The sequence below is a fragment of the Rhipicephalus sanguineus genome, chromosome 8, assembly GCF_013339695.2.
Source record: "Rhipicephalus sanguineus isolate Rsan-2018 chromosome 8, BIME_Rsan_1.4, whole genome shotgun sequence".
NCBI lineage: Eukaryota > Metazoa > Arthropoda > Arachnida > Ixodida > Ixodidae > Rhipicephalus > Rhipicephalus sanguineus.
The window spans coordinates 148,614,230-148,686,318 of record NC_051183.1 but is presented as its reverse complement, the minus strand read 5'-3'; the positions used below and the strand labels follow the sequence as shown (position 1 = coordinate 148,686,318).

The 72,089-nt window shown below is 48.1% G+C and overlaps 1 pseudogene; it reads right to left on the bottom strand.

Annotated features, from left to right (window-relative positions):
- Positions 1–20,635: 20,635 nt before the first annotated feature.
- Positions 20,636–68,106, bottom strand: LOC119403000 (uncharacterized; annotated as a pseudogene).
- Positions 68,107–72,089: the final 3,983 nt, after the last annotated feature.

Genomic DNA, 72,089 nt, shown 5'->3' with positions numbered 1-72,089 from the left:
TGTTAGCTGGTGATTTTAATTTACCCCATCTTAACTGGAAAGATGATTCATGCGAGGTGTTGCATGCCAGCCGTAGTAATCTTGAAATGAAAAACATTATTGATACTTTCGGGTTGAAACAGTACGTCTTGGAACCCACGAGAGTTAATCATACCCTCGATCTTATCTTTTGTAACTCGCCTAATATAGTAAGTAATGTTGATTTAATTCCAGGTATTAGCGACCATCAGGTTGTTGTAGCAGAAATTAAAACAAAAACTCCACGAGTGAAAAAGTTTACTAGTAGAAAAGTGTTCTTTTTTGATAAAGGCGACTATACGTCAATTTCCGCACGACTTCTCGATTATTTGCCTGTTTTTGAGTGCTTGGCGGAGGAGCACGATGTAGATTACTTGTGGAACGTATTTAAAAATAAGGTACTTGAATTTTCAGAGCAGTTCATACCAAGTATTGACTCGGCTAGGCTTAAGAAGCGTAAAAAACCATGGGTGACTAACAGTATTCTGAAAATAATTAATAAACGAAGGCGGGCATTTAAAAGGTACAAAAAGACAAAACGAGAAGTTCATTACGAAAAGCTACAGGAACTGACGCGCGAGTACAAAGAGGTATCAGAAGATGCAAAGAAGCAATTCTTGAAACGACTAAATGAAAATATGAGAACAAATCCTAAACCTTTTTGGCAATATTTAAAGGGATGTGGTTCCCAGGGGCGTAGCCAGGGGGGGGGGGTTGGGGGGTTCAACCCCCCCCCCCCGAAATTTTTCAGTTTTGCTTGCTTATATATACCCGCGCACATACAAGCGCACTCACGAACATACATAAAGTATGGTTGAACCCCCCCCCCCCCGAAAAAAATTTCTGGCTACGCCCCTGGTGGGTCCGATCCTGTTGGAATAAATGAACTTATTTTCAATGGACACACTCTTTCTGAGGATGTAGAAAAAGCCACGTGCATAAATAATTACTTCCAATCAGTCTTTCTTCCTAAGTCTACATTAGGCTCACTTTTGCCAAGTAGTAGCGTTCCTTTTATGCAACCACTCGAAATTAGTGTTAGTGGCATTAAGGCCTTGCTCGAGAACCTCGATGAAAGTAAAGCTACGGGTCCTGATGGCGTTTCTCCAAGAGTTCTAAAACAGTGTGCTCATCCAATTTCACTTTACCTTTATTTAATCTTTGAAAAATCGTTAGCTACTGGTCGGTTGCCACAAGATTGGAAAGTAGCAAATGTAGTCCCAATTCACAAAGGAGGTTCTAAGAAAGACGTCGCGAATTATAGACCTATTTCGCTTACATCGATATCCTGCAAGACTATTGAACATATAATATACAAGGCTATAATGAAGCATTTATTAGATCACAATTTATTAACAAAGAAACAACACGGTTTTCGTAAAGGTTTTTCATGTACAACGCAGCTTCTTGAGTTTTTTAACGACCTAGCATCAGAAATAGACTTGGGTGGGCAAACAGACTGCATTTTTCTCGAATACAGCAGGGCCTTTGACACTGTTTCCCATCCTCTGCTTCTTGGAAAAGTACGAGCGCTAAATATAGACAAAAACATTCTTAATTGGATTGAAAATTACTTGTTTCAACGCCGCCAATGTGTTGTTTTAAATGGCATTAAATCGGGTTTTCTTGAAGTCACATCCGGCGTCCCCCAGGGGTCTGTGCTGGGGCCTCTATTATTTATAATTTTTATTAATGACATTAATGTGGGCATAGGCTCCAATATTCGGCTATTTGCAGATGATTGCGTTATTTACAGAAAAATTCGAAATGAACATGTCAGTGAATTACAGGCTGACCTTGAACGTATTTATCAATGGTGTCTTAAGTGGCAAATGAATTTAAACACTAACAAGTGCGTCCATATGTGTTTTTCAAAGAAGAAAGAAATAATTAATGCTAACTACTATTTAAGGGGAAACATTTTAGATAGAAAATGTAGGTACAAATATTTGGGTGTATTATTGTCGCACGATTGTTCCAGGAATGCACATGTGGGTTATGTGGTTGCTAAGGCTGCGGTGGCTTTGAACTATATCCAAAGGAACTTGAGATGTGCAGATTATCAGCTTAGGAACACGGCTTACCTCACCTGTATTCGATCAATTTTAGAATATGCTTGTACTCTTTGGGACCCGTCACAAGTAGGCTTGATTAATAAATAAGAAAAAATTCAAAACAGAGCAGTCAGGTTTGTCCTGAGTCGGTATGGAAGAAATCACAGTTGCACCGAAATGAAAAAAGAATTAAACTGAGAGTCACTTTCATCACGACGTAAAAAACTACATTTGAAGTTGTTATATCAGATATTTCATAATAAAACAGGAATTGAGAGAGACACTTACCTAAAACAGCCAGAGTACATATTGAACGTATGGATCATATACACAAAATAAGGCCATACCGGGCCAGAACGAACCTGTACGCGAATTCATTTTTTGCGAAAACCATTAACGAGTGGAATGGTTTGATGTCTGAGCAAGTGTGCAGTAAAAATGAAGACGTGTTTTTTTTCATGTTTGTAACCCCCCTGCTGTAACGCCTCTGGGCAAAGCGGGGTTATGTATGAATAAAGAATAAAGAGGGATCAGCCATGTTTTTTTTTCTTTTCCATCTGATAATATTGATGGTTGTGGTTTAACGTCCCGAAACCACGATTTTTTTATGAGAAACGCCGTAGTGGAGGGCTCCGAAAAGTTTGACCATCTGGTCTTCTTTTACGTGCACCTAAGAAGTACACGGGCATCAAGCATTTTCGCCTTCATCGAAAATGCGGCCACCGGGTCCAGGCGGATCTCTTTGCCATCTGATCGTGCGCATTTTTAGATGCGAAGCATCTTATAGCGGAGGTCAAATCGGTGGTGGTGGTGGTGGGGTGCAGCGTGACCACCCTTACTGCGCATGCGCATACCCTCTCCACAACCTCCTCTCCACTCCCCCTCACCACTCCTCCTCTCCCCTTCCCCTCTCGCCTTTCTTCTCTCCAATTTCCCCTCCCCTATCCCTCTCCACGCTCTCTCTCCCTTCAGCCTCTCCACTTCCCCTCTCCACTCTCTTCCTCTGAAACGCGGGTTAGACTTGCCGAAATTCTCTCCTGCGCAACGCCGCGAGTAGCGCCAGCGCGTGCGCGTCACTTCCCCCTCTCTCTCCACTCCTATGCTGACCCCCTCTCGCGCGCCTGTCGACCGCGTTCCCCGCTCGCCCTGTGAGAATTAACGGCTAGGCTAGAGGGAAGACAAGACGCGCGTAGCGTTCCTCTCCGCGTTCCACGACGCGAGGTTGGTAGAATCCCAACGAACGCCAACGGAACGCGATCGTGCAAATGCTCCGGCTTCGCATCGCTTCATGGTCCCCTTCAACGGGAAATGGCGTAATTTTTTCTACGTCATTTCCGGGACGGAAATACGTCACTGAAGTTTGCGTGGACACCAGCATGAAACACTTTCGTGTTAAAAGCTCTGCGACGCTCGCCTCGCTATTCCCGCTCGAAGCGCAAGGAAACGCGGACAGTCTAGAGGGGAGACACTACGCGCGACGTGTTTTCCATCGCAATTCTAGCCCCGCCGTTGTGCGATCTTCCTGTTAACTCTAACATTCCGAGGGATGGCACAGCCTTAGCCCAAACTCAGCGTCCAATAACTGGCGCTCTTTTTGCTGTCACACCGCTTTCTTTAATTGCGCTCTCCCCGTACGAATGGAACGGCCTGAGCAAGACTAGCAACGGCGCGTTGCCGGAGCCATTCACGGAGGCCACGACTAATGCATGATGATACTAACGAGCGCCGATTGCAAGCGTTTCGACTGCGAGCATTGCGGAAGCTTTCGCTGCAATATTGTAGATAACTCTATGATCGTTAAAACACACGTCCACAGTGATCGGAATCGGTGACGACGAAGTTTCTCGATTCGCCTTTCGCGTCAGCGTGTGATGCCTCCTCGCCAGCGTACGGCCCCTTGCAAATGGACTAACGGTGTTTCTCCGCCGACTACTGCGTCGATAGCACTGGCACCGACCGCTACGCTAGGGAGCGCACACCCTGGCGCTTTTCTCCTCAATTGACGACAGTTTGAAAACTGCGAATAGAACACAAGTGTTTATTATTGCGATAGTAATTATATGGACACCGTGGGCGGATTTTTGCCGTCCCCGCCGTCGTCATGTCCCGGATATGTATATGTATGTATATATAAATAAAAGCCATATATAAACATAATTCAGAAGAACAAAATTTCGAAGCAATCGAGGTTCTAAACCTCCGACCCCTCGCTCCGTGGCTCGCTGCCTTAGACAATTATGGCAAGCCCCATTTTTTTTTCTTTCGTGGTATTTATTACGCTGAGTATTAGAATGCACAATAAAGAGCACAAACAAAGCAAACAAAAGTACAATCACATAGTGACAATAAGCGCTCAAGCGTTACTAAGAGCACACTCGATGGCTAACACAAAGTGCAGTTGAACAGTGAGAGTTCTTCACATCGTGGTAAACAGGAAAGGTGGTGAGGCCGAGCACCTCACGAAGAGGGGTACCAGACCGGTCTAAAGTCCAGCTCATCATAAATGTCCTATATGTAAATAGCCATTCGAATGAAATGTATGCTTGAAGAAGTGGTGGTTTCTGCGTTACGGTCTTGCATACGTGTGTTCCATAAACTGTGCATACCGATGAGGAAAAAGATATCATATGGCACTTCATCAAGCGATGTTGGTATATGATAACGTATGGTGTGAGCATTAATGACAAACCTTTTCTTCTGTGCTCGCTGAAGGACATCCCAGAACAGAATAGCGTCTTTGCAGCTAACAAAGCAATGCTCTATTGTTTCCGGCACATCACATAAACGGCAGTTAACAGAAGAAACAAAAATACCCATTCTTTTTAACCTTGTCTTTACTGGCAGTGTTTCAGAGTGGAGTATATAGAAGAATGTTTTTGAATTAGGAGGGATATACATTTTGCGCACACGTTTCAACACGTCGTGGCCTGAAACATCGGAGTACAATGAACGGTACAACGGAGGCGGGAAGAGCATAGTTACTAAATCCTTATACAGTACCTTGCGCGAGACTGTGTACAGGCATTCCATAGAAAAGCGAGTTTTAAGGAACCGAACTGCGAGGTAAACTTCCTGCATAAATCCCCACAAATACGGGCGTTCGGAAAAGTTTCATGAAACAACTAAGTCTGGCAAGCAATCAACAAGTGTAACTTGTAAGAGTGAACGGATTACGGGATCGGAATTGTCTCGAAAAAAAGAAGGACTGTGACACTGGTTGCCATAGATAAAGATGTACTAATCCCAACCCACCCTCACTAACTGGCCTGAAAATGTTGTCACGACGCATGGGCTCAAAGTCGATGACCATATGAAAGTAGCAAAAATTCGGTGAAAGCGTTGTACATAAAATCTTGTGCAATGGATAACTTGCAATACGTAGTAAAGCTTCCTTGCTAGAAAAGTATTGCAAGCTTCAGCTCGCCCAAATATTGAAATTCGATGGGGAACAAATGTCAGAGCCTGTCAGTCAAGCTGAAGAACGCGCTCCTTCGGCTAATGCGCACTGAATCTATACGTGTCTAGTGGTACAACGAGGTACTTTGGCGGGATTCGTGTCCAATTAATCCGTGCGAACTGATTCGGCTTGGTACCCCACGAGCCAAACCATAGTCCTAAACCCTTAGAGGTATGTAAACGAGCTCCTGGTACAACGCCAAACTTTTCAATTGTAGATACCGCATTTTCTACATTTGGCATATCTGTACAAAAGAAAGCGACATCATCTGCGTTAGCTAATCCTTTAACTTCACGGCCTATTCTACTGAAGCCACGAATACAACTGGACTGTATTATGTTCAAGCACAGCGACTCTAGATAATGTGCAAACAGAAGTGGTGACATCGGGCATCCCTGTTTCGCCGAAGAGCAAATAGAAACAGGTTTCGAGAGCTGGCCATTAATAATGAGACGAGTTGAACATTCATTATAACAAAGCTTAACGCCTTTAAGCACAACTGTGCCAACATTGGCATGCTCAAGAAGAGCAAAAAAGAACGAATGACTAACACGATCAAAGGCTTTTGCAAGGTCTACCTGTAGCATTGCAAGCTGTTTTTGATAACCATAGCAGAACTGAAGAACTGTACGCGCAACGTGTATATTGTATCCTTAAAATTTTGCAACCTTTATGAGATGGAATGCGAAATGCCGGGAACGTTAATTAATGAAATTGAAAATATTAAATGTCAGCTTCAAAGATATGATGCAGCACGCTACAAAGGGGCGCGTATTCATTATCGAAACCGGCGCACCTTGAATTCTGAGCAACCGATGCGTCAAGCTTTACTGGATGAACAACGCCATGCAATTTCTAAATTAATGCCAGGCTTATACTCCTAACAGTACACTTATAACAGATACAAGAGACATTACTTTGAAGTTAGAAAAGTACTATGAAAGTATATTTAGTTCTCTCTCTGATAATCCTGACGTTCACCTGAAGGCTAGTTTTGTTTCCCTCTTGAGCCCCTTGAAGGACGATGATTTTGCAGCCATTAATGGACCCATTTGGATACAGGAAATTGAGCAGGCAATTGACAATTTACCTTTATCGAAAACACCTGGCCCTGATGGGCCATCTCAGCTGAATTTAACAAAGCTTTGAAAACAAAATTACACCATCTCCCGCTAAAGGGGACCATGAGGCGATGCGAAGCTAGACCACTTGCACGATCGCGTTCCGTTGGAGTTTGTAGGGCATGCTACCGACCTCGGGCATGCTACCGACCTCGCGTCGTAGAACGCAAAGTGGGACACTACGCGCGTCGTGTCTTCCCTCTAGCCTGGCCGGTAATTCTCACAGGGCGAGCGGGGAACGCTGTCTACAGGCGCGCGAGAGAGGAGCAGCGTAGGAGAGGAAACAGAGGGGACGCGCATGCGCTGGACTGAACGCGCGCAGCGCTCTACCACTTGAAGGAGAGGAGGCTAGAGGAGGAGGGTAGCGCATGCGCCGCGAGAGCAGAAGTGAGAACGCAGGAGAAGCGCAAGCAGGTGCTGGCAGAGAAGTGGAGAGAGTAACGCGCAGCTGTTGGAGAGAGGGAAGGAGGAGAGTTGCGCATGCGTAGTGTGAGTGTGGACTTGCATGCCGCGGGACATACCCCGAGCAAGAGATGCCTTCGCATCTAAAAACGCTTTCTCCCTCCCATATTGCTGGATAATGTTTTATGCCTAATAACACCATCTCCGCTAAAGGGGAGGACCATGAGGCGACGCAAAACAGCGTTTCGGCATGTCGACCCCGGATTTCAGAGGTGAAGTGGAGGGGGGAAGAAGTTGAGAGGGAGAAAGTGGGAGAGGGGATGGTAGAGGGGACATTGAGAGAGGGGAAGGGGAAGTGGGAGAGATGGGGAAGTGGTAGAGAGGGAAAGTGGAAGAGAAGGTGTGAGGAGAGGGTTCGCGCATACTCCGTAAGGGTGGTCACGCCGCACACCATCCCCACGACCACCACCACCACCGGTTTGAACTCCGCCATAAGATGCTTCGCATCTAAAATAGTACCGTGAAACATTATGCATCCCCGTTCGTTCTCCACGGTACTAACGGCAGAATACAAACGCACGCGGCGTTGCTTGAAACCTGGTTGGTTGAAACCTGGCGTTGGTTGAAACCTGTCCTTTCCTGCGCTCCAAAGTGAAACATGAAGTACTAACATGCCCAAGTACACGCTCTTTCTGGTTGAAATGCACGGGACGCCACACGTGGCGCAATGAAAATTGAGACGCGGGCCATGCGGCATCGTTGCCCGCGCTGCGTTTTCGTCGTATTGCCATAGAGAAAGAATTTCTCTATGGTATTGCTGGCTACACGCGGTAGTTTTCCATTTCGGGGTTGTAGCACCACGCCACTTGTGGCCAGTTGGCCAGGGAAAAAGAAGAGCGTCCCGTGGGTCGTGGTGGCGCGAGCTAGTGGGAACGCTTTGGCTCTTGTAGACTTATGCCACAGGAGGGAAGAAGTCAGACGGCTGCACCAGAAACGCAGCACCGCGACCAGAATCGTGAGGCTGAAATTACAGCGCAAACGCACAGCCAGTGCTGGGCAGTATCGAAGATACATGTATCTTAGATACTATCTTAGATACTCTTTGGGTATCTTGTATCTGTATCGCGATACGTCTCCAAAGACGAGTATCTGTATCTGTATTTTCGATACATTCGAAAATGTATCGTGTATCTTAAGATACAAGATACTTCTATCGCAACACAACCGCGCGACACAATAATCACTGGCCAAGCTCCGCTTCTCAAGCTGGTACTGGTACCACTAAGCCATCTGAATAAGTCTAAGGGCAGTGATGTTATTTTATTTTTGCGCTAGAGTCATCCAGTGAGGGTAGATCAGAAGACAAGCGCGCGGACGTCTACGCCCAGCCTACCTACCTTTTGTTTTCTCGATTTCTTTTCTGTTTAGTTGCGCCAATGCCGCGACACTTGCTCTTAGCCACTGTCCTGCGCCACGTACTCCACTGCGTGCGGCGTCTATCGCGCAAATTCTGATGTTGTTACAGTGTCGTTATTGAAGATTCTCTGAGTCTTGCTCCGTAATAAAATGTGATGCGTGCAAGAATGGGGTTGCTTTGCGTCGCATGAATTTTACATATCAGCGATTAGAAGGATCTCGTGCATGTAAGTTTGACTTGTATGCAATGAATTAACATATATGCGAATAAGATTCCAACAACTTTAGCACCACTGCTACTGATGCTAGATCTAATATAGAAAGCGTTTACCTAACAGAAAATAACTTGGCGTACCATATTTTTCACTTCCATCTACATTTATTCAAAAAGTTATGACATCATAATTTGATTATTAGCACAAGTGCTTCCTTAGCTGTCATTTTGCATGACGTACATTACCGAGGTCTTTGCACTGTTTTTCCGGTCTGGTCACGGCAGTATATGCCTTTTGTAACGCGCTCCCAAAATAAGATTTCTGGTTTGTTTTTCTGTCTGCCTTATTTCTACTACTCATTAGACATTTACACGTTGCCAAGGCGATCTTGAAAGCAATTATATAATTATGTAGGCGTGCCTTGAGTTTAGAGTACAAAATATTCTTTTTACCGCTTACGAAAATAGCGATATTGAGTTTGCATTATAATAATGGAAATCATTAGGAGCCATCTTAAAGATGCCAGGGGATTCGAGAAACGTTGTTTTACTGAATGCTCCGTTTTACTCATGAACGTCCCAACGAGCCGTTTCAGGCAATTTTCCATAGGCGCGGAATTTCCTATTGTCTCAACAGGTAAGACTTCATGCTCATATCTATTAAGGGCGCCGTGTGTATTGTGTTTCTGTACTCATTCAATGTGAATGTTTGATACACAACCACCTCTATATTTTACTTATATTTATTTTCCTGTTTTAGGCCTTAAATATTTTTATTATTACTAATCGCCACGTAATGGGAGCTAAAAGCGGCAATAGCGCGAATAGCGGCGATGTCCTGCGACGCTTTGTGCAACTATACAATACGTCTGAGACATTTCTGTATTGCACATGTTCTCTCGTTGAAGAAAAATTGCTAAAAGATTCCACGTTAGTGAGTGTATAAACAAAGAATCCCTTACGCTAGCAGCTAAGTAGAACATCTACGTATACACCAGGGGTCTCAGACTCAGCTCATAGCCCGTGGGCCGCAGTCACGAAATTTAGCTCCAAGGGCTGGGACAGTGAAGATGGTGGGGTCGGAGATAGTTTGAACAAAATTACCTTGCCATTTGAAAGGAAGCCTCTTCCATATCTCATAGATAGGTCATTTCTGAAGGGAATTTGGAGTCAGGATTCGAGAAACATCGATACCGATGTATACAACGAGTGAAATCTGGACGCGAATTGAAATATAGAGTTTTTGCTTCATCGTTATATTTCAGCACAGGGTGAAGACATGTTCCTCACGAAAGAAATGCTTGAGACCAGTCATGTCTGTGTAGCTCACGAACATACTTATTTAGAAAATAAAAAAAAATGGGACGGAGACGGTCATGCGTGCCGGCAGGGCCCCTAGCGAATGGTCTCAAACCCCGTATGCGCCATGCGCCCACCCCCACCAAAAAAAAAAAAAAGTCTACCAGCGTTGTTGCCACTGTACACCTGTCCGAATATACGGTATTGTGCAAACAAGGTAAAAGTCCACACCGGTATTTGCGCCGTCGTGCGAAGGCTTCTTATTGACGTTATTGTGATCATATGGCAACCCGCTTGCTGGTCGGCAAGTTGAGCAGCGACTCCCATCAATTGCAAAAATGACAAGCAAGAACCGCTAACAGCGAAGTGTATAAAAGAGTTGTCCAGAGAAGAAGCTAAAACAAGCCTCAATAATTTGTTTTAGAAGGCAACTAATGTACTTCGAGCAAGAGGGGCAAAAATTTTGAGATACTAACAGACATTTCATTCATGTGAAACGAAATAGGTCACAGTCAAGAAATTTTGAACAAGACAGTTTCGTGTATAGGCGTTTGCTGATATATTATATTGATCTCTAATAACAAATTTGAGAATGTATCGAAGTATCTTAGGATACAATTGCCAAGTATCGTATCGGATACAATTACTGTAGCAGTATCTTGTATCTGTATCTCCAATACTTCTGGCGTGAGTATCTTGTATCGTATCGCGATACAATTTCAAAGTATCTTTGCCCAGCCCTGCGCACAGCACACCGACGATACAAAGAAACGTACGACGCAAGCGTTGACTAAAAAGAAGCTTGCTCGGAGATGATCGGGTAACCCGCGAATCCTCCCTACACATTCCACTACCATCATATGTAGACGTGACAACGTTGTTATATAAAATCACAGCATATCCACGGAGTGAATGATGATGAGTGGGCGAAGCTGCGGAGCTTCATCGGTAAACCGTGAATCTTCCGTGAATTCTGCCCAGTACATCATCACCGACGTGAGATCGAGCGCGTTTATACTAAAGGTTCGATGAGTTATGACGACTTGCAGCTCACTTTAATTTTACATGTACGCTGTGAATTTTCATTGGTTAGAAAACCATTGCTTTAGAAAAATCTGGCGTCTTTCGTTAAGCAGCTGGCGTCTTTTCGTTTTGCTTTAGAAACATCTGGCGTTCCTTCGTTTTGCTTTTACAAAACATCTGGCGTCTTTCGTTGGTTTATTTCATCAATCAACGGCGTTTTGAACAAAATTTTTATTGTTTAATCACGCACAGGAGAAATCTCACCAGGCACTACCTTGGAGGTAAACAATGGCTGCTAATGGGGAATGAGAGACAGAAGAATTCGGCTTTTAGTTAACGCGCACGCTGCGAATTTTTTATTGTTCAACAACGCACAGGAAAAATCTCCCACCGGCACCACCTTGGAGGTCAAAGCGTAAGACTTGTTACGGACTACGACTACTATACTACTACGACGACGACGACTACGAGGGACGAACGGGTGCCGCCTTAAGGAGCTTCGCCCCTAAAACCGCTTTATTCTCTCATATGCCAATGCATATATTAGCCCAAGGCAAACTTACCGCACATTCGCACACAACAATTGCTCTAAACCAAACGTGTAACAAGGATGATAATGTTTTAGGTACGCGAACACATGAAATTATATTCACATGGGCGCAGGGACAAAGTAATGAAGAGATACGAATGATAAAGAAGCGCCTTTGGGCTGTAACTTTGGCCTCAGGAATGTGTACCAACTAGAGCCAAATGACAATTTACCTGAGTGGCTACAATCGACGCCCGCTGGGAACGCGAGTCGTTGCTTCACGTGCCACTGCCAAGTGCCGTCTTTATTTTGTTCTCTTGAGGTCGTGCGCTCTGCGGTTTTGTTTGCCGCCCAAAGGAAGGCGCTGCAGGGTCTTGGGATAACGCGAGCGCAAGAGTCCGAGAGTGACTTGCGTTCTGCGCATGCACCCTGGCGGCTCGCAAATTTCTTGGGTCCCCAATTCTAAAACTGTCTAGCGTTTCGCCGGAGTTGGGATGTGCGACTTCGACTTGTACTTTGACCTACAGGGCGTGGTGACTGTGCTCGCGCGATTACCTCTTGAGGGGGATTTTGTACGTCTTGTGCTTTCACCACAAAATTTGCGTTGATGCTATAAACCACAGGTAGGTAACATTGCTCGGTGCAGCAGCCGGGTTTTCGAAAGGAGTGATCTGCTAGCTAGAAGAGCCAAACTAGGGGTCAGTTGAAGTAACAACTGTGACAGATCGCGCTCGTGCTATGTATACCTCTGCGTTCTTTTCGTACCTTCTTCTTTGTGTTGGAACAGTGCGCTGCCAGTGTGGAGCTGTGACAGTTGTTAGTTCTCACTCGCCTTGTGTGTTTGTTTTCTTTTTCTGTGTCTTTTATGCTGGAACAGCGCGCCGCAATTTTCTAGATGCTTGCTGTTCTTCATGTGACATTCCAATTTATTGCTATGGCATTCATTGCTTCGCCCTTGAGACGAAACTGTGACTTTTATATGCAAGTTGAAGCCATCCCTGCACGGTATTCACCATCTGCTGTGACCAGATGTATGTTAACTACTACAGCTACCAAAAAGGTTTAATCATGTTCATGGATGTTAGTCGTACGGATGGAGATGTGCCACCAAGCGTCAACGTGGGTGCGTAAACGTCAAGCGGTGCTTTAGCTGCCAAACACCCATAGACATTTTGTAAGCTTTCGTAGATCAGTGTACAGGGTGATTCTTTTAAAATTGACCTGTTTCATTGGGCTGTGGTTTTCTTACAAATTATTTTATTTTATTACGGTTTGCGGAAAAAGATTCAAGAAAGAAAAAACGTTGACTGCCCGTGTCCCGCTTTTGATGTGCAAAGCCGAAAAAAAGGCGTCAGGCCAGGACCTTGCGACGCCCGTTGTCCTGAAGGTGGAACCAAGCCCAGTAGAAGGAACCTCGCGCGTAGATGCCGGTTCCCCGACAGCAGCGGGCCGAGTACCAGGTCTTGCGAGCCGATGAACGTAAGGGGCTCGCTGTCCCGAAGAGAGGCGCCTATGTGAGCGAACCTTGCCTGAAGGCGGATTCGGCAGTCCTCCGGCCCGTTGTCACCGCGTTCCAAAACTGTCTCGATTGCGCGAGCCCCTTTCTGTTTTTCTTCTCCAGCACGAGCTCCTTATTTTTCCTCTTTCAGCGATCGGCCGCTCCGTCGTCTGGTCTCGCTGGCTCGTCTTCACGTCCTTCTTCCCGAGCACTTTCCATGGCTCTGTGGTAAAATTCATGACCGCAACGGAGAATGCCGTATTTTGAAGGTCAGTGTCAGATGAGGCACCCAAGGCTGTTATTTATTGTTTATTTTATGATGAATGGAGGCAATAGCGGGTACGTCACCTGGTTAAGGCCTTCCATTCCGGTAATGGCACACACCCGTAGTAAGCATGAAGCATGGACGAATAGGCTGAAATATAAATTTCGTCCGCATCGTACAAAGAGAATATTTCGGCTCTTTTATTGGGTTCAAGCACCCAATACCTTTTCACACCCCGATTTTTCCACATCAGAATTGCCATGTGTTTAGGCCAACCACGCCTGAAGCGTGATACAAATCACGATGCAGGCTAGGTTCCCCTGATTCGGTCGTTAAATCTTTGAACCCCGCGAACACAGCGACCCTACTCCAGTGACCTGTCACTTGGGACGCGCACCTAGTGACCACACACTCGGTGACAACACTGCGCCTGGTTCATCTGCAGCAATGGCGCACGTTATGCACGCGCCATCAGACAATGTACAGACACTGCGATTGCAGGTACCCATGGCCGTCACTTCGCCATCAGAGCACAGTGCAGTTGATCGAGAAGTGGTATACGATACCTCGCATCAGGAACATATCCAATTCTTCAATCACCGAGAGTGCCAACACGCGCCACAGCGGACGTCGCGTGATTCTACGCACGCGTTGCTTAGAAACGTGACTGTGCAGCATGGCTTCACGTCAAGCGCACGGCTCGATACATCCGCAGTATGAATCAACCTGGGGCGCACGGCAATCGGCGGCGTGCCAAACTCGCCACCTTCCATAGAGACGGAAAAGTCAATTCTACCGCCAATCTTCTGGTACTCAGAATGGACTTCCGAGTGCATATAAACTCAATAAGCGCACGAATCGGTTGTCGCGTGTTATCAAGCGACGCCTTTATGATATTCTCGGCGGCCGCGTTTTCCATGGAGGCGAAAATGCTTGAGGCTCGTGTGCTTATATGTAAATGCACGTTATAGAACTATAGGTGGTCAAAATTTCCGGAGTCCTCCCCTACGGCGTTTTTCATAATCATATGGAGGTTTTGCTCCGTTAAACTCCAACATTTATATATTATTTATTATATTGTCACGGAGTCGTGACGTTGACGAAGGCAGTCGTCGGCGTGTATAAGATGAAACTCTTGTAGCAGAACCTTGGAACTGAGTAATGCGTTGCGCTCTCCAGCGCTTTCTATTTGGTCGGCCTCTTTCGTTTCTCCTGAAAGGACGCCGCTCGTCCTGAGAGTCCGTGCTTTCCCTTGACTGTCGCCATTGCGTATTGACGCTGAGTCCCGTCAAATAAACACCTTAACAAATTGGTGGAGGTGCTGTATTCCCATTCGATGCCCGTGGAGTGTCGATCCCATACCCTGCCATCTATCATGCCTCAAGACGCCGCCCAGCAAACGCCTCCTCCAGCACCGACCACATGTCCCGGTGTCCCTCGTATCCGCTATCCACCTATCTTCACTCACGCTGTTCTTCAAGGCTTCAAGAAATGGCTCTACGGCCGTGCGTGAAATGACTTCATGAATCGTCTTCTGTTTGAGTCAAGACATGACAACAGGAACACTAGTGAAAAGTGAACGACGTCAGTTAGATTAACGAACCAAAAAATTATGTGCACATATAAGGAGAATAGAGGAATAGTTAACTAATAAGCACTTTATAGAGGCACTTCTCCGGGAACCAATTAAGCTATCACCCCGTCGCTGTCGTCATGCTTAAGGGTGGTCGGTCATATGCCGCACTTCAGGACAGAACAAGAGCAAAGCAAATACATATAGTCGTACACAGCAATAAATAAGAAAATAATTCAGAGACGAGTTACCACAAGAGGAAGGCACGACCCATTGAAGCAGTGAAAAGTGCCGTCTTATCGGCTCCGACCTTCATTGTTTAGCTGAGGACTGCGCGAGCACGTGGACAGAGAGCCATGGTTTGTCGTTTAATAAACGAAAAAAAAGCGGAAAATAAAGATACCGATGAATTGTCTCGTCACTATCTCTTTTTCTTTTTATTTGACCCTTAAGCCTTTGTCGTTCCTTCTACTGGCTCGTCGTAATGAGCCCAATACGAAGCCAACCCACGCAGAATCGGGGCGCCTTTTCGTAACCCTGATTTCGTAAGGACTTTTGTTCCTCGCGCACTCTGTACTGCTACTATAGCTATTCGGGCTCGCGTACGCCTCGCATTATGGGGACGGCCGGCTGGCCACGTGACTTCAATGAAGGGGACGCCATCCTGTCGAGATTGAGCGCCTATGCTTTATAACAAGTCCAGGTTGCGCTGTCGTCTTTTTATCCTCGTCTCCTCTGCATTTGGCTTTCACTTTCTTTCGCACCATACCATTTGCTGATAACAGATAAATTCTTATTCAGGAAAGAGAGGACCGAAGGTACGTGATGAGCACACGGCAATAGAGGGCGGAAGCAGCGATGGACTGGAGACAAAGGCAGCTTCTTTTCCTCAGCATGCACGCAGGGAAGGCACCCTCCAGCGATATTTAGGCCGAATATAAACGTTTGTGGCGAGTTTCCCCAGGAGTAAATGTCGAAGGAGTAAATACGGCTGCCGCATCCAGTAATCACACACGCAACCATCAGAAAAGCACAGCAACGCCACAGCTGTGGAGCTACCTCCTCGGTAAGAGTCGGCTTACAGACGAGCGAACACGGTAAGTTGAGGAAACATCTGCCCGGCAGTCCACGCTATCAGAAAATACAGGAATGAGGAGGAAGTTGCCGCAGTGACACTCTCGATACTACTTCAGAGAAACGCTAAAAAAGAATAATAAAAGAGGAAAAAATCTCGGAGAGAGGGAGAGAGGGAGAGAGGGAGGCATATATAGATGGATAAACTACATTGGACGTACGAAGAAGCTCCGATTTGACAGGTGAGATGATGCGCCACACCGAGAAGGGAACGTTTCAGCATTCTGAGCGAAATAGCAAGGAAATGTAAAGAAAAATAATAAAACGTAAAAAAACGTTCAGCATATGCTCTTGAGTACGAACCTCAACCGTACCTACTTTGAGCTACACTGTGTTTTTTTCGCCGTTCTCAAATGGCTGCTTGACGCGCTCCTAAAGGTTGACAGGTGTGTCCACTGGCGGGTTCTGTTTGCCCTCTTCTACATTGACCTTTCTATCTCCGCTTCTCTCTCTCTCTCTCTCTCTCTCTCTCTCTCTATATATATATATATATATATATATATATATATATATATATATATATATATATATATATAGCACATACGCTTGTTTTGTCCGCTTTTATATCGTCATCTGAGCAAAGGAAATTACTTCTTCACGTTCACGAGAACATACGAATTGGGCGTCGTTGTACCTTGACGAAAAACCGTGCCACCGCGTTAACAGATTAACAGAGTTACCCGTTAACAGAGTTAACTTTTCATTTACTTATCCATCGCTAGGTTAGTTGTTGTTCATTGTTGCAAATGCTACTACCGTTTTTGACACTAAGTAATACCTTACACTTAGAACTGCTCCAAGAACGAGATCAATGCAGACTTCAGTCCCACTACTGTATCAAAAGCAGTCACCCCGCACGTAATCACAATGATTCGCGTTTTAAAGGAGGTAATTATAATAAACCACTTTTACCATGCCTTTGAAAGATCACCATCAGCGCCAGGGCGAAGCGTTGAATGCGATAGTAACAAGCTGAAATGCAATACGAAGAAACGCTAGCAGAGAGAGAGAAACGAAGAGGAAAGGCAGGGAGGTTAACCAAGCTGGCTTGGTTGGCTACCATCCTTGTGGGGGGGGGGGGAGGTATGGGGGCTTTAGGGTACAACCCTAAAGCAATGAAATCTTGGAACGGCTCAAGGTCATTTTAGGGGCGAAGCTCCTTTGGGTGTGGGTCTGTCCCTCCTCTGTAGTATGTAGTAGTAGCAGTACTAGTAGTAGTAGTAGTAGTATTAGGTAGCCACGTCTAGCTCTTGGAGTGTTCACTAGATGGTGCTGCCGTAGCCACCTCTAGTTCTCAGAAAGATCCCTAGATGGCGCGGAGGCGCTCGCTGCGTTGCAGATGCATGCTCTAGCCCCCCCCCCCCCCCTTTCTCTCTCTCGCCTCGCGACGCCGATGCTCCGCGCTCGCTGCGTTGCAGATGCGTGCTCTAGCACACCACCCCCCCTCTTTCGCCTCGCGAGGCTGACGCACGCAGCGTCTGCTAGCGAGTTTCTTGATTGAAAAAAACCGACTGCTCGCGCTGCACAACCGTTCACTGACAACCCCGTATATATAGGCACTGCATTTTGATCTCCAAGGTAGTGCCTGTGTGAGATTTCTCCTGTGCGTGATTAAACAGTAAAAATTCACAGCGTACATGTAAAATTAAAGTGAGCTGCAAGTCGCCATGAGTCTCATCGACCATTTAGTATAAACGCGCCCAATCTCACGTCGTTGATGATGTGCTGGGCAGAATTCACGGAAGATTCACATATGGCGCGTGTCATTGGTGGAAGGCAATCGTTCGATTTATTGCGGCGACGTATGCTAGGGGGACCGTTGTAATGAAGGGACCACGTAAACCAACAGTACTATAAAAGTTTGATGTTTAATATATACACGGTGCTTCTCACGTGTTTACTTGATCATATAGTGGGCGAATTACTCGGAGTATTCACGGTTTACCGATGATTTCTTCCGGAGCTTCGCCCCACTAATCATCATTCACCCCGTGGATATGCTGCGGATTTTTTCTTCTTTTAGCCACTGAATTATCAATATACGTGCAGCCTAAGCTTTTAGGACACTGCCGACGCAATAATAATTACCGGATGAATACGTTTTTCCTGAAAACTCCAATCTTACTCAGTTTTTACTATGCTGCAGCTGCTTCGCATTAATCACTTGCTGTCTTCATCTTGTAATAACTGAAGGTGGGGACTACAGCTGCATTCAGCTTCATGAATAACAACAAACGCAAGTGTTGTGTTTGCGTAAATCGATCTTGCAGATACAGCCTTCAACACTGAGGTTTACATGCTCTTCGTAGCGAGACCCATGTGATGACAGCTTTCTCTGTTTGTTTCATTACCTGAATAACTGGATGCAGGCTCTTCGGTTCAAAACTGTTTACCTTGTATATGTGAATTTTATTTAAAAATTGGCGACAAAGGATCAACTTGATTGCTGTAGACACTGCACTAGTTCAACCTTGAACCTACAGTTACAAAATGGTTCGAAGGTTCTGGCTGCTGCTCTATACGAACTTACCTCAGTTTTCATAAGTGTGGTACTTTTTCGGTTCCGAAATTCGCTATTCACACACCCCTAGTATTCTGGCGTTGTAAAATGGGGAACAGAGCAGTTCTTATTTGCATATCTGGCCTATGTGTACTGCACCCGCGTTAACATGTGATCAATTCATGAAGACGAATAACTAAGTACCTTGTAGTTTTCAGGCACATTTTGAGGAGCACAGATTTGAACAAAACAGAAAGGACAACAAGAAAAAACTGACAAGAAACACCATTCCTACATTGTTCCCTTTTCGTTGTAAGTATCGAACATACTGTATACAAGTCTTGAGTGTCACGGAAAGTCGCGATCTGTGATCACTGATTGGATCCACACCGGAAAGTGTGATGGTGGCGTTGTGAGACATCCAACCACCTTCATACCTAATGTCGCAATTGTTGCATAGCCTCTTTGAGCAAGATACTGCTCTTGTATTCATGAAACGAGTTACTACACAAAATATGACAAACAAGAGTTGAAGTTTCATCCTGTAAACGAGGGAAGACGGAGAATCTTATATCTGAAAACATGTGGCATTTTACACGCACTGCTTCATTATCATGGGCCCCTTTAAGGAAAAGCTTGGGCTTTTCTGGCCTATCTACAGTATATCCGTACTTTGCCGCCTACGTCTGGCTGCTCTCGTGATCGCCTACTTAGCTTGGTGTTGACCAAAATTGACATAGGATGGTAAAAAGGTTTGACGAATATGACTGTCTGGTTATGACATGAATAGCGTGGAACTCCTGTCGTGTACGTTGTCGAACCCTTTCCTCCAGACACGTGTGACACATACCCATATACCACGGCCCACGGTAAGCGGGTATGCGTCACGGGTGAATGACGGTTTATATCTAACCAGGAACGGCGAGAACAGAATTTGGCGATTGGGATGCGAGAGCGTAAAGAAAAACCGACAATGACAGCGTTGACCTGAAGAATGCAAAAAATAATCAGTATCTCAGCAGGAATCAAGCCCAAGCATTCTGCGTGGCAGTCATGTATTCTGCCACAGAGCCACACCACTTCTTGAAACTGCTTTAGAAAAAGACCCTATGCTGGCGTAATGTCAGTGCAGCGTCAATTGTAGTTGAAGTGCTGGCTATCCAATATGATAACAAAGCAATAAACAATATATATGTACTCCTGTGATACAGGTGTCATGCCGGGTTCAAATGAATTTTGGTTCCAGTGTAGGCTCCGATTTCATAGATGTTTAACAAACATTAGATTTTTATTCCTATAATTCAGTAAGCTATATTCAACGGTTGCTCCATCTCGAAGGAATACGCTAACGAAAGTTACGAATGGTATTCACATCATCGTCGTAAAGTGCACTCCGTTTCGATAATACTCACATCTGTGCTCTAAACTGAGTGCTGACGTTACGTCAGGCCATAAGGTGCCCTTTAAACGCCAGTATAGTCGTCATGCCTGGTAGAACCACAATGTGCACAGAAATACTACGCTTACAAAAACACGTCAAGCCACCTCGTAACGCTTGGCTCAGAGCCAAAAAGGGCCGCATAGACAGCTAGCTAATTGGTGATTGCTTCGCATAAAACCGATTCCGACAAGGCGTGGGATCTGCCAAACGTTTCGTTTTACCATATGTTGACCTCCTAGTTTTCAAATTTTCATAGCAACTGGGCTCAAAAGGCTATGTTATCTGTTTTGATCCTAGACAAGGCTTAACTGTGAATTTTTTTTGAGGCTTGTTGGAATTTTTACCATGACGCATAATGTCATTTTTGTGAAAATGATGAAATATAGGGCGTAAGATTTTATTTAAATGGAATACGTTTTCTGCTCTCTGTGCTCATGAACAGCGGTGGGATTAAGAAGAAATGTGCTAATGCTTAGCATCAGAATAAAGTAAATGCATAAGAAGTGTTCCTAGCGACTGCCAGCTCGCCTTCACTTTATTGCACTAAGGTAAACATTGGCTGATTTGTCTCAGGTCTTACCAGTTCTTCATTAAAACACAGATCTATGTCTTACAGCTGTCCCAAAGCATCGCAAGCCACCAAGTCGCAGTCTCGTGCAGCCAACATCTTCCTCTGCGGCAACCTCTTCGCCTAGTGGGGACAGCACCAGCAGCCTCTTGCTGCCTTCTTCAAATGCAGGGACCAGCTCGTCCAGAGGGAACACCACCAGCAGCGCCTTGCTGCCGCTTCCACTGTGGTGAACACTTCATCATGTGGGAACAGCACCAGCAGCCTCTTGCTGCCTTCTTCAACTGCAGGGACCAGTTCGTCCAGAGGGAACACCACCAGCAGCCTCTTGAGAAGCTCTTGAAGGAAAGCAACTTGCACCACGTGATGGTGGTCTGTATACAACAAAAAACACATTCGTGCTGTTTTGCATTGTTAATACCTCATAATCAGCATCTGTGTTGGTGAAGTCAACAGGTTCAGCACCAACACCATCTTCAATTAGTGTCGTAGGGGAAATAGCGTAAAGACCAGGACAGAAAATGCACACATACAACACACTTCAGCTTCTTCTTTGTGTTTTGCTCTGCCGACAAGTTCACCCTTCAATTTTTGGTTTAATGCTACCCTACCTCTTATCCCTCTAAATAAAAAAAAACTGATAACCAGGCATCTAAAACACAAGCTATGTAGGTGTATGGCACTTGGCTGTGAACCCAGAGGTCGCAGTATCAAATCCTGGCCACATTTTGATGGAGGCAGAATGTTTAGAGGCTTGTGTACTTAGATTTAGGTGCCCGTTGAAGAACCCCAAGATTGTAATTATTTTCACAGCCCTCCACTGTGGCTGCCTCTCTTTTCCACTCTTTCATTCCATTTTCCCCTTCAAGGACGCTAAGCCATGCTCCCGACAAGGGCTGCTGAAAATAGCATTTTCCTTGACACAATCTCAATCAATCAATCAATCAATGTAAGTGCTAATCAAGTTTCGGACACTGCTACTCCAAAGCTCTTGATTAAAGTGATTGAGACGTCCGCTTCATTTGCAAGAGAAAGAAAATTTGGTGGCAAACGACACTGGTTCAGTACAACATGTTGTTGGGCTAGTTGGTACATGCTTACTGATATACAAAAAAATGCGTACCATGGAGGAAGAATTTAAGACAGAAGAGAAAAGGGCGTCCTTTTCTGTTTTGTCTTAAATTCTTCCTCGATGGTACGAATCTGTTGTATTTCAGTAGGAAACGTCACCGCTGGTTTTTTAGCTGGCACTAGACTCTACTTCCCTAGAAACATAACCCATAAAGAAGGGCTAACATTTTCTAATCATTACATCGTTTCCTGTAAATAATCAAGATAACCTTAGAACAATTGCTTTCAGATTTACGTGAAAGATGTTTGTGTTATGATACCAGGCAAACCTTCGGCCTAAGTTACTTCATTACAGAGTGAAATTGGCGAATATCAAATATGTTTCCTTTATAGAACACGTAGCATCATTCTAATCAATGCAACACACTGCAAGTAGGCATTTTGAACTGCACACAAAGAAGAAGCCGAGATGGTCAAGGCAACAGTAAACAATACCAAAGCGTTTGCATTCTCGTAAGGCACACGTATATATTTTAAAGCTTAAGTTAACTGAAACACCCTGCATACTTCACTCGAGACTTACACCAGCACATGTTTTGTTTGAGTGTCCTGCAATAAATACTCCTTGCATTCTGTTGTCGCAGATGCATTCTTAAGCGTGAGCGCACATACTTCTCCAAGTATGTCTTGCTCACTTTTTCTTGGTGTTGATCACACGAAACAGAAATGGCCTCTACGTTTCTTTCAAGACACTTGCAAATAGACCTGTGCGGTGCCTTCAAATCTAGAGCAGTAGCAGCTGTGACAAAGCCTTTGAATCGCTATTCATATTGTCACGTGGTCGTGACGTCGACGAAGACAGCAGTCAGCACGTCCGAGATGAAACTGTTTATTTGGCCGAACTTGTGGCCGGGAAACTGAGTCAAACTACAGCAATACGCTGACAGCGGCGAACAGAGCGTCGACCGTCGATCAACTGACAAGCGATCAAGCGCGTCGGCTTTTATACAGGCGCTATCGAACTTTCCAGCAATATCGCTGGTGGCGGCGTTATCTCTAGACAAAACTGGAACATTCGCGTGCGGGGCGCAATCTTAACAAACCGATCTACTACAATCGCGACGCTTCTAGAACACTACTTCGTGGACAGCGTCGAGCGTTGATAACCGTCCCTGCCGGTCAAGCCCGAATACATCAAAACAAGACAAGAAGTGGGCGTGGCATTGCCCCCCTCTGAAAAAGCATCGTCCCGATGCTTATGAAAGATCATAGAAGAGAAAAAAACACAAAACAAAACAAGTGCACACACAAATAAATTACAATAACGAAGGAAAAAAAATAGAGTCCCCAGGCTCGCTAACGCGCAAAAAACGGCTTAAGGCGCAGGACATGGACGACTTCAGGTCGCGCACGGCGCCGCTGAGAGTTCGTAATGCCGTCAGGGGCAACCTCATAGTCGAGTGCGCCGAGGCGTCGAAGTACCCTGTACGGTCCGAAGTATCATTGAAGAAGCTTCTCACTAAGTCCTCGTCGGCGTATTGGCGTCCATACCCATACACGGTCACCGGGTTGGTATTCCATGTGGCGTCGTCGAAGGTTGTAGCGGCGGCTGTCAGTCGTCTGCTGGTTCTTTATCCGTAGGCGGGCGAGCTGTCGTGCTTCTTCGGCGCGCTGTAGGTAGGTGGTCACGTCGATGTTTTCCTCGTCGGTCACGTTTGGTAGCATGGCGTCGGGCGTCGTTGCCGGGCTCCGTCCGTAGACCAACTTGTATAGCGTCATCTGCGTCGTTTCCTGTACGGCCGTGTTGTACGCGAAGGTCACGTACGGAAGGATGGCGTCCCACGTCTTGTGTTCGACGTCGACGTACATGGCCAGCATGTCGGCGATGGTCTTATTTAGACGCTCGGTGAGGCCGTTGGTCTGTGGGTGGTACGCGGTGGTGCGGCGATGGCTTGTGTGGCTGTATTCCAAGATCGCCTGAGTTAGGTCAGCCGTGAACGCCGTACCTCTGTCGGTGATGAGAACCTCTGGGGCGCCGTGTCGAAGGACGATGCTCTCAACGAAGAACTTGGCTACCTCAGCGGCACTGCCTTTCGGCAGGGCTTTTGTTTCGGCGTAGCGGGTGAGGTAGTCGGTAGCCACGACGATCCATTTATTTCCGCAAGTCGACGTTGGGAACGGCCCCAGGAGGTCCATCCCGATCTGCTGGAATGGTCGCCGAGGAGGCTCGATCGGCTGAAGGAAGCCTGCTGGTCTTGTGGGCGGTGTCTTCCGTCGCTGACAGTCTCGGCACGTCCTTACGTAGCGAGTGACGTCGGCGGCAAGGCGCGGCCAGTAGTACTTTTCGTGTACTCGTGCGAGCGTTCGGGAAAGTCCGAGGTGTCCAGCCGTCGGGTTGTCGTGCAGGGAATGCAAAATTTCTGGTCGCAGTCCCGAAGGTACAACGATAAGGTAGCTGGCTCGGGCCGGAGAGAAGTTCTTCTTTACGAGGACGTTGTTTTTCAAGGAAAATGATGCCAATCCTCGCCTGAATACTTTTGGGACAACGATGGCCCTGCCCTCCAGGTATTCCACTAGACCTTTCAGTTCACAGTCGGCTCGCTGTCGTTCGGCGAAGTCTTCGGTACTAATGGCTCCCAAGAAGCTGTGATCATCCTGGTCGTCGGGCGTTGGTGGGTCGACGGGGGCACGAGACAAGCAGTCGGCATCGGAGTGTTTCCTTCCGGACTTGTACACGACAGTAATGTCAAATTCTTGAAGTCTCAGGCTCCACCGTGCGAGGCGACCTGAAGGGTCCTTCGAGTTAGCTAGCCAACACAAGGCGTGATGGTCGCTCACAACTTTGAAGGGCCTGCCGTAGAGATAGGGGCGAAACTTTGACGTAGCCCAGATGATGGCGAGGCACTCCTTTTCTGTTGTGGAATAGTTGACCTCTGCTTTAGACAGCGACCGGCTAGCATAATTGATAACCCTTTCCAGTCCGCCCGCCCGCTGCACAAGGACGGCGCCGAGTCCTATGCTGCTTGCATCGGTGTGAATCTCCGTATCGGCGTATTCGTCGAAATGCGCAAGTATCGGAGGTGTCTGCAGGCGTCGTTTCAGTTCATGAAATGCTTCGACTTGCGCTGTTTGCCACCTGAATTCGACGTCGGTCTTCGTGAGCTGCGTTAGTGGCTCGGCGATCCGTGAAAAGTCTTTGACAAAGCGTCTGTAATAGGCGCACAAGCCGAGAAATCGGCGCACGGCCTTCATGTCGGTGGGTGGCGGGAAAGCGGCGATGGCAGCTGTTTTCTGCGGGTCTGGGAGCACTCCAGTCTTGCTGATCACGTGACCCAGAAACAAGAGCTCCTCGTACGCGAAGCGGCACTTTTCTGGCTTCAGGGTGAGCCCGGAGTTCTTGATTGCTTGAAGTACGGATTGAAGTCGCTGGAGGTGCTCGTCGAAGTTCGAGGAATACACAACGACGTCGTCCAAGTTAACAAGGCAAGTCTGCCACTTCAAGCCAGCTAATACAGTATCCATGACTCGTTGGAAAGTCGGAGGTGCCGAGCAAAGACCGAAGGGCATGACCTTGAACTCGAACAGGCCGTCCGGCGTTATAAAGGCGGTCTTTTCTCGGTCTCTCTCGTCGACTTCAATTTGCCAGTAGCCGGTCTTGAGTTCCATCGACGAAAAGTAATTCGCGTTGTGGAGTCGATCCAGGGTGTCGTCTATCCGTGGGAGAGGGTATACGTCCTTCTTTGTGATTTTGTTCAGGCGACGATAATCGACACAGAAACGTAGGGTCCCATCCTTCTTCTTCACTAACACCACGGGAGACGCCCACGGGCTGTTGGACGGCTGGATGATGTCGTCGCGTAGCATTTCATCGACTTGTTTCTTAACGGCCTCCCGTTCCCGCGTCGAAACCCGGTAGGGACTCTGACGGAGTGGTCGAGCATTTTCTTCTGTTATGATGCGGTGCTTAGCAAGGGGCGTTTGTCGGACCCGCGACGACGACGAGAAACAGTCCCTGTATTCCTGCAGAAGGCGTCGAAGCTGTTGCTGTTGGCGAGCGGGAAGACTTGGGTTTACGTCGAAGGGTGGCTCAGGGATCGTCGTCGTAGCTTCGTCAGAATCTGAAAAGGCAAACGCATCGCTGACGGCCAAGATTTCTTCGATGTATGCAATCGTCGTGCCCCTGCTCAGGTGTCTGTATTCCTGGCTGAAATTCGTTAACATCACGCTTCCTTTCCCTTCATACAGCCGAGCAATGCCTCTTGCGACGCAAATGTCACGGTCTAGCAGCAAACCCTCATCGCTCTCGATGACACCTTCGATGCATTCAGCCGTTTCGGTGCCGACGGGAATTATGATGCTGGATCTAGGAGGAATGGTGACTTGATCCTCGAAGCACGTTCAGGGCATGTTGACATGGGTTCGTATCCAGTGGTGTCGCTTTCTCCGACGATAGGGTTATCGACTTGGTTCTTAAGTCGATGACAGCGTCGTGGTCACTTAGGAAGTCCATTCCAAGTATCACATCCCTGGAGCAGTTTTGTAGGATTACAAAGCTCGTAGGATAAATCCGGTTGTTGATAGTGACTCTCGCCGTGCAGACACCAATCGGCGTTATTAGATGGCCTCCAGCTGTCCGGATTTCGGGTCCACTGCAAGCGGTCCTTACTTTCTTCAGCTTGGTGGCGAACGGTCCACTTAAGACAGAATAGTCGGCTCCGGTGTCGACGAGAGCTGTGACGCTGTGGCCGTCGATAAGAACGTCGAGGTCGCTAGTTCGTCGTCTCGCGATGCAGTTAGGTCGTGGCGTGGGGTCACGGCTGCGTCGGTGTGTTCCGCTGCTTCCATTTTGCGTCGTCGGTTCTTCTTCAGTCCGCGAGATTTCGTCGTCAGGGGTCTGTCTGTTTCGCGTCGTGTTCTGAAGGTTTCATCGCGGCGTCGTCGTCGGTGGCGGAGGATCTTCGGTAGTTCGTCGTACAGCAACCGCACCTCCATCGATTGCTGCCCCTAGTTTTCCGGATACGGGCTAGGCGACCGGCCCCGGTTTGGGCCAGTGTACGGCCGGCGGTGCGGTGACATGTAGCGGCCGGGCGACGGCGAGCGGGAAGGTCGTCGTTCTTGCCACTGTGTTCCGGTGAGGTAGTCGTCGATGTCGCGAGGCCGTTCGCCTGGCTGCGGGCGCGGCGCGTTGACGGGGAATCCGCGTAGTCCCATCTGTCGGTACTGGCAGCGGCGGTACGTGTGGCCGGCCTCTCCGCAGTGGTAGCAGAGCGGGCGTTTGTCGGGGGCACGCCAGACATCGGTCTTCCTCGGGGTGTTGCGCTGGCCGACAGGTGGTCGGTAGGGCGTCGGTGGCGGCGGCGGCGTCTGGCGACGGTACTGCGGCGGTGTGGCGTCTTGGCGGGGGCGTGGCGGAGGAGCATGACGGCGGCCTGCAGCAGCATAGCTAATAGCTTGCAGCTGCGGCTCTGCTAGCTGAGGCGCGCCGAGTGAATGCTGGATATCCTGGCGCACGACGTCGGCGATGGACTCTACTTTAGGTTGCGACGAAGGTAGAATTTTTCGCAACTCCTCTTGCACGATTGCTCGAATCGTCTCACGCAGGTCGGCGGGTCCTAGGGCTTGAACGTCGGCGTAGCTTGTAGCCGAGAAGCTGCAGTTGTATTGCCGCGTTCGCATCTCAAGCGTTTTCTCGATCGTGGAAGCCTCCGATGCAAATTCAGCGACCGTCTTCGGCGGGTTCCTTATCAATCCAGCGAAGAGTTCCTGTTTGACACCCCGCATGAGGAACCTCACTTTCTTCTCTTCGGGCATACTTGGGTCGGCGTGTCGAAACAGGCGATTCATCTCTTCCGTGTAGATGGCAATATTTTCGTTGGGCAGCTGCACACGGGTCTCCAGCATAGCCGCGGCCCGTTCCTTGCGGACCACGCTCGTGAACGCACTTAGGAACGTCGTCCGAAAGAGATCCCATGTTTGTAGGGGGGATTCTCGGTTCTCGAACCACGTCCTCGCGGCGTCTTCTAGGTAGAAGTATACGTGGCGCAGCTTGTCCTCGCAGTTCCAGTTATTCAATGTTGAGACCCTTTCGAAGGTCTCGAGCCAAGTCTCGGGGTCTTCACATGGCGAACCAGGGAACGTCGGCGGCTCCCTGGGTGGCTGCATCACGATCGCCGTAGGGGGCACTGCGTCAGTCATCGTCCCTGTTGTCTTCGTTGCCGTGGCTTTTGGCTGGTCCGATAGGAGTCCGTATTCTGGTGGAAGACCTTGCTGTCTGCGGCTGGATCGCTGGTCAGCGGTGGCACCGGAGTCCCCTTGACGGTGTGGGCTTGGCTCACCATTGGAGGGGGGTGTTCGGTACATGGACGGGGAAGCACCTCCACCAGATGTCACGTGGTCGTGACGTCGACGAAGACAGCAGTCAGCACGTCCGAGATAAAACTGTTTATTTGGCCGAACTTGTGGCCGGGAAACTGAGTCAAACTACAGCAATACGCTGACAGCGGCGAACAGAGCGTCGACCGTCGATCAACTGACAAGCGATCAAGCGCGTCGGCTTTTATACAGGCGCTATCGAACTTTCCAGCAATATCGCTGGTGGCGGCGTTATCTCTAGACAAAACTGGAACATTCGCGTGCGGGGCGCAATCTTAACAAACCGATCTACTACAATCGCGACGCTTCTAGAACACTACTTCGCGGACAGCGTCGAGCGTTGTTAACCGTCCCTGCCGGTCAAACCCGAATACATCAAAACAAGACAAGAAGTGGGCGTGGCATTATTGCAAAAGAACACTCATTACAACATTTCTTCGCCGGAGAAGGTTATGAGCACCTTGAACATACTGTTTTAGGTCAATTAGAGTGTTGTAGTTGCCGTCATCAGTTCCCGCCAGCATGGTTCTACACGGCTGAGAGGCGCCAGTTACCTTTAGAAGAGCTTTGACAAGAAAGCCTCCAAAGTAAGCAAGGATATCACATTCCACATCTGTGACACCTTCAAACAAGTCCTCCAGCTTTTCATCGTCATCTTCTGACTCTGCTGGTTTGTCCTTGAGGGTAGCACCAAGAAGGTCGGCGAGATAGAGATTGTCATCCACTTCATAGCTTGTTGACTTAGGAGCGTGCAAAAACTGTCCAACACAGTTCAGCTTCAGGGCACATTTGACATCGTATGTTGTTGGAACAGGTCTTCTTAGAGATGTTCTCTATGCAGTGTTGCACTAGGCGTCCAGTCAGGACGTACCTGTACCTGTGCTTAGCCAAAAGCTCTTCAGAGAGGCTCAGCAATACTGATGTTGAAATCAGGAGGCCTGCTTGAGGTGGCCTCCAGTGAGATGTAGTCCCCATTTTTACGTGCCGCACTGTGTCTTGTGAAGCACTTGTACCACTTCTCTGCATTTGCCCTCGTCAATTTTGCTGAGAGCCAGCACAGGGTGCCGAGATGACATTAAGCTGTACCATTTCCTCAAGAAGTCAAAAAACCATGCAGTTGCTTCGGCACTTTCAGGCAGAACTCATTTCTTGATTAGGTAGCCAATGGCAGGGGCAGCACCTCGAAAAAGCCTAACTGCTATGCTCACCTTCATGCCAGAGAAATGCCCAGTTTTTACATGAATTTCGGAGAGGCTACTTGCAATCTTCAAGTCATTCTCAGTCATGTTCAAGCACTTTCTTAGCATCACCAATGCCAATCTTGTTTCCAGGAAGGTTGTACACTCCCACTGTCTCATCGCTCAAATAAAAACAAGTTGACCGCAACAGTTGGGCACAAACGTTCTTAGACACATGAGCTGGGTCAGCCATAAAATAGTCTTCTTCCTTCCAGATGTGGGTTGTCAACACTGCAGACAGTCTCAGAGTTTCTGTGCCTTGAGAACCCCAGTAGTCACCACACTGCTCTATTTGCTGCACCTATGCCACTGGTTACGAATAAAACTCCTAAATATATGCTATAAAGCATCTCAACTAGGCATAACACAAGGTCTTTTAGCAGCCTTCCATCAACTGACCTGCCTGTACAATGTCAGGCAATCACCTGCTTGTCTCTGTGGTTAATACCTCCCACCATGAAAACCAAAGCATGACTGGCCACAACGTCTGATGATTCTGGAAGCGTTGTACCACCAAAAAGCACATAAAGAGAATGAACATGCTAAAAGCCTTAGGAGATTTCCATCTCGTCCATGAGAAGGACACAATCTTTTTCAATGTCCTCCATCAACTCAACCTTGCGTTTCAGCACATCAAATATCTCATGCAGGATTTCTGGCAGAAAGCGAATATTCTGCAATCTGCGAATGAGAGCCCTGTTGGAAGGAAGCGGGTATGACAGTGACCTCAGTAACTCGCACCCAGCTGTTCCACATGCATGCATGATTTGGAGCGATGTTTTGATAGTCTTTTCAGACCAGGTGCACCCTTTGGTTGTTTTCGTTGTAAGAGCTCTGTTTTGATCGTCATTGAGGAATCCAACATTCCGCTTTTTGATCTTTTTCTGCCCCGACTATACCTGCTTTTTCAGGCTTTGAATGGTTGTCATTGTTTCTCGTGTAACATTTGGAGCCTCTTATATTTGCGTGCAAGGTCATTGTATTTCTTTCGAAGCTCAGCAGCATGGTGGCCTGTAAATATAGGCACCTCATTCCTTTCACCTAAAGTTTTCAAGAAGGCTGGCTCTGAAGATGAGTGGCCAGTCTGAGATGCAGCTTCTGGGGCAAATCGCTGGTCCACACCTGTCGATGCATACAGCACTCGTGATGTAAGAATGTCTGTGTGTTCTTGCTGAGCAAATGAATTTGCTTGCTCACTGCTTACACTGTGCGAGTTCGTGTAAGGCTCAAGTGCAGTGCCTAGTGGGAAAATGCTTGCCTGGTTCACCTTGGCCCCGCTAGATGGCGCCACCTATCCAGCCTGTCATGGGCATTATGTCTTTCAGGTCTACGGATTCGGTATTCTAGGTCGCTCTAGCTTCGGTAATCCGGCTGAAACAAGGTGATCGTAAGTGGCGCTCGCACTTCGGCTTATTTTGACTCGGCGGATATCGCGAGTAGCCACGAACGAAGGTGGATTTGCGAGGCAGGGCAGTAAACGTAAAGCTTATCCGGCGAGTAGTTTACCTTGCGTAAAGGTTCGCGCATGCGCAGATTCCATCCGGTATCCGTTAACACGATAACGTAATCAACTATATGTACACTGTCGTCCTTTATGAAAGGGAACACGCGAGCGCGCGGCCTGAGCTCTGCTGCGACTGCCTACAGTGCCATCAACCGACAGCGAAAGAAAGCGCACCCGCTTTTGGCGTCGTCTATTGGCAAACAAAATAACGAGTCATGCCGGTGGACAAGCGCTGCTAGATTACGCTCCCGCTTCGGTCGCGCAGCGGGCGATGCCGCCAAAAGCGGACGTGCTTTCTTCAGCTCTCGGTTGATGGTGCTGTACGCTAGCTGCCGCAGCGCGCAGGCCGCGCGCTCGCGTGTTCCCTTTCATAAAGGACGACAGTGTACAAGCTAAAAGTCCCTACTGTTATCGTTTCGTAGGAAGAAATTTGTACGCAATCCACTTGTGGCATAGTGGCGGGCCTCCATGGAAGCGTGTTCTATGAACGAGGAAGAGTGATCTACGTGAGCTCCCCACGTGGAAGAAGTTCCACGTCACACACTGCTTCGTTGCCATCGTAGGCGTCAGGGTCAACGCCGCCGTACAGAATAACTTTCTCCTTATAACGAATTTTCTTCGGTCCCCGAAGGTCAAGCGCGTAGGCACTCGATCTCGTTGTTTTTCCTGTCCAAACGTGCCCCGTACACAACGGCTCGCCGCCCTCGCTTTTGCCAAAGGGCCAAATGGATCACTATATGCTGACCTCAAACATGACACCAGCCGCGGACGCGACTAGCGCTCAAAGCGGATGAGGTAGGGTGCAACCCTCCTCTACACTTTAATGGCAACTTGAGTGCCAGGTATGTGTCTTGCATCCGCTACATGGTAAAATCCATATCATATAGAAAGCATCGCGAGGCCCCGCCTTCTGTAATAACAAACATACAGGGGACGGCATGATGGATAGCCCTGTTAATAAGACGCCACAGTCATCACACTCAAGCATTCATTGAAAGCGTCGAATATAAAAGAAGAAACGTGCTCGCTTCATACATTCGAACGTTCATACATTCGAACAAAGACGCCAACGTGTACGCTATACAGTTTACGAATGACGACTGCCCGCGCAAGGAGACGAGACACACATCTGTGACATAGCCAGCCATTTCGCGCCAAAACGGCATTTTGATCAAGCGGTAAAATGCGCGCGAAAGCGAAGCATCACGCACCACGATAGAAAACAAGCACGCTCTGCAGGAGTGTACTTAACTGGGCTGGTTGGTACATGATTATGACGCGAACAAACAGTGCCCTCTCTGTCGCTCTTTCACCGTCTCGTGCCCATCGCTCTTTGTTCCCTCGTAAGCACGTTCTATCGGCGGGAATTCTCACGGAACACTGCAGGCAAGCGCAGCTTTATACAACGGCCACTCTGATCAAGAATCGAAAAAAATGTGTTCACTCCGAAAGGCACGGCAATAAATCGATTGCACGAGGCTTTCTTTCTACGTTCCAAGCACGTCAGTTGACGTCAATGTGGTGCATTCAGCGGGAATCCTGCTTTGCAGATTTAGCATACCGTAGATTTATATGAACCATATAGCAGCAGGAGTGGGCATGGTCGTGCAGCAGCTATGCAGTCGACTAAGAACCCGTTTTTTCTTCTACTCCAGTTGCTGACGATGCTGGCTTCCGCCCCCTGCCAAGAAGCTCAAACGGACGGCTTTCACCTACCTTCGAAGGGCGCTTCCAACTGGAACGACACGGCGAGGTTCTCCTCGTGGTGCCTCACGTCACGGGAGCAAGTTGTTCAGGGCGGACCGCCAACGCTTCTGCAGTCTTCTTCTTCGGCTTGGAATCATGCTTGGCAGTGCCCCGTGTTTGATAGCACAGCAAGTCTGCCTGTTGTCACTCCGATAATCTCCGAATGCTCATCAGCATCGTCATCACCCAGCCACAAGTTTATAAGCAGCCGTCGTCCCCCGCGCGACTTCAGTGGGCATGGTCGAGCAGCAGCTATGCAGTCGACTAAGAACCCGTTTTTTCTTCTACTCCAGGTTGGTAAATTTCATTCATGCCACTCTAAAAAGTCAAACAACCTGTGCCTGCTGCTTGTACCATGCCCAAGTGTACCTTACTTATGTATTTGCGAATGTGTTCATGTTGTGAAACTATTGCTTTTGAGTGGTGACGTCGAATCCAATCCAGGTCCCAATAATTCTTCTAGTCTTCCTGATGAGCTGGCTAAAGTCGTGAAGGCAATTAATGCGCACGTTGACGCACGCCATAACGAATTAAAAACAGTTCTTGATGAAGTGAAGTTCAGTCAGGCGATTTTGGAGCAAACTGTGTCAGATATTAACTCAAGATTGGTTGCTGTAGAAGCTCGCGTAAATTCCTTCGACAAAATGCCTCCAAGTAACCTGCAGCAAACTATAACTGATACTGTTCGTGGGGCGAACGCTGAATTACGTTCACGCCTAGATGATTTCGAGGATAGGTCACGGCGAGAAAACCTTCTATTCGTCTGAATACCTGATGCTGTAGCCGAAACATGGTCGCAGTCCGAAGATAAGGTTCGCGAGATTGTGTCCACTCTAGGTCTCCAACTGCCGACCGATGCCATTTCACGTGCGCACAGGCTTGGTTCATACGCAAATAAGAAGTGCCGTCCTGTAATTGTAAAGCTTTCTACTTTTAAGATTAAGGAAAGTATCATGGCAAACAAGGCCAAATTAAAAGGTACCGGTGTCAGCTTAAGTGAAGATTTTTGCAAAGAAACTAGGAACACGCGTAAAAAATTGTACGAGTACGGAAAGTCGACTGGTCAACAGTTTGCAGTGCGTTATTCATTAACAAAAAATGCTTCGTTTACTGCAGTCAGACCGACAGCGTTTGTGAACTTACCCGTGAATTTGCTTCTTCACTTTCGCCTTCAGGTACCAATATTCCTAGCAGTGTTCTTCCCTCTTCCTAGCAATCCCAACCTACTAAACGTGCCGCAACACATGAACCAGTTTCAGTCTTGTTTACAAATATTAGAAGTGTGCTAAGCAAACGTGACGAGTTATCTTGTATAATTGATGACTGTTCTGCGGACATAGTAGTGTTAACAGAAACTTGGTTGTCAAGTAAAATTCGCAACACTGAGGTTTTACATTGCAAAAACGCCTACAATTTTTACAGATCAGATCGAATAACAAGAACGAGGGGCGGTGTTCCCATCGCGATATCAGATAAATTTTCGTCTCATATTGTTCCTATATGTTCGCCACTAGAAATCGTATGCGCGTGCGTTCGATTTGCGTATCAGGAAGTTATTTTGTGTGTTTGCTACCGTCCGCCTCACTGCCCCTCAGACTTTTGCGAAAGTTTCCATGACTGTTTGCACGCAGTTTCTGTCAGATACCCAAATTCTCATATATTTGTCATGGGCGATTTTAATTTCCCAGAAGTTACTTGGAGCAGTGAGGATGGAACGGCTAGCTGTCTTTCAGCGGAAGGTAATCGCTTTTTAAACATATGCAATGATTTTAATTTAACCCAAGTAATCCATGAACCCACGCGCATCACAGCATTTTCTTCAAATATACTTGATTTGGTTTTCACAACTAATCCTTCGGTCATTTCATCGATTCATTACCTACCCGGGCTTAGTGATCATCGCATTGTACACTTCACCTGCGCAATGCAACCACAGCGTCCTATGCACGCAACTAAAGTTATAAAAGATTATGCGAAAGCTGATTATGCATCTATATGTACTGAGTTGGAAGTTTTCACTGAAAAATACATTGCATGTGCCGCTGATAATACTGTAGAGGAGAACTGGGTATCGTTCAAAAATAAGTTTAATTCACTTATAGATTGTTATGTTCCTTTGCGAACTGTTCGAACGGCGTTCCGCTCTCCGTGGTTCACATCAGCACTTCTTCGCTTACGCAATAAAAAAACGACTTTACCGCAGCGCTTCATCATCTGATACCACGGAGAGACGGGCGGCTTATCACAGCGCAACATTAGAATACAAAAAAGCTTATGCAGTTGCTAAACATAGTTTCTTTAGCGATACCCTTCCTTCTCTTCTACAGTCTAACCCTCGTAAGTTTTGGTGTATAGTAAATGGTCCAAAAAATAAGAACATTGATCTTTGTGACGAACTTGGTTTGGCGATTGCAAGTGACAGGTGCTGCGAAGCTTTGCAAGACGTATTTAAAAACTCCTTTTCTGTTGACAACTCCAATCATTTACCAATCCAAGCCGATCCTGGATATCCCCGAATGGAACCAATCATCATTGATCAATTGGGGCTTTTTCACCTCATACTAAAAATGAAAGCCTCAGCACCTGGCATAGATGGAATCGCTCCCCAATTTCTCAAACAAACTGCCATTTATTGTTCAGTCATTTTTTCACAGCTCTTTTCACAGTCATTGCAAAATGCCTCATTGCCCAGTGACTGAAAGGCGGGGAAGGTGGTTCCTGTGCCTAAACCAGGTGACTCATCTAATCCTTCTAACTACAGGCCCATCACTTTGACTAGTATTCCATGTAAGCTTCTCGAACACATAATCTATTCTAACCTAATTATATTTCTCGAAGAAAATAACTTCTTTCATAACAGTCAGCATGGTTTTAGGAAACACTACTCATGTGAAACCCAACTACTTCTCTTCACCAACGACTTATTTTCAGCATCTGACACTGGCTCCATTATCAATTGCATTTTCCTTGATTTTCAAAAAGCTTTTGACACCGTTTCTCACCGTTTACTCCTACTAAAACTAAGCATGCTAAATATTGACTGAAACATATTACGATGGATTGAATGCTTCTTATCTAACAGAACCCAACATGTAACAGCTAACGATCATGACTCACGCAATTGTTCAGTAACATCTGGTGTGCCGCAAGGTTCTGTCCTTGGACCCTTACTCTTTCTAATTTATATTAATGACCTTCCATCCAGCATTACATCAACAATCAGGCTATTTGCCGACGATTGTGTCATCTACCACATAATAACTAACTCTCATGATTCATCACTACTTCAATCTGATCTTGACAACATTACATCTTGGCGCTCACTCTGGTCAATGAAACTGAATATTAACAAATGTAAAATAATGAGGATCTCTCGAGGAAGTACTCACTGCACTAGCCCTCTTTATTCAATTTCTAATTTTCAGTTGTCGTCTGTCAATACTTACAAATATCTAGGTGTTCACATAGATAACAATTTAACATGGAATAATCATATCAGTTATGTGATTAACAATGCTAACCGCACTCTCGGCTTCTTGCGCCGTAACTTTTCATTAGCACCTGTTTCATTAAAACTTCTTCTTTATAAAACACTAGTCAGATCTAAACTCGAATACGCCTCATCAATCTGGGATCCTCATTCTTGTTTACTTGTTAATGCACTGGAAGCCATCCAAAATCGCTCAGCTCGCTTCATTGTCGCTAATTACTCCCGTACTGCTAGCATTTCATCAATTAAAAATTCTCTAGACCTTCCTACCCTTTCTAACAGGAGGAAGCAGGCCCGCCTATGTCTGTTCCACAAAATTTTTTTCATGAATCCTGAAATAAAAGGCACATTGTTCTCGCCACCTTCTTACGTTTCATCTCGCATCGACCATAACTTCAAAGTCCATGTGCCATTCTGCCATACCAACATATACTTCCACTCCTACGTGCCGAAGACTTCATCCGAATGGAACCACCTTCCTGCCTCCATCGCCAGCAACCCTGATCATGCATCATTCAAGACTGCCATCTCTAACTTGTAACCACTCCTCTCTGTAACGCCGCAAATGGCATTGAGAGTATTTAAATAAATAAATAAAAATATACAAATGCAGGGTATCTTCTCAAAACAATTACGTTATTACGACGAGCATCTGATAACGCGAACAGATTTTCGGCGGTCTCTAGAGTACGCATTCCGCCTGCTCTACGTTCTAACCGGAGGCAGAACGTAGGTCACCGAAGGCCTGCAAATAGACGCTAAGAGTTCACGACGCTGGTTCAGTATCTATACCTGATGCTAGCAGCTTTCAGTGTTGCCATAACGCGGAAAAGAACACCCTCATGGTCTGAGGCTGTGGACTTTGTGGAAGTTCAAAGTTCCCATCTGAAGCACAGCACGGAACCCAAGTCCGCTCGAACCTGTCTTTCCTTTATACTTCAGTAAATAAAATGTCTAGTAGTTCGAAAGTTCATGCCTGAACAACAACAAAAAAAGCTAACTGAGCTTTAGCTCTCTGAAACCTAGTTTTCACAAGCGAAAGGCATGTTTGGCTTTGTTTTGCAAAGACTATGCCCACAGGCGGCGGCTGCGGTAGCTTCAATCTTGGCACACTTCTGCACTTAGGTTCTCTATAACGTGTTAATCCGGCCTCCGTTTGCTCCGTTGTTTCAGCAGGCCTTTGCCTGAGATTACGCGGCCTGCCGTCAAACTATATGTACTGGATGTCTGGGTTCAGCCTGTCGGTGGTGTTGAAACGCACGCACAGACGGTTCAGCCGAAACACCATCCATGGGGAAACTGAGCGACAAAGCACCGAGGAAGCAGCCACTAAACCTTCGTCTAGTCTCGTGGCACTTCAGCGGCGATACTTCGAGCGAGCGCAGCTGCGGCGCCTCTACGTAGCGGATCACGTGGTGTGATGCGGCGTGAGAGAGACCCAGGAACGAAAGAGTAGCAGCTGCGGCTGTAGCGTCCGAGCGTGTCGAAAGCCAACAGCGGTATTCTGTTTCTCTGCCTCTGGCCTCGAGCCATCCCAGCCAAACGTTGCGATTGCGTTCCGGAGAGCTTTCACTATCCGAGACGCAACGGCGAATAAGCTACTCGAAACGACGGCAAAAAAATCACCGAGTCAAAAGCCACGCGATAGCTTCGTGTATAGCTCGAGACAGAACGTGCGATACGATTTTCGCCCACGCATGTTCAGAAACACGTGCTACAGACTGGCCGTCCCGAAAGGTCGACAGAAGCAGGGCCCGTATTCGCAAACGATCGCAAAAGGCGATAGTATCGCGTTTGGAGACGTAGAATCTCATGCGTTCAATAACTGAAGAAACACTTGCCTTTGACGTCATTGTTGCACTGGCCGTTGGTGTTACGAACACAGGAGTGAGTGTACCGTAAGAGCGCAGAGCGACCCGAGTGCGGCGTTTTCGAGCGTATGCTGGCTTCTACGCAGTGGCCAGGCTTGGCTGTGGCTACTTGAAATATAGGACGTGTTGAACGTGCTATCAACGTTTTTTTGTGCGATTGTTTAATGCACAGTATAATATTTAAAGAATGCAACTTCACGTGAAATGTATTTTCGTTGAGAGTTTAACACGGCGTACTCGGAGAGTTCAGCTGTAGTGTGCCGCCGCAGCGATACCGTCTCAACATCTCAGCATGTTGCCGGCTCGCGATAAGCCACGCGAGCAACGCACGGTTCTTGTTCCTGGGACGTTCAAACCACGAAGAAACAGGCGCTGGCAAAGAACGAGTACTGATAACACCCCAAGGTAATGCTCGCTGAAAGCTTCAGCGCAAAAAATGCTGCGTACATCCACCGAGGATTGAATACTGGAAGCTACCGCATACGTCACTAAAATGCTAGTCTTCACCACCAACCGACGGTGATAAGGTGTGTTCGTTTATTCCAGGCATTGCAGGAGCGCCGTAGAGCACCTTCACGTCGACGGAAATACTAGCTGGCGCCCTCACTTTTCCTGGTTTGGTCAATAACCAATCAGCGCGCACCAAAGACGATACTTTTGCGATTGTCGACTTTTGAGAATACGGCCCCAGCGCTGAACGCATCTGTACTGCAGCACCGAGGCGACGTTTTTGCAAGTCGTTTTTGATAACTTTTGAAAGACCCCGCAACGCCAAATTAAATTCCCATTTCTTTCATCCTTTATCATCCGGTACTCAACCCTCCTTCCCCATCTTTCTGCTTACAAAGAATGTGACCGCACGAGCCTCTGCCTGCGTGCGGTGCAAACACCGGGTGCGAGCTCAAAGGCCTTGCGGCTCAGAACAGGCGAGCCACAAACTAAAAAACTGTAACACCACCAGGCAAGCATTGGGGATTGGAGCCGGTGCGGCATTCATATTTTTCAGCTCCCTTTAAACGCGGACGGCGCATTCCGGGACCTGTCTATACAAGAGGGCGCGCTTCAAAGAAGTGCGTGATATTGAAATCAGCGCACCCCCGCTTTAAGGACCTACTGTGAACGCGGTACGAAAGAAATAATAACAATACGATGGCAACGTAAAGGCAACGCGAATGAACTGCAGGTTGAAAGAGAAACGCGCGAATGCGTGCATGCACCTTTCGCATAAAAATTTGTTCAGAGATTCGCCATCGCACAAATTCGTCGAATTTTGTAGGAGTTGCTCGACAACCGGTGTAACTGGACAGCGTTTCGACACGTGTGACTAGCAAGCGGCTGAACTGTCACTGGCAAGTGAGCAGTTAGTCCCCGTAAATTATCGCAGTTAAGAATGAAGGTCCCCGCCATTAACGAATGAAGGTAAAATGTAAGTCTTGTTACGCGTGAACTTCAGCGTTCTTTTGATGCTATAGGTGAGCACCAGAGTCGTAAAACAGGGCCTCATTATTATTGTAGCGCCATTAACAGTCCTGTATATATGTTATAGAAATAGCTATATAAGAGCCAACGCGTATTACAAGTGCACCTACAGAAAAAGGTCTACATGCGATAATGGGCAGATTGCGAAGGCGACAACCAGATTTTGTATATGCATATTCGCGAAGCATGTGTGTACGACCCGGCGCCGCGGGCTAACCGCCGAGTGATGTGACTCCGATTGTGTGATGTGTACAAGCGGCAATTTCTCTCTCTCCCCATTGGCCTTCGTCGCTTGCGTATGCCGCCATTCTTATCTCTCCCAAAAAGACAGCACAGAGATGACCTACCCGCCTCCGGTGGCTCTCTGTCTTTTCTTCTTTCTTTCGTCTTCTTTTTCTGTCTTTACTTTCCCCTCCGTCCTTTTGCAGCAGCTAACAAACACCCCACCAATTGTCCCTGTTGCTTCTTTGTTTATTTCATTTCTTTTTTTTATTCTGTGTTTTACACCAAAACTGGGTGGGCGGCCCTCTTCTGCGAGCTGTGTCATGTCATTTCACTTGCATCCTCCGAATAGGGCTGCACCGCCAGCCAAAACTGATAGAAGAAAATGAATAGTTGTTTTGCTTCGCATATTGAAGAACTTTCCAAGTTTTTCACAAGCTTGATTACGGTAGCTAGAACATAGTTTTGTTATATATATATATATACATAGTTTCAAAAGAATATTCCTGGCTATCATTTAAAATATATAAGAGAAAGTCACAGTGAAAAAGATAACATTTATGCTGAGCTTTCGGCCGGGGACCGGCCTCTATCAAAGACCTTCGATAAAGGCCGGTCCCCGGCCGAAAGCTCAGAATAAATGTTATGTTTCTCACTGTGACTTTCTCTTATATATATATATATATATATATATATATATATATATATATATATATATATATATATATATATATATATATATATATATATATATATATATATATATATATATATATATATATCGGAGGCGATGTATAAGAAGAGGCACTGGAACTAATTAATAAAATTACCGTGACCGCCACCAAACACAGGCTTCAGTGTACAAATAACTCCCAAAATGTGAACATTGACAGCAACGCTGCTACGTGCTTCTAACACCCCTTAGCCGCATCTCTTTGTCCGCTCTAACTCCGTCACCGAACAAAGCACTCCACTAGACATACACTGATACGTATTGGCATGCGCACACTGTGGTTTTTCGTGTCCACTGTAACCTAGTTTCACAGCCTAACACTGTTATATGCGTTATCGCTAGGCGCGCGCCGTGACTGTATGTATCGGAACATTCTCGAGGATTTTTCGTGGTCTTCTGCAGATTTAGGGCACGGACCGAGTGGCTGAGTACATTCTAGAACATACACAAGCACCAGTGATAACGCTGTAATGCAGGATGAAGCATGTATAAATGCCGCCGATGCGTTTCTCCCAAGGGCGCTGATCGTTAACGACCGGCCATTTGTATGCCGCTATCATTGTTCTGCTGTGGTTACTGGCTGTCCTCGGCATAACTTTGCTGTAGAGATTTCGGTATTTATCACTTAGACTGCGTGTTCGTAACCCTCACAACTATGCGACGATATTCCATGAAGACATAGTACCGACCTGTGCAACACTACTGTCAATAAAACCTGTGCTAGTCAACATTATTTTCAGGAGTATTAAGCGGAAAAACGACAACTTGAGGCACACCGTAGTGGGGACTGGGCATAAATTTTCACCCCCTTTAACGTGCACCTAATCGAAGTACACTGGTGTTTTTCCCCCATCGAAATGCGGCCGCCGTGACCAGGAATCGAAACCGCATGTTACATCTTAGCTGCACATCTTGCCTATTAAGCTATGCCATGGAGGGATAGACGACCCGTGCTAAACTACCTATAGTCCATTAATATAACGATCGACCCATCGACGCCTACAAGTACAGCGACACCTATTAATTGGCTTTTGTTACAAAATAAATAAAGCTGCCTGTAGCTACAAGCAAATGTGTACCGGGTACTGAATTTTCTTTGAGGTGAAACTGTGAGGGGCAATGTGCGATGTAAAAAGAGGAAAAACAGGCAGGCTCCGCAAGCATCTCACACATCCTTGGGTCTGGAGTGTCGCAGCAGCACAGAAGTAAAGCCGTAGGAAGATTCGAGAGTGACGGTTTCTTACCTGGAAAGAGGGAATGGGAACAAGCATGACAAACTGCACTTGGAGCAGGTTATTGAGGCAGAAAGCTACAGATATATCGGAACAAATGTTCAAACATAGTGAAGCTGAAGAAGAAGCGAGAAACACTGTAGACGACAATAGAGGGTTTCAGCTTGTCTGGCATTTCGGTATACAGAAAGGAGTTTACGGGATGCCGGCTTACTGGACTATCGTCTCGACATCGTACAGGAGAAGAATCAACCCCCCCTTTCCGGGCCCTCCTGCCGCCAGCACAGCTACACGCAGGTATTCCCAGGCTGCCTCCAGTGCACCGCGTCCTGTACCACCTCCGGTCCACCAGCAGGTTGGTGGCCACGCAATGCTACCCGGTCCCGCTTCCAAAGCGTCTCCTATTTCCGCTGCTGTGAGGCAGTCTGGCAAGCCTGTGGCGACAGTGCGGGATGATCCGCGAGACGCCGGCGTCTCATCGCTGCAACTTACACTGCGGCCGTCGGCGAGCTGCTCCCGTCGGACAGTCCACTGAAAGCCATATAAAGTTGCAAGGCGGGCTTGTTCGTACGGCATTTTTGAATAACTCCGGTTATGAAAGCCATCTGTCTTCAGGCAGGTGGTCTGCGAAACACTAGCTGACAAGGGTCCAGCCGCCGCCCACGCGTTCTCCTCTTACCCGCAGCTACACAAAGGGGCCTCCTGTTCCCCGCCCACCGCCCCACCCAGGACTTCAAGACGGTTGTTCACTTCCTTGAGGACACAGGACTGGCCAGCCAGCTGTAGAAGCCACCTGCCGCGTCCTGGGCCATGGAGGCCACCCTCCTCTCCTCCTCTGATTTTTATTTCCCTCTCCCCTTTCCCCTGCAGACGCTGAGACATGCTCCCGTTTATGGTTGCAGAAAAAGCGTCTTTTCCTCTCCTCAACCTCTCCTCCTCCTCATCGCGCGACGCTTCGTGCAACCCCAATTACTGACACGTCTGTTTGTCTTCCCCCAGTGTCCTTGACGAAAACAAATGCAAAAAGGCAACTCATCCGGTATTAGGCCACTTCCCAGAATTTACACCAGCAGATAAGTAGAATGCACAAGGCTTCTGCAACAAGAATTCCATGCTTGCATGATTCATCTCGCACTCGCCAGATGGCACTACCTATCCGGCCTCTCTGGCGGCGCTGTATGGTCGCATGCATCCGTGGGTGAACACATATGCAGTAGCACGGAACGCGAAGGATCACTGGGAAAGAGCACGTCGCGTTTCTGTCACGCTCACAAATAAGGGAACAGACGAGGAATTAAGAACATGTCCTTCCACTCTGCACACAACTTCCTTTTGTTCCTTTATTGGGCCTTTTTCGGGACTGAAACATGTGCCATAAAATAATAGCGGCAGATACAGGACACCTCTTCGTCTTGGTCTGAAGGATATCCTGCAAAACACACGCACGCGAAAAAGAATGCAACCGAAGACGCCGCAGAGTGGCTCCTGGGGGGAAATAAAAGAAGAGTGTTGTGTGGAAAGAACAAGCAAGCAAACAAACAAATAATTGCCAAGTGAAAAAGGCCTGGCTCTCGCTGTTTAAACGCTACAAGCACCGTTTTCCAGAGGCCGAGCTCTCTCCAGATATGAGATACGGAATGAGAATCTTTAACAAAAACATCAGCAAGAGGATACACACACACACACACACACACACACACACATATATATATATATATATATATATATATATATATATATATATATATATATATATATATATATATATATATATACACACTATAAGGTCAGGGCAGTCGTAAATTACAGGACAGCTGCTCCGAATGGAACAACGGGATGAGAAGGAACCAAAGAAGAATGGAGAGAAAGGAAGGGGTGCTGCAATAAGAAACTAACCCGAAGCCACTTCACAAATACGAGGTTTAATAGGCAGGGTTTGACAGTGATCAAACGGTCAATGAAAAGCGATAAATGGCAAAAACGATCAATGAAAAGCGATAAATGGCAAAAACAGCCCCGCGAAATATAAAAGCATACAAAAAATGAGTAGATAGTCGGGAGAAAATGGGCCATGCTTAAAGGACTCGCGCTTGTTGTGTTTGCAGTTAGACGGAGATGAAGGGGTAGTCATGGATGTGCGTGAGAGGAACCTGAAACGAATGAGTGGCCTTGCAAAGATGAGGAAAACAACAAAAACTGTAATTATGGCGAAAGGAAGCAGAGCGACCAAAACCGCGCCAAAGAACGCTCTCTGTCCACGTCGTATATATATATATGCATATATACACATGACAGAGATATACGACTACACGTGTCTGAGACGTAATACGTTGAAGAAATAGCGCGCCGAAAAAAAAAAAAGAAAAAGCGTGGGTCTAAAGCGCCCCACAGTATGTGCTATAGTCGTCATCTAGCAGGGGTCGTTTAGGAGGCAAACCGTAAATGTCAGGAAGTCCAATTAGAAAAAATTGTTTTGGTCACGGAGCAGAGAAACCGAATTCGCTCGAAAAAAAAAACCTTACGAAGCTTGCACTAAATCGCGCAGGACTAGTTATGAAGTCTAGTGTGGTTGCTTCTTGGTTGTTGCTAGGTTTTAGCTAGGCTAGTCACGTCACGGATGTCCAAACTTAAGAACCGTTTGAACCGCTCATAGATCTACGCGCACATCTTCGTTGGCGTAGCACTTCCTTCGCTTTGGGCTCTTCACGCAGCCGCCGTCGCCACTCACGCTGCCTAGTATGGCAGCTTGACACTATTCGTGCCAAACCTGAAGGAAGAGCGCAGCTGGGTCTGTGGGCGGAAACTCCCAGTCCCAGTGGCGTAGCCGGGGGGGGGGGGGGGAGGGGGGCACACCAAGCCCGTGCCCCCCCCCCTCGAAATTTTTTTCTGCCATGGGATACACAGCACAAAATGACGCTCGGCCCCACTTACCTGCCCGGACCCCACGTCGGATCAAGGGCGTGTCGCCCCCCCCCCCCCCCCAAAAAAAAGAAAATTTCTGCCGACGCAACTGCCCAGTCCCTATACCTCCTATCGGGAGCGCTCTCGCATGCTGATACGCTGCGGCAACGCCGCTTCCATCACTGGCGGCTGCCGGGTATCCAACTAGAAATTATTCACACGCAAAACATTCCTTTCATGACCTTTGTGACCTTTCATGGTATTTCATTCTTTTCATGAATAAAAAGAAATGGTGCAAAGCCGAGAGGGGGAGGGTTGCCGCGGAAGCCCTCCTTTCCCACTTCGCAGGCAATCGGAATGTGTTCGTGCTCTTTTGCAGGTCCGCTGACCACCCGGGTGACGCGGTCATTCGTTAAATTTAGTTGACCATTTCTTAAATTTTCTTCGTTTGTTCTGAACTGGAGAAAGTAAAGATGACCGATTTCTGATTAAGACTAAACTCGATCAACACAAGTAAAATTTAACTTTTTTCATCACAGGTTTCGTACTAAAAAACAGAGACATACACGTTGTCGGAAATTGTCAATTTGCAAAATCAACTTTAATTCAGAACTAAATTTTGCACATAAAGAGCAAACATTGAACTCGGAACATCCGAACTAATGCGAAAATTATTAAGAGTCACGAGCAGGCTCCGCCGTGCTTGACTCAATCGCGACTATTATGACGGCGCACATATTTTTCTTACAGAACTTGGGTACCAAACAAGACAGAAGTTGGGCGAAGATGCATTCTTGAAGCGATGAAAAGTCGTTGAACAGGGTGTGCCGCTGGGGGCGACCTTTCGGGAAGTTGCCTTTTCTTCGTCAGAGCAGCAGCCCTGACGAATACAGGGCAACCCTTATTTCTTAAGAAGGTGTGGGTTCGAGCTAGTTGGTACTCCATGATCAACACTTCTTGCCCAAATTTTTGTGACAACCGACCAATCGTTGAAATAAACACACAAATTGACGTTTCGGCCCCGCTACGGGGGCCACGCTACGGGGGCCCCCGTAGCGGGGCCGAAACGTCAATTTGTGTGTTTATTTCAACGATTGGCGGTGCTTGCCATTCCCACCATGAATTTTCCCGACCAGACGGGTTTCCGTGGAACCCTGGACTTCATATATATATATATAAGAAGTATGACAAAACAAAAACACCAATCGCAAAGGTGTGCAATGTGTCAGCGCGCATCAGCTACTCACTCCAACAGATGTAGTCAATTTCTTATTTTGGTAATTTTAAATCGGATGAAGCCCGGGAACTGGTTGACTTGTGTTCGTAGCGCTTGCCTACCGCACACCCTGGGCACTCGCTCAGCGACATCACAAGTTAGATCGCGCTCGGTTATCTTGCTCGGTTGGCGTGCTATGCATGAATACGGGAAAGATAAGCCTTTTTAAGTGGCGTGCAGCGAACGGAAGCCGCAGTGAGCCACTTCGATGAGGTCAACCATGCGATAGACCAAGATGGCTAAATCAGGGCATCACATGTTTTACGCGGCTCTGTGGAGTGTTAACCGAGCGATTTCCAGTTCCGCGGAAGTTTTTCAGGTTTCCTAGTGACAACGGGTGAGCGCAAGTACTTGGGTCAATTATTTGAGCAGGTATTCATTTTGCATGAGTACACGAGTAGACCCAGTTTTCTGCAAGTCTGACTAGACTGACATAAGCGCAGTCTCGCTAGACTAAGTCGTCATGACGACAGCCTACCTGTTGCCGGCCAAACACGTTTAATGAAAGGGTTGAATGCGTGTTGGTTCGGTTAAACAGTTTGTTCATCTTTTACTTTGGCATGTAGTTGAAATAATGCCAAGCAATTATAGGCTCTTTAATTCCTGTTCATAGAAATGCATGTAGCCAGTTTGAAACTTTTTAGGTCTTTACTTCTAATACTGTCACTGAAATACATGTAATGGACTCACTGATGCTTTGAGAAATCGTTGACCAGAGAATGTCGCTGGAGGCAACGTTTTTACAAGTGGTCTTTTCATCGTCAAGGCAATACGCTAGCTGCTGCCCTGACAAAGACAATTCAACTTGCCGAAACATTGTCTCCAGCGGCGTTTCCTGTTCAACGACTTCACGTCGCTTCACGCCTCCTTGATCCTCTGATTTTCTGTTTTCTTTGGTACTCGAGTTCTGTTTGAAAAATATGTGCGCCGTTATAACAGACGTCATTGATTCAAGTACGACGTGGCCTCCTCGTGATTGTTAATAATTAAGTGGGTGGGAAAGGGAAGTGAGCGTGAGGAGGAGAGATGTGGTCGTGAGGATGGTAAGGAGGAAGGAAAGGAGGAGGGGGAGAGTAAAGTAAAGCCCAAAATTAGAAAGCGAGAGAGATAAACAAATGCAGAAACAACTTCAAGAGCTTCACTGTCTGGGCCCTTCACGGATTAAGTTTGGCGACTGCGGCCCGCTATCTGAGGTTTGAACTGTGATTGGAAGCGAACAGGACACTCGAAAGGATTTCGCATCCAGGCAGCTCGGCACTCATCGCCATTCTAAATGGAATATTCGGAGAACTGTCTACGCTATTTCTTAGAATTAGGTACGGACTGCAGCTCGGTAAGATTACCTGCTCGGAATTTGTCGTCACGTGAGAAACGCTTACGAAAGGGACTACAATTTATGCCTCAATCCTAGCAACTATGATTTTGAGAACACTCATGCATTCATCTTTTTTTGTTATCGCCACAAGGCTGGCACTTCTAGACCTTTAGGAAAAAGTAAGGTCCGGTGCATGAAGTGCTGTCATTTCTGCAATAGAGTAAGTAAATAATAATAATATCTGGGGTTTAACATCCCAAAACCACGATATAATTAATAGAGACGCCGTAGTGGAGGGCTCCGGGAATTTTGACCACCTGGGGTTCTTTAACGTGCACCTAAATCTAAATACACGGGACTCAAGCATTTATGCCTCCATCGAAAATGCGGTCGCCGCGGCCAGGATTCGATCCCGCGACCTTCGGTTCAGCATTGACGTGCCATAACCACTAGGCCACCGTGGCGGGGCACCGGAAGTAATTCGTCATCGCGCACGAAATGATTGCTAAAGCAAACAATTTATGCTTTATTCTCAGTAATTGTGATTTTGAAGTGTTCTCGCTGTTCGTTTTTACATTTCCACCAAAAGGCTCTCGCATTTAGTCATCTAAACAAAAATTTCGCAGTTCTTTTCACACACGCGTGGCTACTTTTGGCTACTTTTACTGCCATTGGCACATGTTGGCTACTTTTTGGCTAGCTTTTTTTTATTTCCTGGCTATTTCTTTCTGTTTTCGACCTGCCAACACTGGGCATGAGCCCGTATGATATTTCCTTACATGCCGGACATAAAATCCCGCAGCGACAGATTTCATGTCCGGCATGCACTGCGATCACCGCTTTGCCACTAACGTAGTGAAAGCGCCGAGAAAAATGGTGCAGAAAGAGAAGCAAAAAAAAAAAAAATAGAAACCACAGCATTAAACCCGCCCACTGGCGCTGCCAAAAGTCTAAAGCGTAAGTTGACTTACGTTCGGGATTAACTTTTGGCGCATAAAATGATTCAATTTCAAAAGTTTCCAGAGTCTCGCATTACCACGCGATAATGGACTTTGCAAAAGCCCCGTGTGTTTACACAGCATCCTGTGGCTTCTCATTGGCCGAAAATTACCTTGCGGGCGTGGGCGCATGTGGTCGTGCTTTTCAACGGCTCTCTGAGTCGAACCAGCGTTGGTTGAGTACGCCGACAGAGATCATTTAAATCAATTGAAAGCCGGCAACAGTCAGGGCGACGAAACGTTCTTTTGGTTGCAACGCAGAGAACTTTGTAATACAGCCACTCTTTCATTCCACCCCGTCTGGGGTTTCTATTTGCGAGAATAACCACTGAACGTGCCATATAACGTTAATCTGAGCCCCAAAAGCGAAATGCATGGGTGGTCACGTTGCTATCATAGAAGAGTTTGAAAGTTTCTAAAACGCGTCATTTTAACTTATTACTTGTTTCATGTGCTTCGCGTAAAGCTTTGCATCGTTGTTTGCTTAGTAACTCTAGTAATTTAGGATTTATCACTGCATATTTAGCTTTGATGTAAAGGGAAGCAGCAAGAAGCTAGTTGTGGCAGCTGTGTCGATTCTCATCCACTCACTTAAGCTTCCTACTGCTATCACCTTTCGAAGGCCGTGAAAAAAAGGTCTGATTGCCGACCATTCCACGATCGAGAGAGCATCATTTATTGGAAAATTGCGCATGCAAGTACGCATGTCAAAGGCTCACGCTTTGGGCCGCATTTCTGTACGCTCATTGGCGACGGGTTTATCGCGTACCACGCCGCCACTGAAATCTGCGAGTTATGAAAGTGTAGCCTAATGAAGTTGGAATATCTTTCGATGTAATACGAGCGCAACTGCGCAATCAAATGGTCAGTCACTATAGCTATGGATCTACAAACGTGCTCAAAATTGTTTACCAATATGCGCGAGAGCTTGTGAAGCGTGCTACTTAAAATCAAAACGCTCGTCTCTTGTTCCGCAATAGCGAAAGCGCAGGGCGTAATGGCATGACACCCGTGCGTTGATCAATATCAGCGCGAACCAAAATAGAATGCAGAGGGCAAAGGTGACAGATCAGGAAGCGCAAGAAATGTTTTTTGGCGCATCAGTAAAAATACAGCTCCAGGAAATGCTCAAACGCACGGCTGTAAATAGTGCAAACCGACGGCTTCGCAGGAGTTTAGTACTCAGCAAGCCAAGACGCTAATCAGACAACTATGTCGCGTGTCACGAGACAGCAGGAATTTGATGGTACGTCGCAAGTGTGCGAGAGGGAATATAATCTGTTAAGTCGAATGCTTGCGTTGCTTGCACTGTGGGGCATTTTCCACAGGTGGGGTCACGGTCCTGCACTTTCTGTTCGTTGTTTTAAGTCTTGGACATAGCTATACAATAACGATACACTCGCGCTCGTTGCTGAAATAGACACATCTGTAAAAATAGGAAATTACTGGTACAGGAACACGCTGTCATAGAATATACATACAGCAAAATCAAATTCGCGGTGAAGAAACGACCGAATAAACATACGGGATGGCGAAATATCGAGGGAAATATTTTAAGATGTAGAAATAAATAACAGGGAAAAAAATATACACAAGCATGTGTACGCGAAAGCTTACTCGACATTCGAAAAGTGCGGGGAAATAACGCAGCCGAGCTCAAATCAGATTAGGGGAGCGCATAAACATGATCCGAGAAAGCCAAGTATGGACCAGCCCACTCTGATGAAACTTTCTCACAAGTTCAAGAGACGAACTAGCTTTCTCAATATAAGAAATAAAAGTAATATTAATGCAGGATCAAGATCCATAAAAGTATGCATAAAGGAGACAGATGATAAAACCGCTGTAAAATTGAAGATGAAAAGAAGGAAGGAAAGAACAGGAGAGAAAGGAGAGGCAGGGATCTTAGCCAGCCTAGAAAACTGGTATGCTACTCTACGCTGGGCAAAGGGATGGGAGAGTTTGAAAGATAGAGGCAGAGAGAAAAGAAGAAGGGGTAGCACGCACCCACAAAGTCACACAGCTCACAGTCACGATATCGCCATTGGTCTACAACTGCCGGTGCAAGTAAGATGCCTTCAAGAATTAGACCACTGCCTTCGTCGCGTTAATCCGCGATGACTTCTCCGGACGTCATTCCAAAATGGTGTCTGCCGTCATTGGTCTGCAGTCTATACGAGTAAGGCGATGACTAGGGCTAGTTGGTTCATGTCGCTGTTTGAAACAATAACGACAAACAATAACGGATATGTGCTGTTTGAAACAATAACGACGCAGAAGACGCAGAGACGGACAGAGGTAGTCCGTCTCTGCGTCTTCTTCGTTATCTTTTAAAACAGCGCATATCCAGGGCTTTGTCTATGCGAACTATAGCAACAGCAAGTGCTTGTCTCTACACATAGTAGCCAGGGCAGTCGCCGGAAATGTGCTTTAATGCCTCCTCGCTACCACAGTTGTTACAGAAAGGGTTGCCAACCATTTCGATGCGAACGGAGAAAGACTTCGAGAAAGCCAGCCTTATTATAAACGGCAAAGCAGAGTGGCATCTTTTCCGCGAACTGCAGCAGCCGTTTAAAGGCGTAAAGTGTTGGGGTAGTGATGCTGCTGGCTGTTCCGTCTATTTGGCGGGTGCCAAGTGGATAAGTGACTTCTTGTGGGCCACTCGAACTTGCGTGGCAGCATCAGTCCTTGATAGGGGTATTTTCTTAAGCCTGTCGCCTTGAAGAGCTGATCGACCAGCATTGTCGGCGTGTTCATTGCCTATCACACCGCGGTGACTTGACAGCCGCTAAAACGTCACGTGGTGCCCTTTCTCGAACAAAGTATGGAGGAGGTACCTAATCTCGAAGACCAATTATTGCGATAGCGATTATATGGACAGTCTCGTCTGAATTTTGCTGTCGCCGTCATGCACCGTAAATGTATAAGTATGTATATATATATATATGAAAGCCCCAAAGAAAAATAATTCAGAAAATGCTTTCGAAGCGCGGAACCGAACCAGGGACCTCTTGCTCCGCAGCGAGTGGCGCTAACCGGTACGCCACGAAACGCAGATCCTCAACCAAGTTAACGGCGAGCGTTATATACACACCCTTTACCGCTGGACGGAATCAGAGACGGCCCGCGCTTATAAGCGTTTCTTCATTACCAGCGAGATGGCGCTAGGAGCACGACGGGCGCATTTAAAATTCCTCGGCGAACTCGCTCGCTTCTTCTTATATTTGCGCAGGGAGAACCTTGCCCTTCCGCTGTCTGCTCGCGCGGTTTTCTCGTGGTGAGGGGAAAAGGGTTGTTTCAAGCTTTCACCGTGGTGTCCGCGCTCATGTTACGGAGCGTACGAAAGTCACTCGAGCTCAAGGGACGCCGCTAAACGAACAAACCGACGATTAGCGCGAACTATCAAGTGTCACAGCTCGACACTTGAAGCAGGCTAGTTTCATTCGCTGCTTCGGCCGCCTTTGCAACAGGAGCGCTGTTCAAACTGAGAGTATCCATTGGCGAGCCTCACTTCTTATAGCTATCGCATTCATTGCTTCGCCCTTGCGGCGAAGCTGTGACTTTTTGTCTGTATGGTCCGTTCCGCACGTCTGATAGCAAAGATTGCAAGGTTGCCTTCGAATCGCTGAAGACTGACCATCGTTGAGGCTTTTGGCGATTGACTACTTAAATTGCAGCGCGAAGAGCTGCAAGTTTCGCAGCCATCGATGTCGTTGGGTGGTTTGTCTTTAAACTGAGGGCAGTAGCTTTCGCTGGGACAACAACTGCCCCGGGCGAACACTGAAAATTTGTTAAACGTACTTCTCGTGCAAAAGAAGCGGAGATTCCTGGTACGCTGCGGTGCACTTCAGGTCGAATGAAGCACCAAGAAGGTATCCGTGGCTTAGATACGTCGCGGAAGCCTGACGGAAGGTGGGCGGAATAGTTTGAAATCGTTGCACAATAAGACGCCTATGGTCTTTCTAAAGACAGTATTGCCAGGTGGTGGCAATGAGCCCGGGAAAAATGCTCTCAAGGCTTTCACCTCAATGTGCGTTTGCATAGGTTGGTCCCGTACGATAGAAATAATCGCTTCAGTTGACGCACATTTTGCCCAGTTAAATCAAACTATGAGAGCCTGACCTTGTTGAGCCTGCAGAGTGTGAATATTTGTCTTGCAAGTGTTGGTCAGTACGGGCAGACTATATCTAAAACGACCGAGAAACAGTGATCTGTACAGTACCAGCATTGCATCTACCGACATCCCACAGGTTTTTCAAACAGAAACTTGAACAGCTGGGATATTCCTGTCAGGCGCTGTTTCAAGTAAGTCACATGTGGGCTCCAACGAAGGTCTCTATCAATGATTATACCCAGAAATTTGTGGGTTCGGCGATAAGAAATGGTCCGGCCTTCAATAGAAATGGCATAGTGCGTCATTGGTTCACGTGTTAACGCCAGTAATGCACATTTTTCTGGGGATAGTTTAAGGCCTTGCTTGCCGAGGTAGTTCGCTGCCAAAGCTGCAGCTTTTTGAAGCCTCGCTCGCTTCTGAGGACGTGTGACGGCTCATGTCCACACATATATGTCGTCTGCGTATATGGGTATTTTGATCGTACATGGCAGGTATTCGACAAGTTCATTTGGAGCGAGATTGAACAGTGTGGGGCTTAATACTGTGCCCTGAAGAACGCCCCGGCAGGTAAGCGTCGTGTGGCTGGGGAGTCGCCGGTTGACACAAACAATGATCTTGCTGTCAGGCAGCTAGCAATCTACTGAAAATTTTGATCACCCAAGCTAACCACCTTAAGGGCATCAAAAATGGCCTCGTGTAGTACGTTATCGAATGCGCCTTTTATGCCTAGGGACAAGGCTGCAGAGAAAGGCTTTTGTGATCTCTACTGTTAGATACACGTAACGAGATGAATAGCATTGTCGATGGATGAGCGACACGTCGAAAGCCCATCAATGAGTTAGAAGAAATCTTGTAACGTCCAAGATACCACTCAAGGCGACTAAGGATCATCGGTTCCCTCGTCTTTCCCACGCAGCTGGCCAGTGTGATAAGGCGGTACAAGGCAAGTTCAAGTGGGGACTCGCCTTGGTTCAGAAGTGGTACCAAACGACCAGTCTTCCATTCGTCAGGAACACTTCCCTCTTGTCAGGATGCGTTGTACAAACGTAGCAGCTCCTCCCGCGCAGTCTCACCTAGATTGCACAGTGCTCGATATGGTAAACCATCTGGCCCCGGTGATAAAGAACGTCTGCCTAACCCTAGTGCCGTTTCAAGCTCCTCCATTGTACAAGGAAATTTCGTGCGGCCGTCACAGGAATGAGGAATGTCTCTTCCGGCCAGAAAACCTGGACGCACCGCTTGGTGTGCTATCCTCACGCGAAAGTCTTCTACGACAACAGCATCGTTGGAAGAGCGCTAGCGCCCTGAATGGAAAACTCCGTTCAGGAAGAGAGCGCAAACCACGTACCGTTCTCCAGGTATGAGACAACGGCTTTCGTGAATCTACTGTATGACATAGCGTTCTTCAACGTTCAGAGGCTCTTTTGTCCATACGACGCTGAATCTTCTTTGGCATTCGTCTGGCCGTCCTAAGGTCGAGGACGGACTTTGTACGCAAAAAGGGGTTGAGGCTACACAAGAAGGGATAAGCGTTTAAAACATTCCGGTCCGTTGGCGCTATATTGAAAGAGCTCCGCTAACGTGGAAACTGTGGAGGGGCGAAGCATGCAGTGAGCGCCGGTGTTTCCCACAGCAAAATCGCGGCCAGTGGGCAATGAGAGACAGGTGAAAGATTAGATACTGAGGCCCGCAGTCCGCTTTTAGTTAACATGCACGCTGCGAATCTTTATTGTTCAACTACGCACAAGAGAAATCTCCTATTGGCACTACATTGCAGGTCAAGATCCAGTGCCTATCCGCCTCGTGCATCGGTATGGTGGCGCCACCGCTCGGCTCAGGCGGTTGCACCCTCTCCCAACCCCCCATAGGATCCCATGCATGTTGAATGAAGTTTGCGATTCCGTTGCGCAAAAACAAACTAGCGCCATCTCTCGACAATACGCCACACCGACGATGCAACGCCTCTCCTTGTTTCCACCGATATGCCATGCTCCAAGGTGACCCCTCTCTCCACTTTCTTTTATTTCTTTTGATGGCCGTGAGAGCGCGCGCTATGCACTGTGCAGTAGCGCACCCGACAAGACCGGCTGGGCTCGTCGCCGTCGCTTTCGTCGCGTCTTCCTTGGACGTTGCAACGTTAATATCGTGTAAGGCAGTGGCCACACGTCGGATAATGAGCCCCGATTTCGTTCAGCTGCCGTCTCATCAACGGCAATGTCTCAGATGCCTCAGTTGTGTACTTTTGTCCGTTGGTTGCTGGACAAGATGGCCTCCTGCAAGACCGCGTTTTTCCAAGTCAGCTGTGTGTGTAGTTCTCAGCGTCGTAGCAGCTTGATGACGCGAGGACGTCAACTGGTGCTACATCGTGGGAACCGCTGAAGTGACTGCAAGCTTCACGACATTTTGCCAGAATATTCTATCTTACTGCACGCGCACGATTGTGCTACACTTAAAGTACCGCGCTTGGCCTCGCGCGACAACCTGGTACGCCTGTGTGCAACAAGTATGTTGTTATCGTTGTTGCGTCGGTTAATAGAATTGCAATTGAAATACCGTTTTTGTAAAGGTAAGTGAAGCTGTAAGTAGTTGCCCTTCTATATGCTCGCTACTCCACGAACATTGCTTCTGGAATCGCATTTTATGTTGAGCTGCACGTACCAAAGGAGAATCTAGTATACGAGATACATTACACGCGTGTGCATTTCCTATATAAATCTGAGTAATGCCACGCATGCGCATTTCCTATATAAGTCTGAGTAATGTCATGCTCAATTTAAAGCGCATGTGTTAGACGATTGCGGCTTCAATGGTGAAAGCGATTAGATATTCTGAAATATGTGATTGCAATGCAGTTAGAACTTTCTCGTATGTTAACGCGGTCTGTGAACAAAAAAAAACGCTGTGTGAATGTTTGTTGGTCATTTGCTAACGTACTTTCACACATTATTATGCAGCTGTGTGACGGCTGTTGAAACGTTCAGCAGGTTAGATTTTGGTTTTCTTGGCCTAGTTGAGTGCTACGAGTGTTGGGCGAAGATAAAAACGCGTGTCTTTTGTGCGTTCCTTAAGCAGGCGAACAGCCGTAATAGTCATTGTTGTTGTACTGTTTGGGGTGTTCAATAAAACAAGAATGCTGTTTTGTACTGCAACAGTTTTTATTTCTTCTGTGTTAACAGATCACGCAAACAACTTGGACACATGCACGTAAGAAACGTACGCAGTGCATCGCGCGCACGCATAAAAAACGGGCCTGTCATTTTAAAACAAATAATATAGAACAATCGACGTAACAAATGGCATGGTTGTCTAGTGGAGCAGCGTCGGCAGTACAAATATCAAACCAGAATGAAAAATGAATAGAAAAACGGTGAGTAACGGGCGCTTTGCCCACGGCTTCTATGAGCCGCGCGTACCCACCTTTCGCCACCGTTCGCCGTTGGTGGCGCCACCAGTACAACTCAAAGCAGCAGCGCACGAGGCAGATGCTCGTATATACGGGGTGGCCGGCGAACGCTTGTGCAGCGGGAGAAGTCAGTTTTTTTCAGTCAAGAAACTCGCTAGCAGACGCTGCCTGCGTCGGCGTTGTCTCTCGCGGGCGAGGGCGCGTTCTCGTTCCTCGCGAGCTGGTAGTTCAGCGTTCATCGCAGAAAGAGCGTTTGCATAGTCAACGCGCGCCTGTTCGCTTTCTCTCGCCACAGGGGGAGCGCTGAGTCGTTGGCACCTAGGGTATAGTGCCTAGAATATACTTACTAGTGTGCCGACCGCGGGCGTCGCGGTGGCACGGAGAATGATGCCTTCCACCGGCGGCCACCAGACGGCGATAGCCGTAGGGACCATGCTATGCCGAGCGGCGCCTCTAGCCGACGCGCGCGCCTGTGAGAGACGCCGACGGGCTGTCCCAGCCAGTTTTGCGCTGAGGAACGTTGGTTGGGGTCAGGTTGGGGTGCAAAACGTAATCGAAGGAATGTGATTTCGTAGCACAAGCAAGCAATCATACGCACAGGTATTGTTAATACGCTGAGCGATATCGGCTGTTTATTCGAAAAATACTATTATATGCGACACATGACCACAAATGCTAAATTCACGGCAATTTGTAGCTGATTACCATACATTTACTAATGATCTGTTTATTTACCTAAGGACACATACCTTACTATTTCTCTATTCGATCACCTAACGACACATATTTTACTAATTATCTATGTAATCACCTAATGACGCTCAGTGTAGCAATTATTGAAGTGTTTCTCACAAACGACAGCCGCCGGAGTTAGTCTTCGATTTGTGCTCTTTATATTATTCTCGCACTCGGCTAAACTTAATTAAATTTCTGTGTCCACAGGAGCGCTCAATAATGAGACCCGCTCGTTGTTTGAGCGGTAGCCACTCGTACAATATGGGACAAAACAGGTGCTGTCTTTATGCCTCGTTTTCTGAGATCACATCGCGGTTCTGTGAACAGAAACAAGTGCGAAGCGCGCGCACAGAAAAGAAACCTGGCAATGACATGCGGATACATCATAAGCTACTGGCGCGAAAGCGGCAACGCCCCACAAGTTTACCGCGACGTAATATTTCTTAACTTCGTGATCACAACCGACTGCGCTTACGAACGGGCAACCGAAGCGCAATTGAGCGACGCATCGCGCGTGCAACGCGCGCGCTTGGCTTGATGCGCCGCTCGGTTAGCATGGTCCCTAAGAGTGTCGCCGTCTGGTGGCGTCTGGCGGAAGGCATCACCGTCGGTGCCAGCGTCTCCCATTGGAAACGCACGGCGGAAAGCAGACAAAATGCGCATCAAGGCACCCTAGGTATAGGCACCGTTCAGTCGAGTTTGCCAGTCTGACTGCAGCGCCAGAATACATAGCCTAGCGGATAAAAAAAGAAACCTTGAGACGGCCTCAATGAAATTGGAACGCGACGCGCGCGTTTCGCGCCCTGCATCTGTCGGCAGATTGTGGCCGGGATACATGGGGGACGCGAGCACGCGTCTATTTTCTGCGTGCCCCTAACGGGGAATGTCGAAGACTTTGAGACGGGGCAGTGTGAGCAACGCAGCTCCATCTGGTCAGTGTGCGGTGCCTATAGTGCCTAGAATATACTGACTCTACTGCGGCGCGGATGCCATATTTGAGCCCACGGCGTCTTACCGGCGTCTCACAGCTCTCGGCGGCTGCGCGGAGAGGCGCGAGACGCGGGGCAAAAAATGGCTTCGCGGCGGCATCAGCCCCTTCAAAGAATGGCAACACCTTAAAGGGGGCGCACACATCGAGGCACACTAGTGGCACCCTCTCTTGCGCTCAAGCAAATGGACAGGACACGACGATGCACGCGGCCACATGACATGACGATGCCCGGCGAAACGCCGAGACCCTAAGGTGCTTCGCCCCTAATATCCGCGTTACGCACGGCGGCGAAGTGCTCGCACTCTTTCCAATTCTGCGTCAAAATTATTGCGCCTGGACGCAGTAGGGATCGCGAGCGTGACATATTGCATTGTGTACTTGACTGCTTCCTCTAGCCTAGTGCATAAACCCGCTTGGCAAGCATCTTTCGAGTACATGCCAGACTTCAAAGCGGTCCAGTCAATTACTCGAATGGTCTTCTCTGGACGAGATCTGGGCAGCGCTTTCATGCGAAGATAAGTGGGCATGTGATCATATTCGTGTGTCTCGGTATCAGAAAACCACTTAACACATCTGGCGAACGAGTTGGAAGCGAAAGCAAGATCAAGACAGCTGCCGTATGTCACACTTCGACCAAACGTTGGGCTGTCCTCATTCATGAGGGAGAGGTCATGAATGTACGCGAATCTTTTCAAAATTCGTCCTCGTATATTTGTCCTAGTACTTCTCCATGCCAGACGATGTGGATTGAAGTCTCCTATGAGGTCAGATGGAGGTGGACACACGGCCAAAATACTAGCTAATCTCCTTGAGTCAAAATTTGTTGAATACGATTTATAAACGCCGATGAGAGTGAACATGAGTTTGTTATTCTGAACTGCCAGGTATACATATCGATTGCCATCATGAGGCGCAATGGGATGCAGCAGAGTTCCCGGCGAACATAAACGGTGACTTTGCTGCATGCTACATTTGTTGAGGACATCACAGCTTCGCACCCCGATAGTCTGAGTCGCTTCGATATGTTTGGCTTACAGACCACGATAACTGAAAACATGTTAGAGTACGCAAACTGACGAAAGTCTGAATAGTGCGATGTTAGTCCTGCAGCGTTCCACTGGATGCTGGACGCTGTCTTGACTTTTCGGAAAGGACGGTGGTCGTTAGTCATGTCTCTACTCGAGGGATTCAAACACTTGGCTTAAGGCTTCCGGTACTTTGAAAGCGCATTGAGCAGACGTTGTCTCCATGTCCAATAAAAACCCTCGAATGGCGTCTATGAGGCATAAGGAGATTTCCCAATGAGAGTCGGGCCTGGAAATCTTTGCCTTGCAAGACTTTTTTATGTTTTCATTGAGCTTTGATCATGTTCGATTTATTCATACCGTTGAGCATGTTGTGTGCTTTAATGGAGCGGTGATATTGAATTTCTCGTTACTGATGAATAAATTGTTACGACGCAAGAAAAACGTCATAGAATACCAGACTAACTAATCTGCACCGTAAGACCATGCAATGGATTTTAAATCAGAGGTATACTGTGGTTCAAAGCATCAAAAACAGGAATTATGCCAGATTTTTTGCAGTACGGCGCTAACAGTACGCTTTTCTTGAATACACCTGTACCACGGCTGTACTCTGTATAATACCGCAATAAACAAACAAATTGTAGCGAAGCCTTTGAGTTGAGTAAGGGGTTGCGCTCTCTATAGCCTTCTAGTGGGTCGTCCTCTTGGGCTCTTCCCGCTCGCGCTCTGAGCTCGTGTTCTTGCTTGACTGTCGCCATTGAGCATCGTCGCCGACTGCCGTCTAATAAACACCTCAACAAATTGGTGGAGGTGCTGTGCTCCCATTCGATGCCCCTGGAGCTAAGATCCCGTACCCTACCAACTACCATGCCTCAAGACGCTGCTCAGCAAACGCCTCCTCCAACAACGACCTCCTGCCCCGGTGTCCCCCGCATCCGCGACCCCCCTATCTTCACCGGCGCGGATGGGACCGACGTTGAGGACTGGCTTGCGATGTACGAGCGTGTGAGCGTACCCAATAAATGGGACGAGGCAGGCAAACTCAGCAACTTGGTTTTCTACCTCGCGGGTGTGGCGGGCCTGTGGTACAACAACCACGCCACCGATTTCCCCACGTGGTCTGCTTTCAAGACCGCCATCATCGACGTGTTTGGCCGCCCTGCCCTTCGTAAACTGCAAGCCGAACAACGTTTACGCGAACGAGCTCAGCAGACCGGTGAGTCCTTTACGAGCTACATAGAAGATGTCCTGGACTTGTGCAAGAAAGCCGACGCAGCTATGCCTGAGCCTGACAAGATCCGCAACGTTATGAAAGGCATCGACGACGACGCCTTCACTATGCTGCTCGCCAAGAACCCTCGTACTGTGGCCGAGGTGATCACGCTCTGCCAAAGCTACGAGGAGCTGCGCCGGCAGCGGTTGCTGACCCGTCGACCTGCATCACGCGACGCCGATCTCGCTGGCTTGTCGGCCATTTCTGATCAGTCCGCCTTGCTAGCCGAGATCAAGTCCTTTGTGCGCGAGGAAATTGCCCGCCAGTTCTCCCTACTGGCCTTCCCTCAGCAGCAGCATGTTGAACAGCCATCGACCACGCTGCTGCCTCCCTTACGCCGCGCTATTCAGCAGGGAATCGCGGAGGTAATGCCGGAATACCACCAGCCCCCTCCGGCGCCTGCACCGCTCAGTTACGCGCAAGTTGTAGCCAGGTCACCCCAAGCGGTCTCTGTGGCTGCCCCACTTACTTACGCCGAAGCCGTCGCCAGACCTCAGGCTTTTGAAGCGAGTGTGCCGGCTGCGTTTGCCGACGTCATACCTGGGCCACCAATGCAGCCCATCATGCAGTCGTATCAGCAGACGCCTCGTTCACCGCGTCCTGCGTCATGGATGGGACCTACCCCGACGAATCGATGGCGCACTTCTGACAACCGCCCGATCTGCTTCGCGTGCGGTTGCGCCGGTCATGTTGCCCGCTATTGCAATCGCGTGCAGCCGCCTCGTGTCGGCTCAACCATCACCAGCCAGTCAAGCCGCCCGTATTACGCTTCACCGCCGCCTATGTCACCGTCGTCTCGCTCAGCTCCATCTACACGCCGTTCGCCGTCCCCACGACGCCGATCACTGTCACCGATGCGGCCACGTCCGGTCCCACGTGACCAGGAAAACTAGTCGTCGCAGTCCACGAGGCAAGGGCTGCGACCCTGTCGAACTGCGAAAGCCCTCAGAGAAGCCCATCGAACGTGTTAGACGTGTTTGTGGACGGTGTTCGCGCATCTGCCCTTATCGACACTGGAGCCGCCGTATCCGTTATTGACGCCAAACTTAGCCGATTATTGCGAAAAGTGACGACGCCGCTTCCCGGGTTCTCCCTCCGTACAGCCAGCGCAAAAAGTATTCACCCTACAGCGGTGTGCACAGCCCGCGTCATGATTAACGATGCTCTGTACGCCGTCGAATTGATCATAATTCCAGCATGCTCTCACGACGTCATCCTAGGATGGGATTTTCTCTCCCACCACGACGCCGTGATTCATTGCGCACCAGCCGAAATAGAGCTCTCACCATTCTCTGATCTGACGCCGGCTGACTGTCCATCGTCTGTGAGCAAGGTACTCGTCAAAGACGACACCACAGTGCCTGCAAACTCGTCCACGGCGGTGTCCGTCTACTGCGCCAGTCTCTCCGACACCGTTGCACTCCTCTCGCCATCTGACCGTGCTTGCACGAGGAAAGGCTTGCTGGTGCCTTTCGCGACCGTGCAAGTCACTCAGGGCAGCGCGTCCATTTTTGTTATCAACCCATCTCCGTACAGTGTTACGTTGGTGCGAGGAAATGTCTCGGCAGCGTGGAACCCCTCGAAGACGCACAAGTTATGGACGAACCAGATGACACGCACTGCCCCAACTCCAGTACGCTCAGTGCTGTTACCACGTCTGGTTCATCGCCCGATGACGTATTCGCTTCTTCCATTGCTGACAACCTTACGCCAGTCCAGCGTTCCCAGCTTCTGGGTCTCTTGGAAGAATTTCGCGCTTCTTTCGATGTCGCTCAAACTTCTCTCGGCCGCACGTCCACCGTTACGCATCGCATCGACACTGGCGCCCAACCGCCCCTGCGGCAACGTCCATATCGCGTATCTCCCACAGAACGCCGCGTAATCAACGAGCAAGTCGACGACATGCTTCGACGCAATGTTATTCGACCATCTAACAGCCCCTGGGCGTCTCCTGTCGTTCTTGTTGCGAAGAAGGACGGTTCTGTGCGGTTCTGTGTGGACTACCGACGACTCAACAAGATCACTCGTAAGGACGTGTATCCACTACCGCGCATAGACGACGCGATTGACAGCCTACAAGGAGCAGAATTCTTTTCATCCATCGATTTGCGCTCAGGGTACTGGCAAGTACCTATGGCTGATGACGCTCGACCGAAGACCGCCTTTGTCACGCCCGACGGCTTGTACGAATTCAACGTCATGCCGTTTGGGCTGTGTAATGCGCCCGCCACCTTCGAGCGCATGATGGATACTATTCTGCGCAACCTGAAATGGCACACGTGCTTGTGCTACCTCGACGACGTCGTTGTGTTTGCTCCAGACTTCTCCACGCATCTTCAACGCCTCCGGCATGTGTTGACGCGTTTGAGCAACGCTGGTCTGCAACTGAATCTAAAGAAGTGCCGATTTGCAGCACGGCAGCTGACAATACTCGGCTACGTCGTGTCCAAGGACGGAATTCTCCCCGATCCAGCCAAGCTTCGGGCCGTGACCGAGTTCCCGAAACCGACGTCCGTCAAAGAACTGCGCAGTTTCGTAGGACTGTGTTCCTACTTTCGGCGCTTCATTCGAAACTTCGCGACTATCATATCGCCGCTGACGAAGCTCCTCGGAAGTAACGGGCCCCTCCATTCGTGGTCGTCAGAGTGCGACGACGCTTTCACAACGCTCCGTCGTTTGTTGACGTCGCCACCCATACTACGCCACTACGACCCTACGGCCCCTACAGAGGTACACACAGACGCCAGCGGTGTTGGCCTTGGCGCTGTCCTTGCGCAGCGCAAACCAGGGTTCCCTGAATATGTCGTGGCATATGCAAGTCGTACGCTTACTAAAGCCGAGACCAATTACACCGTCACCGAAAAGGAATGCCTGGCGATCATCTGGGCCCTTACGAAGTTCCGACCCTATTTGTATGGTCGCCCATTTGATGTTATCACCGACCATCATGCACTATGCTGGTTGTCGTCATTGAAGGATCCCTCAGGCCGCCTCGCCCGCTGGGCACTTCGCCTACAGGACTACGACATCCGCGTGCTGTACCGCAACGGACGCCAGCATGCTGACGCCGACGCCCTCTCGCGCTCCCCCTTGCCTGACGACGATGCCCCCTGCTCGGTACCTAACAATGTTGTTTCTTCCATCGACGTTCACACCATCGCTATCGAACAACGCAAGGATAAATGGATCGCCTCGCTGATAGACTTGCTCACTGATCCGTCGGCAACACCAACCACTCGCGCGTTGCGTCGTCAAGCCCACCATTTCGCCATTCGTGACGACCTACTGCACCGACGCAATTACAACGCCGATGGCCGCCAGTGGCTACTTGTGATACCTCGCAGTCTGCGTTCTGAAATATGCGAGTCCTTTCACTCTGATCCACAATGCGCGCACTCTGGGGTATCCAAAACTTACCACCGCATTCGACAACGATACTTCTGGCGAGGGATGTACCGCTACGTGCAGAAGTTCGTTCGCTCCTGCCTCGATTGCCAACGCCGAAAACCTTCAACGCACGTGTCACCCGCTGGTCTACAACCATTACCTTGCCCTAACCGTCCGTTCGGGCGCGTGGGCATCGACTTGTACGGACCACTTCCTCTGACATCGGCTGGTAACCGCTGGGCAATCGTCGCTGTTGACCATCTAACGCGATACGCCGAAACCGCCGCCCTCCCAGCGGCTACAGCACGCGACGTTGCCTCCTTCCTGCTACACCGATTCATGCTGCGTCACGGTCCACCCCAGGAGCTTCTCAGCGATCGAGGCCGTGTCTTCTTGTCGGAAGTCGTCGAAGCCATTCTCAAAGAGTGCCATGCTGTTCACCGCAAAACTACTGCTTACCACCCGCAGACGAATGGCCTAACCGAACGCTTTAACCGCACGCTCGGCGATATGCTCTCAATGTATGTCGCCGCCGATCACACAAATTGGGATGCCATTCTGCCCTTCGTCACCTACGCCTATAATACCGCCCCTCAAAGCACAACTGGGTTTTCACCCTTCTTATTCTACGGAAGGCACCCGTCGCACACCATCGACACGATACTCCCATACAAGCCGGATTCAACTGAGTGTGCGCCGATATCTGACACAGCCAGGCTTGCGGAAGAGTGTCGCGAGCTTGCCAAGACCTTTACAGCGCAGGAACAAGAGCGGCAGAAGAGCATTCGCGGTGGCACCACCACTTCTGAGTCCACGTTCCTCCCTGGAGCACTCGTATGGCTCTCGGTCCCTACCACTGCAACTGGCCTCTCTTCAAAACTACTGCCGAAATACGAAGGCCCCTATCGGGTCGTCGAGCGCACATCCCCGGTCAACTACGTGATCGAACCCATCGAACCATCTTCGGACATGCGCCGTCGAGGGCGCGACATAGTCAACGTGGAGCGCCTCAAGGCCTACTATGACCCACTCATAGTGACGAGCTGTTAGGTCGCCGGACGGCTCCCTTTTCCTTCCCGGGGTAATTGTAGCGAAGCCTTTGAGTTGAGTAAGGGGTTGCGCTCTCTATAGCCTTCTAGTGGGTCGTCCTCTTGGGCTCTTCCCGCTCGCGCTCTGAGCTCGTGTTCTTGCTTGACTGTCGCCATTGAGCATCGTCGCCGACTGCCGTCTAATAAACACCTCAACAAAACAAACAACTCTAACAGTAAATAGAACACCACCGGGCACGTTATCCGAAGGTTGCTGTTTCGGGCCCTGCCGGCGGCAGGGCCCTGCCGGCGGCTTCGGTTGTCTTTTCGTCCACTTTACTTTTTTCACATTTATATCACAATTACTAAAATACGCTTAAAACCGCACATTTAACGTCCCCTACACGTTTCTTGGCCTCATAATCTATTAGTTTTCATTAAGGCTGTATCAAACAAAGAAACCAGCCCTCAAAATTCCCTTCTTTCGTTGATTCATAGCGAGGGTTTCGTTCTGACAGACTTGATGCCTTAAGGCAGTATGCGATGGCTTATTGGTCAACTGACTTCTCGTTAATAGTGGACTCAGACGACGGACTAAACCGCCCTTTCGGCCCGCGGCCTCGCCGTCACGTGACCCTCCACCTCCGGTTGGGGGAGTACGTAGCTAGGCCGGGGATCGGGAGGACCAACAATCTGAAATCCTTTTCACGAACCGCCCATCCTCATCCTCGGCTGCGGGCCGCGCGATCGGAGGGGTGGGGCGTCAAGAGGACCGTTTTTTTTTCTTCTTTTTGTGGCAGCCGAGTACGCTGGTCGCTGTTCGAATGTGTGGTTTCTCTTTGACGACGCGCGCGCGGCATCGTTTGCTGTTGGAACCGGCCTCGGCCAGGGCTTTATCCCTTCCGTTGTGGACTAAACATGTGTATGGCGCATGCAGACGGACTACTCGCGTTCCTACTCTCACTTCGCCGCCCGCGGATCATCCATCGTCTGAACCAACACCCTCTAGAAAAATATGAAGGCCTTAGCTCTCTCCGCGTGACGTCACACGATGGGGCGGATTGGAAAAAAATAAGGAGCGCTGATCAAGAGAGGTGGTCTCGTAGGTGCCCTGCGCGGAAGCTTTTTTGTTTTCTGAAAGAACAATCATGCATGCATGTAAAAGAAATTAGAGGGCAAGAACTCTGTAGCAGGAAAACATTTATTTACGAAGCTCAGTTTCTTTTTGTACTTGCTCTATATTAGAAGCAATACATGCAGTTATTTGGCCTGGACATTTGTGGCTTTCACTTGTTTTGATTTATCGGCAGCGTCGAGAAGTTTGTCGTTCAGCTTCCTACAAAAGTTCTTTAGCAGAATGTTGGTGCTGCACCACAGGATGTGTTTAAGCACTAGTTCAGTCGTGTGGCCATTCTCACAAGTATCGAAGTCGGACTGCTCTTCACTAGCCAGCAATTGTAGCGTCAGTTTCGTGACGACCTAGCGTTGTTCAGGCATCATAAGCAGTGCTGGCTCTGTAGCGAGCTGCTCTACCACAACGTAGCTGTGAGCAACTGCGTTTAGTGCAAACATTGATGGATAAACTAAGCATCCTCGGTCCAGGTGCTTCACGAGACCATAATGTTCGTTTGTGGCAGAGAGTGTGATCTCCTTGTCCACGGTCAACGCGTCCCTGCATTGCGCGCAATTCAACTTTTTAAGGGAGGCGTATATTGCATAACCTGCAACGTAGACGAGGACTGGGAGGATGTCCTGCATCTTCGTAAGAGCCTGGCTGGTCACAACAACGTTGCTGCTGGGAAGCAATGCCTCGACTTGCTTTCGGACATATTTCCAGTGCTGGTCAGTGGAAACTGTAGGCAAGGTACTTTGCAGGCGCAGCTTGTTTTCGACTTCATATATCTGCCTGATGGAGATGTGATATTGAGCACCTGCCAGCTGCCTATACTTTCCAAACCGATCTTCAAGGCAGTCGGTCTGTATCTTCCCAAAAAGAACATACGATATTCCAAGCTCTTCGAAGCTGTGCCTAGCTAGCTCAATAAGCGCATAGGTAGTGTGTTCGAGAGCAGCGTGAGTCTCCTCTGTCAGAGTACCCTTGTCAAGACCTTTGTTTTCCTACTCATCCAGCCACTTCAGAAACATGTGCAAGAAGGCAATTTTCGGATCGTTATCAAGGGAAAGCACTGGTTGTTGGAACTGATCTGTTCCATGGAGTTTTGACGTTTACAATTTTCCACCACTTGAGTACGATATCGATGAATGTAGCAGTGGCCACAAAAGAGAACAGATTGTGCTTTGCTCCAAGAGCGCGTAACACCTCTGGTAAGTAATCATTGAAGATTTGTAAACAAGCTTTACGTCCTGCCTTTCAAGATTCGATGGGTAGAGGGCTTTTCTCGACAGTCCATAGTCATATTTCAACAGCTGGTCACACTCTTTGCTGTGAAAGTCCCTGATTGTCGCAAACGACGCTGTTTGCATTCGCTCTGATTGTGGCGTGTCTCCTTGAATCTCCGGAAAGTACAAACAAATTTGGTCATTCTTCTGATATATCCAGTTATTTCGTATGCATTTTAGAATGTGCACTGGGTCTATAACGAAGAACAGCGGCCTTGAAGGGTCTGATGGATGTTGGTACACAATTCTGTTACGAGGAGGTGATTCAAAGAGGGACATCGCTTTTCTGTTGACAGAGTTGTTGTCGCTGACGACGCACAAAATTCGGTACCCAATGTTTTGCAGCCCGCAAACCACTTCTTTAAGCGTCTTTTGCAGGAACTCCGCCTCTACTCGGTGTACCGGCACGATGTGCGCAACTTCTTTGAATTTACACGTCAGGCTGCGCACCATGAAAACGAGCGCACAATTAGCAGCCTCGTGTCTATTAAGCGCGGCGCCGGTAATATTACCCCCTTTGTAGTCAAAGTAGGGTTTTATATGTATTTCATCTACCATAACTGTGACAAAGCGCTGGTCATCTTCAGGTCAGAAATTCTTTTCGCCATATAGCTGAGGAATGCTTCGCTCTGATGCTCTTGTTGAGGACTCATACCATAAGACGAGCACGCTAATCTGATTGTCATGGGATGCGGCAAGGTGATGCTTCCATGGCTGCGCATGAACGCGTACGCATGGGGCGATATAGTGAAAAGAATGCAGCAGAACATCATGAAATCAGCAGAGTAGCGCCTGCGCTGTTTTTTCGATAGGTGCAAGGTGACTTGCTCCTTCAGAAATCGAACACAGTTGGCGTCGTCTTCTGCTTGGGACGTGCAAAGCTGATCTAGCAGTAAACAAACCGCCTCGAAAATTTCCGCGACTGAGTTGGACATCAGGTCACCGTCCCACTTTTCGATGCCTTCCAGGAGTTCCACCATACCCCTTTTACTGTTAGCGATTTCGGGAACGCAGAGATTTGCACCTAGCTTTTTTACGGCTGTTTTCATGACGCGTAGTGTCACGCTCAAGTCTCCTTTCACGCAAATAGATTATTTCAACCATGGCGCTTCATCGTCGACGATGTGAATGAGAAGAAGCCTTTCATTTCTTTCGATTACATCCCAGAACTTCATCGCTTGGCTCCTCAAGTGGTTGGCAAGTTCGCTCAAACTGCTGACTTTATCCTCCTCGCGTGCTCTGATAACTGCCTCGTTGGATTCAGCGATGGCTTTCTGGAGGGCTGCACTCTCTATGCGCGCGCGCTTGGAGTCACGATCTTCCCTTCTCGTGGTCTTTCTGGACATGTAGCTCGACAATTCGGGAACTTCGACGGTACAGGGTCTGGGCGAAGGCGCACATGAGCTAGCGGCACTGTCATTACGCGGCCAGTTGCTTGATCTGTATGCGTTGCCACTCGAATAATGTACTCGTCCCTGAAATGAAGTTCGCATACCTAGAAAAAAAAATTAACCTCCAATCAGCAAACCGATGGCTACCTGTCACACAAACGTGCGGCTCATGAGCCACTTACACACGTACGTATACATAATTTGAATTGACTAACACCTAAACACGAGAAAAGAAGAACTTACCCTGGAATTTTCGGTGACGGTGAGGTTTTCCCGTGGCACAGCACGAATCCAAGCGTTCCTCAGAGCTTGGTCTCTCGGGAACTTGAAGACGTGCACCTTCGTGTCCCCCGTGTAGTTACCGCGGCATCGAGTTACACAGCATTTGCACGACATCTCGGCGTCGTCGCTTTCACATTCCTTTCACAGTCAAAAAAACACGGCCAACTGAACAGCGAAGAGATGTACGTCTGTACAGACGCGCCGGGGAATGAGTTTCGGCAGACACGCGATGAACGCGCACCAGTGCGATCGGGACGCGTGGATGCGTCGTGTCGCCGCCTCATGCGTTCGCCCCATCTGCTGACGTAGCGCGAGGGGAAAGGGAACATAACTAAGGCCTTCATATTTTTCTAGAGGGTGTTGTCTGAACACACCATAAATGATCACGTGCCACGTGACGCCAGCTGGCAAGAAAGATTGTTTCACACTCGCCGTCATTCATGGCTACGAGCGGCGCTGACTAATACTACCAGGTTTGAATGCACATAAAAAAACTACACCATCTCCCGCTAAAGGGGACCATGAGGCGATGCGAAGCCGGAGCACTTGCACGATCGCGTTCCGTTGGCGTTCGTTGGGCATGCTACCGACCTCGCGTCGTGGAACGCGAAGAGGGACGCTACGCGCGTCGTATCTTCCATCTAGCCTGGCCGTTAATTCTCACAGGGCGAGCGGGGAACGCGGTCGACAGGCGGGCGAGAGGGGGGCAGCGTAGGAGAGGAGGGAGAAGGGGAGGGGACGCGCATGCGCTCGAGCTCCATCGCGGCGTTGCGCAGGAAAGAATTTCGGCATGTCTAGCCCGCGTTTCAGAGAAAGAGTGGAAAGGGGGAGGGGAGAGGGGAATGGGAGAGGAGAATGAGGAGAGGGTGAGTGGAGAGGAGGTGTGTGGAGAGGGTATGCGCAGGCGCAGTAAGGGTGGTCACGCCGCACACCACCACCACCGGATTGAGCTCCGCCTTAAGATACTTCGCATCTAAAACCGATAAATTGGACGAGCGGACGAACGCCGCCGTAGATCTATTGGTAAAGCATCGGGCGTGTTATTCAGAGGTTGCAGGTTCGGTTTCTGCCGGCGGCGAGTCGTATGTTTGTCCACTTTTCTTTCTTCTCGCTCACAATAAAAGCTCATTCATTCGACCTCCGTTAATTCGGAAAATTGGATAATTCGGACTTGTTGTCTGGTCCCGGCAAGCATATGTGTTGTTTAACGGCACCAAACTCTCGTCAATTCGATCATAGTTGTCGGCAACCCGGTTAATTCGCACGATCCTCGGAGCACGCCCAGCACGGAATGCCGCACACGTGCGACGCAGGGGAGCGAAAACGGCGTTCTCGAACAACCGAAGCGGCCGCGGGCATTCATAAAAGCGTGGTGGCCATCCACAGTCCTACCACAATCTCGCTGTTGGCTGTCAAGACACAAGTTTGCCGCCGCTGCGGCAAACTTGTGTCGTTTTCGATTTTACTTGGCGCACGCGAACTGCGTGGGCGCTATCTATGACCGCGTCGATAGCGACTGGGGTCAAAGCTGCAACAAGCAGTAGTTTCATTTTCGCCGTGATCCTTCAAAACTACGTAGTCGCCCTCCATGACTGCATTAGCGAGCCACGTTTATCCAGCAGCAGATGCAGTGCTCAGCAGTTTCGCTTCGACCCTGGACGTAGGCCGCGCGCGTGCCTTCGGAACTGCGTTGATGCTATATATGTGTGCCTTTAGCGACCACGGTTTTGTCCAGAGCGGATCCAGCACTCATAGCTTCGTTTCGACTTCGGGAAATGCGCGCGCAATGTCACAAAACTCAAAGATGGTGGATACTGTTGAAGATCAAGAGCTTCCGCCGCGGTTCGCATGCTGGTATCAAGCTCGCTTGCTATATTGCGATGGACGAACGATCAACTGCCAGCCATTTTTCCGGCGAAAAAAGAACTATCGTCACGTGCGCTTGGTGGTGTTGGTGGTGGCGGTACGTAATAAGAGATTGGTTCTGAGTACGCTTCGGCTTAAGACATGGGGGTCTTTAACATTTTGAACGAAGTTGCGAAAGACAAAAATTGCGGCCTATACACTGTTTTTAGGCAAAGTAAATAGTGGACTTACGCATTCATCAAGTAAATTAAAATACATTGGTGTAATAGATGATGGTTTGTCGTTTCCTTGATATTTTCAATATTTCGTCCTTCGGTTAATTCGGACATTTTTTTCCGGTCCCGTGAAATTCGAATTAACGGGTTTATACTGTATATCACAATTAGTACAATAAAGTTAAAACAGTACAATCAAGGTCCATTATGCGTTCCTTGGCTTCGTTATCTGTTGGTTTTCATTAATTGTTGTATCAAACAAAGAAACGGGCATCCAAAATTCTCTTCTTTCGTTCAACACAAACAGATTTACACAACTCCGTCATGCTTTTATGGTTATCGCTCCCAAGTTTGCGGTTAAGCCTTATAATGGCATCCTGAAACGTTTTCCTGGCTGAAAAAGGAAGGCAGGCGACCCAAACGCCCATAAACATGCAAATTGTACCTTCCACTTAATCCCCAGCCCACGTCGTTTTCTTTTTATTTGCCTTTCGTCGTTGTTGAAAGTTTACCCCACATTTCAATTATTTCCCGTTTTCGTCTTTCCGTTGCTAAAATTCTTCCTGGCAATTCCAGGTCTTCCTCTTCCCACGCTTGCTGTTTTCATGTCACCAGAGCAGACACCCCTGTGAACTTACAAAATAAAAGCATATACCGGGTCAGATAAGAAAAGAGAAAACACGGGAAATTTGAGTGAAATGGAAGAACACGAATAACAAAGAGAACATGAGAACTGTGAGAAGTGGCGGTTTTCATTTGCCGAGTCATTGATGCGTGAGCCGGTCGCCCATGAAGCCACGAAACGCTCGGATGCTCGAAGTAGGAGAAGAGGAGAGACCAGATCGAGCGAGCGTGGTTTCTTTCGCCATCTTCTCTTCGCGTAGCCGCAGTTTGTCGCTTCCACTCACAATCCTCGACGTCCCATGCCCTCGAGGGATGAAAGCGTCGTCCAACATTGACAGGGCGGCTTTTTGTTTGTTTCCAGCTTTTATATTTTTTTTCTTGGCCTCTGTAACGCGGAGATGCAGCTTTTCTCCAACGAAATATCGTTGCCGCGCTGTTCATTCGCCATCTCTCCGCAAAGCAAGCACGCCCGAAATGCCGTAACGACCACTACTTGGCAAACAGGGATAGGAAACGGCATGATGTGCAAAGAAAGCAATGCTGTCAATGACAACGGATGAGTGTAAGGTAACGACGTTGACCCTTGAACGCGTCCGCTACATGTACAGCCGCTCATTGTTTTAACCTGAAATGCGAGCGTCGACTGCCGAGTTAATAAGCACCGTACCACAGAGCGCGGCGGCGAAATGAACGAGAATACGCGCATGGGCACTATAAGCAAGCCGGGCAGCCGTCGTCTGCTAGGCTACTCAGGGAACCGGACACCACCCCAGCTTCTTTTCAGCACCACTATCGTCATCCTTCTTTTTCTTGTCTGAGCGCTCCGAAAATGTCTTTTTTTTTTTTCGCCATGGCATAGACAGCACAAAATGACACCCCCCCCCTCGAAAAAAATTCTGCCAACGCCCCTGATTCCAGCCGGAGTCCTGCCCTAAGTTATATTCTTTGCGTTTGTCGAACTTTCTGCGACGAGAGCACGTTAAAGCTATCGTGTGAACATTTCCAAAACCTATTCTTGCCATTGCAGCGTTGATATATGCTGTAAACCATGTGTGGCGCATACCCGGATTCCATGGGCCGTGGTGGGCGTGTATGTGCCACACGTGACTAAGGGAAAAAGTTCCATGACGTACGCGACAAGCATGTCACGATAATCACTTCATCATTGATTAATCGTGTTCGTCATTCACTAATGTCCTCGTGTTCTAGTTTTCGTTTAACCCTTTCAGACGCCACCTGTGAAGGAATGTCTGTAAATGCGTCAAATCGATACAATGTTATTTCGAGCCACTCGATAATATATTGCAACAAAAATAATGCCGTAATACGCTCATTTATGTGTGTTATGGGAATGATTCCTAATTGTTATGCAATTAAATATCTATTTATTCT